General features: G+C 38.5%; 1 protein-coding gene across 4 annotated transcripts; it reads left to right on the plus strand.

Annotated features, from left to right (window-relative positions):
- Nucleotides 1-8951: 8951 nt before the first annotated feature.
- On the plus strand, nucleotides 8952-35562 carry LOC111903862 (GDSL esterase/lipase EXL3). 4 transcript variants are annotated; one of them, XM_042898684.2, is made up of 6 exons: nucleotides 8952-9304; nucleotides 9573-9703; nucleotides 9867-10100; nucleotides 11015-11270; nucleotides 33460-33558; nucleotides 33622-35562. In XM_042898684.2, exons 1-6 carry the CDS (start codon nucleotides 8983-8985, stop codon nucleotides 33783-33785), a joined length of 1206 nt encoding a protein of 401 aa, XP_042754618.1. In that variant the 5' UTR covers nucleotides 8952-8982; the 3' UTR covers nucleotides 33786-35562. The 4 variants fall into 4 exon arrangements, with proteins under 4 accessions (XP_042754618.1, XP_042754619.1, XP_023755382.1 ...); XM_042898685.2 differs by having other exon boundaries at nucleotides 33637-35562; XM_023899614.3 differs by lacking the exon at nucleotides 33460-33558 and having other exon boundaries at nucleotides 33601-35560.
- Nucleotides 35563-72089: the final 36527 nt, after the last annotated feature.

Below are 72089 nucleotides of genomic sequence, written 5' to 3' on the forward strand. Positions count from 1 at the left end.
ATAAAACGTCTCGAAATGACAATGAGTGAAGCATAACATGTAAATGGAATGCAAATATATGAAATAATCATGATAACTGATGCATAAAATGCATATAATATATGAATGATAGATATGATATTTTAAATTTAGATTTATAAGAAGGGTATAATAGTTAATTGATAAAAATAAAGATTTAAAATGATTATAAAATGTTTAAGATGTTACCAAGAAAAAACAAAAAATTAGGCACATATTATATTTTAAAATTGTATGAAAAATAAATATGATATTTAAAAATTAGGCTCGACACATATAATATTTTGATATTTTAAAATAATATATACAAAATTGTCTCATTAATATAGGTGTCTATTTGTTCGGTGATTAACTTGATTTGTTTGGTGGCATTCGATGGAGAAGGATGCTAAACATTTTTTAGAGGGTGAGTTTTTGTGTCATGTGGTGGAATGTTTAGAGATACCATAATTACTTTCTTTTTGAAAAGGTGAGATCTAAGAAAGCATATTTGGTTGACAGCATTGTTACTCGATCATTCTCTTGGAGTAATCATAGACATGTGATTTTCATTAATCGGATGGGTTGGCTTCAAAACCCAATTGTCGCCGTTTTGTAATTCTTTTTTATGATTTGTACTTTGTTAATCTAGCTTCTTGCTTAGCGTTTTGCTTTAGGTTTTAGGAAGTAGTGCATGTCATGTTATGCTCACACATTAGTCTTTTGGCATCCAGCTCACTACATGTCATTTTTGCCACACGATATGTATGATATGCCATTTTTAGGGGTGAGTCAAATTGGTAAGATGTGAAAAGAAAACAAAACAAAAAAATTAGAAATAGTTGATACTCTCTCTCTCTCTCTCTCTCGACATTCAAATGCCGTTTGAAGCCAAAAAGCTCGATATACCACCGTCGGGGCACGGTGTATGCCATGAGTTTACCGAGCTAAATGTCGTCACCACGCCCTTGAGCCTTATAATATTTTTGTGGTTTTAAAAAAATCATTCTATCTCTTTGTGTAAGGGAAAGAGCATTAAATAGGACTCGTGCACATGGTTTATCTTCTCCGGATCCATAGAATATCTTTGTTTCTTGGAACCTACATGCACAAAAATTCATTCATAGAATATCTTTGTTTCTCCGGATCCATAGAATATCTTTGTTTCTTGGAACCTACATAGTGGTATGCATCTATATAATGAGCTTTTATATTAACATTGTTTTAGGTTTTATGTAGATGTTACTTTTATATGAATTTTGAGAACCGATATGATCTCTTCGCAAGAATGCTATAAGCATAGATTGATATTGGATCTTTCTTTTCATATAGGAATGTTAGACCTTAGGTGATAACAAGTTATGGATTAAGATGGTAACATAATTATAAATTATGACGGAAAATATATAATATAGTATATAGTATTAAAGATAAAGATCTAAGAATGAGAGTTATATATTAAAGTGATTTAAAACTTAAAAGTAACATACTAACTATGTTTTCAAACTTTTTATAATCTAATTATAACTTAATTCGTAAAAATAGCTTTGTGAATTAGCGATATAGTTTTTAAAGAGAAAAAAAACATATATAAGCAAAAAAAAGCTAAGTGTTTTACAAAAAATTAGCAAAATTAAGGTATTTCCTCAAATAACCACTAATTCTCCCGAGAATGTCTTCAAAATTACTATAGAGGCCTCTGAAATTACCTTTAATTTAAAGCCAAAAAATTTCGGAATCTCATTAATCCATTATTCATATCACGGATACACCTACAAAATTCTTTAAGTGCAAAGTCCAATTTTATAGATGTAGCCTACGAAAATGGTGAAACAGGTCTATGTGGCAGGTATATCATGCAAAATTGGAGTACTACATGCTGATTAATGACATTCGTACTCTGAAATATGATATCCGTAAAATGAAAAATGACATCTGTATTGTGAAATATGATATTCGTAAAATGAAAAATGACATTTGTACTACGAAATATAGCATCCATATAGCAAAAACTATATACCTTTTTCAAAACATTATAAATTCTAATATGATTTTGTTTTCCTGAGAAAACAGATAAGTTTTTTTTTTCTTTCACAAAAGTTGAGTTTTCTACATAACATGTTATTATTCGTTGCTTGTATCGTAGGGATGTTGTGGACAATAAACAATGAAACTCAATATGTTATTATTTGTATGAGGTCCGGTGTATTATTTACATGGATCACAAGAGTTTGTGATATATTATGGATCAGTCGAATCTAAACATGAGACAACGTAGGTGGCTTGACGTGATCAAGGATTATGAATGCGAGATTCTGTACCACCCAAAAAAGCGAATGTGGTCGCTGATGCTTTGAGCCGCAAGTTTTGAGGATTTCAATTGATTCACCATTGTTGGATTTGATCGTAGAGGCACAGGCTGAGAGAGTCAAGAAAGAGAATTGGAAACATGAGCGAATCAGGGGCGAGATCGCTAGGTTTTCTACCGAAATCCGTGGATTGTTGACATGGTGCGATCGGGTTTGGGTACCAGATTTCAGCGGGATTAGGCAGTCTGTGATGGAGGAGGTACACAAGTTCAGGTTTTCAATACACCCTGGAGACACCAAGATGTATCGGGATTTGCGACTTATTTATTGGTGTCCGTGCATGAAGAGGGAGATAACTTGGTATGTTGAGAGGTGCTTGACCTACCGGATGGTCAAGGCCGAGCACCAGAGACCGTATGACAAGCTGCAGCCATTGGAGGTTCCCATGAGAAAATGAGAACATATTACTATGGATTTCATCACCAAATTACCTCAGATGGCTAAAGGGTTTGATGCAATTTGGGTGATAGTGGACCATTTGACCAAGAGTTCCCACTTTCTAGCTATTCAAGAGAGCTCATCAACTGAGAAATTGGCGGATTTATATGTGCGCAAGATTGTTGCTCGGCAAGGTATTCTAGTCTCCATTGTATCTGATCGAGTTGTTCGGTTAACTTCTCATTTTTGGAAGACGTTCCACGAGGATCTGGGTGCAAGGTTGCATCTTAGCACTGCTTATCATCCGCAGATTGACGGTCAGAGTGACCAGACCATTCAGTCACTTGAGGACATGTAGAGAGCTTTTATCATAGATTTCGGTGGGAGTTGGGACTCCTACCTTCCCTTAGTTAAGTTCTCATACAACAACAACTATCACTCCGGTATCTGTGCATCACCATTCGAGCTTATCTATGAGAGAAAGTGTCATTCCATAGTTTGTTGGGGAGAGGTTGGTCATAGGGTCATGGGAAAGAACGAGGTGGTTCTTCCGACGACAAAGCTTATTCAACATATCAGACAGAGATTACAGACAACTTAGAGTCGGCAGAAGAGTTATGCCGACATGCATCGATCTAAGTTGGAGTTCTAGGTCGGCGACATGGTTTTGCTGAAGGTATCACCCTGGAAGTGTGTAATACACTTAAGGAAGTGGGGAAAGTTGTGGCCCCGGTATATTGGGCCATTTTGAGTGATTTCCGGGGTTGGCAGGGTAGTTTATCGGTTGGATTTGCCTAAGGAGGCCAGACAGATTCACAACACCTTTCATGTTTCTCAACTTCAGAAGTGTATGAATGATGATTCATCGGTTGTTCCTTTGGATGATATCAGGTTGATGATTGTCTGAATTATGTGGAGAGACCAGTGGCGATTTTGTATAGGAAGATGAAGGCCTTGCACAACAAGGTGGTGTCTTTGGTCAAGGTTCAGTGACAACATCGGAAGGGTTCTGAATAAACTTGGGAACTCGAGGCGGAGATGCGGGAGCACTACCATGAGTTGTTCACAGTAGTGGACTTTGAGGATGAAGTCTAGTTCAAGTGAGGGATAATTGTAACATCTTGATTTCCAGGTATTCCATTTATGCCCTTGATATGAGAATTGTTTGCATTTTCGTCCCAAATGGCATTTTTGTAATTTTTGGGAGTGGCTTGCATACGTTGGGCGTACGTGGCCTGGACCAAAACCCTAATATTTAGGGTTTTCACTCTATTTAAACCTCATTATAGCCTTACAATCCTTTCATTCATCAACATCCATCCTCCAACTCGAGCCTAGCTAACCCTAATCTCTTGAGTGAAGCAATCTTGACCTTGAGTGTGCATTTTGGTGTTCTTGAAGGAGGAAGAAGGAAGAGGAAACCATATTAGAAGAGTGGAGCACTTTGGATCCAAAATCACATCATCATTTGACACCATTTGGAGGTAAAAAGCTTTGATCTTGATGAAGTTTTACCTAGATCTTGTTTAGCCATGGATTTGTGTTCTTTTGGTCCCTTAAGATTGGTCTTATGAGTACGGGTTACTCTAATTCATATGAGTCATCCTTTTATACGTTTTGGAGTGTTTAGAAGCATAAAAATGTGTTATTGGCTCTTAATTTCTTTCTATGCATATGCTAGAATGTCTTAATGGGTTAATTAGTTAAGGTTTTGTAGTTGGGCACCTTCTAGACATATTAAGTCATAAAGCTAGAAACTTTATGACTAGGATGTCATTTATGGACTAGATATGGATTTTTGGATGGAAGAGCTTAATATAATAAGTACTTATTAGAAAAGGTGGTTGGCAGATGCGTACGCTGGGCGTACCAAATGGTAAATGCCCCATATACGAGCTAAGTGCACCCAATATACTTAGCTGAGTTGACTCGGCTGATTTTCTTGACTTTTGACTTTGACCAGATGTTGAACAAGTTTGACCTATGGGTATTTTGGGTATTTTGAATGGTAGCTGAGTTTGGTCATTTTTCATGAATATGTGACCAGTTGAGCTGATATTCAGAGCAGTGTACTGTTTAGCTATCTTTTCAGACTGAGAGGTGAATTTTCCTCATTGTACTTATGGGTTGCAGGAACCAACACCGACCCACTAGATTCTGTATCCTGGTATATAGGATGTTGCTATGTTGTAGTGATCTGTTAGATCTGTATCCTGGTATATAGGATGTTACTATGTTGTAGTGATCAGTTAGATCTATATCATAGTATATATGATGTTGTTATGTGGTAGTGGGCTGTAGATATGTATGACTACCTGTACTTGTTGATTATTGATTGTTATGCTATATGTTGATGTAATATGGTCTGTTGGGTTGAGGTTGTCCTGATTTGTGTTGAAGGCCAAGATACCCAGGGCGGTCCGGATAGACTGAAGACTTGCGAGACAGTCGAGTCAGGCTGAAGGCCCGAAGAGTGGTCCAGAAAGGCTGAAGGCCCGGTGCAGCGGTCCAGTCATGCTGAAGGCTCTATGAGCAGCCCAGATAGTCTATAGGCCCGACGCGGCTGACCAGTCAAGCTAAAGGCTCATGTATACATGCTGTTATTTGTATGGTTGTGTGTGGTACTTTGGGGGAACTCACTAAGTTTTGGCTTACAATTTCAACTTTATGTTTCAGGTACTTCAAATGATTGTGGGAAAGCAAAGACAAGATCGTGAACATCCTCTTGGTTTTGATGAAACTGATTTGGGACACTTTGATATATATGATTTCTACTTTTGAGAATAATATTTTGTAAATGTTTGGTTTTGATTTGGGGTTTGACTAAAAACAATGATTTCTCTTGATTTGAAAATGAAATTTTTTTCCTAGATTTTTGTAAGTTACATGATCTGCCCCCTTTATCCTTTAGCATAAAGTTGGTCCGTTCCTGAAGTTCAGCATAAATTTAGCCCCCCCGAGTATCTTGACCTTCAACACAACGTTGGACAATCATCAACAAGCCACACTATATGTCGACATATATAATAACAGACAAATAAGCAACAATCTAGCAACACATGTAACTGTCTAAACAAGTCTACCTATTTCACAGCTCGCTACAACATAAAGTCATCCTAACTCACAAGGATACATACAATAATGTAAAGTATAGTGAGAAAACTCACCTCACAAATAGACCAGATAACCACCACCACACGCGAATACTAACAGACCGGTCTCACACACCACCTAAACATTCAATCAGCAGTCAATCCTCAGCTATGACCTAAAACCCTAAAGTTTAACTCAAGGTCAAACTTATTCAAAAAGTCAACATGTCAAATTCTGGTCAACAGACACACCACGCTTTCTTCTGGGTGCCCCGCGCTCACAAAAGGACAAAACAATCGAGATCTTAAGCTCAAACAAGCGTGTTCCAGAAAACGATCAAAGTGTGTCACGTCGGAGAAAAGCACGCAACGTCTAGGCCTTTTTAACAAAGTGAAAAGAGTTAATACATTAAGTCTAAACCCTAAAATTCCAGATCTGGTCCTTAACAATATGTTAATGAATAAATTTTCATCTTTACTCATTAAGTCACTCCCATAAAGCAATATCTAAACTCTTGTACTCTAAATGACCTAAATATCCCATATAGCTTGCATGGCTTGGTGGACATGCACAAAACACCAACTTTCCAAGTCAAATAGGTCCATTAGACCATTCTAAGTGCTCAAAAGAAGCTCAAGTCATCACAACTCTAAGCTTACCACCCGAAAGGGACAAAAAGTGCATTTTATGACAATAAGCAAGGTCTAACAAACTAGAAGTAGGCATAGAAATTTCACCTGACCCGATAGGGCACACAGTTGACCCACCCTAATTGGGGACGAGTATTCCTTGTAAAAATGGATACCGGGTATGGGGTCGGCGATCCCCATTATGCTGATACCGAGGATAAAGTTGAGGTCAAGTATACCAATCCCCAACCCACCCCACCCCCACTTTGATGACATTATGTATATATATATATATATATATATATATATATATATATATATATATATATATATATATATTATAAATTATTAAATATGAATTAAGTCCACTAACAATGAATTTATTTGTATTAGACCATCAGAGACATAGTTCGTATACCAAATTATGTTCCTAATTTCAAGAGTTCTTAAATCCTCACTTTGTTTGACTTCCCGTATACCAAATTGTCACTTCTCGTTATAAGGCTTCTTAGACTTTATGATTGATGTAAACACAATCTGATTATTGCCTCTGTTTTTTTTATCACTTATAAAACCTGGAATTTATTATTATTATTATTATTATTGTTATTGTTATTATTATTATTATTATTATTTGCGTAAGTTGAGTTTATTATCTTGATAGACCGGGGATAGTTCGGGGATGGTTCGGTGATGGGTCAGGGAAAAGCCCAAAATTTAAAGGGGAGGGGATTCGATTCCCGCATCCGGCGGGGATGGGGATGGGGATGAGGACGAAGTTAGGCACTCAGGGATGAAAACATATATGGTTAACTCCGCCCTATTTTCATCCCTGACTAGAAGGAGAGTTTGAAGCTTTATACTCACAAATGTTCAGAATTAAAACAACCTTGTTGAATCTACACTTGAGCCTTTCTTCTATGCACCAAAATGAACTTTTGATCTGTAAGCTTTAACCACAAAATGGAGAAATAAGCTTCCCAAAATGATTTCAATGCTCAAAACAAGTTAGAGATGGGTAGAGTTTTGTGGGATCTCTCTAAGGGGCGATGGAGGCTAAGAATGAGCTAACCATAGGGGTTAATGTGCTTAAATAGCCTCCAAAACCCTAATAAGTCGTTCCGCCCATGAGTCTGAGTGTACCATGCTTCTTGCGATTAATTCCAAATTTTCATATTTTTCAACAAATGCAATAAATGGCTTCCTGTTTCGCCCCACCTTCTACTTCTTTATGGACCATAAAACTCTCAATTAAAGAGTGGAAAAACATTATCAGAACTAAGATGTTAAAGTAAGAGTACTTGTAATTTCATGATTTTTACAATAAAAATCTTCAATTATTTTGACACCTTTTTTATGGAAAATCACAAAAGACTTTAGTTAATTAAATCAACATTTTCAAAACAAATCACAACATTACGTTCTTTATTCAAAAACCAACAACCGACAATCCCTCTCACGACGAATTATCGTAGGTAGAGTTTCCACCATAGTGACGAATTTTCCAACAACAATCCCTCTCACGACAAGTCGACGACATGCCTTACCGTGCCATTAATTAGTTTGTATCGCATGAGTTGGATTAAGTTGGAACTTTACAGTTGATATCTCATTTTTCAGTCTTTTGTTGCGGAGTTCTTTCTGTAAAAAGAAAACTCATATACAATTTTGTGATTAAGTTATGTCCAAATTAAATAAAAATAAAACTAACACCTATATCTAAATGTAAACACAGTATTATCAAATATCGTCTAAAATAAAATTATAATGTGATTTTGGTGTCCCAGAATTAAAGTATATCTAGAAAGCATGGAAAAATGCAAAAGCCTCATAAATTCACAATGAATAACCTGCAACCACATCCATGTTGCATGATATAACAGTAAGACGTAAGGACTTTAATACTTTGCAGATGTAGTATATGGATAGACTAAAAAAATATACATATAGTATTTTAGTAAAGTTAAGTATTAAACTCATAATTCTATTCTTGATTTAATTATAGACTTGATTATATATCAAATGTAACTGAGCTTGTTTCATTTATTTGTTGTGTAGTAACTTGTAACTTGTATTCCATGAAACCTTTTTAAATAACTTTTATAAACTGAATGATAGATTTACTTTTTTTTCGATTATATTATATCGTCTTTAGTGTAATGTATTTCAGAAAATAGACAAGAATATTAAAATATACTAGTATATATTTCAAGATATTTAGAACAAACACATTAACTTTTTAGAGTTAAAACTATAGAAAATTCATTTCTTTCCGTTCATGATGATTTTTGTAGTTATCTACGTTGAAAATTGAAATCCACAACAAGAAATTATGCTATTAGTTTACTTAAAATGAAAAAAAATGATTGTTGATCATAAGAATAAGAAGAAATAATATTAAAAAAAAAATCACAAACATATGACAGGGTTATATAGTTAGTTGGATATGTGTGTATTTAATGCTCTTAAATATAAGTTTGAAAAGAGCATTTCTTAAGAACTTACCGAAAATAGCAATGCAAGTCTTCCTCCTCCTCCATAGACAACTTTCTCTTCTTCTTCTTCTTCCGCTTCTACTTTTGCTGCAGTTGCAGTGTAGTGGCATGAGCAATGATTCAAATCAGTCACCATGTGATTTAGGAAAACGTTGTCGTTTGAATGAGGGTACTCATGTAGTGCCAGCAGTGATAGTGTTTGGAGATTCAGTAGTAGATACAGGAAACAACAATAATTTAGCGACAGTTTTCAAGGTGAATTACCCTCCTTATGGAAAAGACTTTTATGGAGGTCAACCCACCGGCAGGTTTTCTAATGGCAAAGTTCCTCCCGATCTCATTGGTATATACATACATACATACATACATATGCTTGTATATTGATATCTTTCTTTTTATTAATTTTATATGATCTAATTATTAACCTCTAAATAGTAGTCGCTTAAAAACTATATATGTATATGTAAATTATACTTAAAGTAATGTCGTTGATGAGGGCAGTTTTGGAAGAGAATTAAGATATGCATATTGTGTAAATGATGACAATATTTAGCATGTTCTGAATTCTCTTATTTATAGTTTATTGATGTAATTACTCCCATAATTTACAGTTGAAGAACTAGGAATCAAAGAAGTATTGCCACCTTATCTTGGCCCAAGACTACCGATCGAAGATCTAAGAACCGGAGTGAACTTTGCATCGGGAGGTGGTGGATATGATCCTCTTACGTCTCAGCTTGCTGTACGCATATACGGATATGATAATTAATTACTTAACTAATATTTAATATTTAGTATCGTTCATAACTTCATATATTAAAGACTAAATATATTAGATTAGATATGTGTGAATTTATGATTGTGTGAATTTACTTATTTGCCCATGAATGCATGTGTACGTACAGTCGGTGATATCACTTCCGGGACAAATAGAGTTGTTCAAAGAATACTTGGAGAAGGTGAAGTCGATGGCAGGTGAGGAAGCAATAAATGATATATTAAGCAAAGGATTGTTCGTTGTGGCAACAGGGAGTAATGACGTCACCAATACGTATTTTAATAACCCTCTACGAAGATACCACTTTGACTTTGAATCCTACTCTCGTCTTCTGGTGGACTCTGCTTCCTCATTCTTACAGGTAACTACTATATATGGTTTAATTACTGTGATACATATATATAACATGACACGATTTAGTACATCAATTAGCCAAACAAAATGGATAAATTCTAGATGGATCCATCGGGTCGGGTTGGTTTTCCATAGTTTTTTCATTTTACTAATAATATGTTTAAAATGGACCCAATATCATAGTTCTTCAACCTTCTTACTTGGGGATTGTTGTTCATTTGTTCTTGACTATTTAGATAAAATCTTTAATTAGACAATATGGATTAAACTACTAGTATGGATTGGTTTTGATAAAATTTGAATTATTATTTTGGATTTATGATTAGTTTTGGTTAATGATACAAAAACGAAATAGACCAAACACTGAATAACAATTATTTATTTATATTTTTTACTTATAATATATATATATATATATATATATATATATATATATATATATATATATATATATATATATTTAATGATTTGTTAACTTATTAGAATTGTTTTTAGATTTAATTAGAAAGCATGTACCATATAAAAAAGTCTTAATTAATAGTATAAATTTTGATTAACAAATCATTAGTTTTTTTTAGTTCACTAAATGGGCATATAATATATACTTTTTGGATTTTAAATTTGATTAATCAAGCTTATTAATGTTAAAAGTCAATTTTTTTTATGTTTTTTATTTTTTATTTTTATAAACATTTTTACTCTTGAAAACCGAATTGTAAAATCCAATCCAACCTAATTATGTTTGGTTGGTTTAAATCAGATCTTAATCTGGTTTGGCCTATTTAGATCTATGTTTTGAAAACTAAAATCAATTTGAATTCACTTAATCGGATCAGATCGAATCGATCCATTCAAATGAACACCATCTATTCATACCTATTACATTAAAGGACACTAACTTCATGGTTGAAAAATCAACAGGATTTATACAATTTAGGTGTTCGAAGAATCGGAGTTTTCAGTTTACCACCAATAGGATGTCTACCTTCACAAAGAACATTAGTAGGAGGAATACAAAGAGAATGTGTTAAGAACTACAATGAGTTGGCAGAATTATTCAACACCATGCTATCAATGGAGATTAATTCTTTAAGCCAGCGTCTCCCTTTTGCAAAGATGGTTTACGTTGATGCTTACTATCTTCCACTTGATATGATCCAAAACCCTGCAAAATATGGTATGTTTTCTCATTCCTTCATTACAAAATAAATAAAAACATCATTATACTTTCATGCATTTTCTCCCAATTATATATTTGGGTAAAAAGGTATACAACTATGTACTTATACTCTCATAATAGTTACCAATTTAAGTTAAATTACTAAGCATAAAACATCAATGAGGGTTATAAGTTTGTAACATTAACACTTTGTATGTTAAACATTCTTCCGATTGTCATTTTGTCCCACACTGATGGTACGTTAATGTAAGTTAATTTGATAAGAATTGGATAACAAGGATATGATAGTGAGAGTATATATAAAGAAGTGGATGATAAATCATTTTATTTATGTATTTATTTGAAACAAAAAAAGTGGAAGTATAGTGATGCTTTTTTTTTTTCCTGTTATATATTCCTATTTAATCGTATTCGTGCAGATTAAATTAGAAATAGTTAAATGAAGTTCCGTTTTGGGCATTTTAGTAAAATAATAATGCACTTTTTTTTCTATTAGTACTATTTAGTATTTTAGTTGTATTTTGCATTATAATTTAGTGATAAACCTGAATGGCACTTTGCTTTAGCAAAACGGACAGGAATTTGATTAGACAAAAAATAAAATATGTTTGTACTAAACATACAAATAGTTTATAGTTACGTTCTTTTAAAAGTTGTGGTAAACCACTTTTATTGTATGTAGGTAAGTCATTATATATATATATATATATATATATATATATATATATATATATATATATATATATATATATATATATATATATATATATATATATATATATATATATATATATATATATATATATATATATATATATATATATATATATATATATATATATATATATATATATAGGGAAATGATCAAATGAGAACACCTAAAACGTTGAGAACGCGAGAACAAATATATTCATTCGTGATTCCATGTATTCATTTGTGGATAAATGATAATTTTTAAGCACAAACAACAAGAATATGTTTTTTCTCTTCAATTGAAATTAAATACGTAAAAATTTATCATTTCTCCACAAATGAATACATGGAATCGCAAATGAATATACTTTGTTCTCGCGTTCTCAACCTTTTTAATGTTCTCATTTGATCCTACTCCTATATATATATATATATATATATATATATATATATATATATATATATATATATATATATATATATATATATATATATATATATATATATATATATATTAAAGTTATGAAGAAAAGGAATAGTAAACTTGCAATTTTTTTGGCAAAATTGATCCTTGTACTATTTTACCCATTTTCATGCTTTTGGTCATTGCAATCAATATTTTTACACTTTTTAGGAACATTTTAATATTTAAAGTTTGACCATAAAATTTTAACGGTTTGACAACTTTGATCCCTTTTTCTAAAAAGTTGCTAATTTCTACCCCTTTAGTTCTTTAGCCATTTTGACACTTCTGGTCCTTGCAGTCCAAACTTTTACATTTTTCACTTTTGTTCCTTGCAATCAATATTTTTACACTTTTTAGGAACCTTTTAATATTTAAAGTTTGGCCACAAAACTTTAACGGTTTGACAACTTTGATCCCTTTTCTAAAAAGTTGCTAATTCCAACCCCTTTAATTCTTTAGCCATTTTGACACTTCTGGTCCTTGCAATCAAAACTTTTACATTTTTTCATGAAAATGAAAAAAACGGTCTAGGGCAAAGCCCGGGCTTTTCATTCTTGCACTTTCTATATCTGTCATTTTATCGATTCGGAAACAACATTGAAATCTTCTGGCCCCCGCGTAGCGGGGGTAACCTTTCTAGTTAAAATGAATAAAATGGGTGGTATCGTATATGAAATGACCACTTTCTGATATTTATTATTTAATAGTTATCTATTTTTTAAAATAAACTTTTGAGTAAAATACAATTTTAGCCCTCATGGTTTGCACAAATCATCATTTGGTCCTGATATTGTGATTTCATCACAAGAAGTAGGGGTGATCATTTTGACCGAACCGGCTCTTGGACCGGACTGGTTTCATATAAATTGGTGTACTTTAGACCGATCAATGACGGTCCAGGTCCAGTCCAGTCCAGGTCCGAGTTTTTCGATTCTTGTATCTGTTGGAGCGATACAACTTTAGGTGCATATGATACAACTCGCTAAAGTTTACTGAAAGTTAGTTTATATATTATGGTTTTAGGGGTAAGTATTTTGAGTAAATCAAACCAAACTGGTTTTGCAGAAATTGGTGGACTTGGACCGGACCTGAAGCGGATCCAGTTCCGATCAGGTCTGGTCTAGAGGTCAAAATGCTCACAACCACCATCTCCAAACACCACCATCATCACTGATCACTACTAATACCACAATCCCCACTCTCTAAACACATCCCTTGAAGAATAAAAAAATGAAAGAATTGAATCGTTTACATCCTGGTTTTGGTTTTTCACATCATCAAGGAAGCTCAAAGGTTTATTTATTTAGCGGTTCTGCTAAACATTCATAGAAATGTTATTGATCTCCAGTGTAGATAAACGAATATATTACGAGAGAAAGAGATAAAATATTCTCATTAGAATTAAATGAATTACAGCTCTACCATGTATATACATACTTCCAACTACTATATCTAACTGAAGGGTAAATTATAGAATTAACCCTCAACTATTATATATGTACATAATATGACCAAATATACAATTCTATATCTAATATGCCCCCTTCAAGATGGAAGAGGAGAATAAACGTTCTACAAAGACATCTTGCACATAAGAGGAAGTAACTTGGTAGATGGTAGCAGTTTTGTGAACAAATCTGCTAACTAAAATTGAGACTTAATGGGAACTAATCGAATAGTCTGATTATGAACTCTTTATCGAAAAAAATGTAGATCTATTTCTAAGTGTTTGGTGCGTTCATGGAAAATCGGATTGGTAGCAATCTTGATGGCTGAATCATTGTCACAAAATAATAATGTTGCTTCTTTATTATTAATATCAAAGTCTCATAACAACTGTCTCAACCATATGATCTCACAAGTAGTAGAAGTAATATAGTCTGCTTCAACTGAAGAAAAAGATCTAGTAGCTTGTTTCCACGAGACTAAAGAATCACCAAGAAATATACAAAATCCAGTAATAGATCTTCTTGAATATAAACACTTACCCCAATCTGCATCACAAAAGGCCCTTAATTTGAAGTTGGGTTTAGTAGATAAGAAAATTCCTTGATCAGGGTTGTGTTTCAAATATTTCACCAAATGAAAAGCAGCTTGATAATGAGGAACTCTTGGAGAAGACATAAACTGAGACAATTTCTGAACTGAAAAAGAAATGTTTGGTCTTGTTATGTTTAAGTATAATAATCGACCAACTAATCTTCTGTATCGTGCAGGATCATCAAAAAATCACCTTTATCACTTTGCAAATTATTTCACCAAATGAAAAGCAGCTTGATAATGAGGAACTCTTGGAGAAGACATAAACTGAGACAATTTATGAACTGAAAAAGAAATGTTTGGTCTTGTTATGTTTAAGTATAATAATCGACTAACTAATCTTCTGTATCGTGCAGGATCATCAAAAAATCACCTTTATCACTTTGCAAATTATTTCTAGGATCCATAGGAGTAGAAACAGGTTTAGCTACTAAGAAACCCAAATCCTCAATCAGTTGGAGTGTATAATTTCTTTGTGAAACTAAGATTCCTTCTTTGGATTTAGCCACCTCTAATCCTAATAAATAGCCTAGAGAACCCAAATCTTTGAGCTTGAATTTTTCACTTAGTTGCTGCTTAAGAAACTTTATTTCTGTAGTTGATGATCCAGTAATCAAAATATAATCTACATATACTAAAAGAGCAACATAATTGGATCCTGATCCTTTGAAAAACAAAGAGTAATCTGACTTTGATTGAGTAAATCCTAGAAATAACATGAATGAAGAAAATTTCTCAAACCATTGTCTTGAAGCTTGTCTAAGACCATATATGGATTTGTTGAGTTTACATGCCAAAGAAACATTGCTAGGATATTTGTCCTTCTGGATTTTGAAACAAGGTGGTATTTCCATGAAAACTTCCTCTTTTAATTCTCTATTGAGGAAGGCATTATTGACATCTAATTGGACTAAATTCCATGATTTGGCAGCAACAATAGCAAGCAACATCTTGATAGTGACTAATTTAGCAACATGGGTATATGTGTCAAAAAAATTCTACTCCTTCTTGTTGGCTAAAACCTTTGGCAACCAATCGGGATTTATGTCTTTCAACTTGACCATTGCTTCCATATTTCAATTTATAAACCCACCTGCATTTAACTGTATGTTTATCAGAAGGCAAGGGCATAATGGTCCAAGTATTGTTTGCTTCCATTGAGGCTCAAAATTTGCTGAAATATTTGATGGGTTTTGGTCCTAAGAACATCCTATGTGCTCATACAAACCCTAATGCTTGGATCTAGGTTTCTCTATTGTACATGCAAGTTATCCAAGACTATAAACCCTAATTCTAGCATTCAAGTAATCATATTAACATGAGAATAGGTTTAAGATGTTACCTTGATTGTTATGTAGCAATAACAATCCCAAATCTCCTTGTATTGACTTTAGAAAGCTTAGAGTCACAATTGTCACTCCTCTAATGGTTCACAAACACCATAAGCAAGAGGATGAAGAGGAGAGAGGATGGAGGCTGCCCTAAAACGTCTACAAACCCTAGAAGGAGTCATCACCACGTTTTTGAGCCTTAAGGGTTCTATATATAGTGAGGCTATTAGGGTTATCTAATAAGGAAACCCTAATTTGGATGCTTAAGCCCTAAGTAACCCATAGAGCCCTTTCCATAAGGCCTTGGACGATTTCATATGGGCTTCCCCCATAGAATTCGTCCACCTTATGATATAAGGCAATCTATGGCCCAAATTGCAATTATCTTATAATTACAATTCCAGTCCCTTAAGTTTAATTAATCTCTTTTAGTCACAAAACTAATTACCAATTAATTCTTGACTAATATTAATTAAACAATATGATTTCTCCTTTAATATATTATTCCCATAATATATTAATAAATCATATTTAATCCTTTCTCTCCATAATTCATCCTATCAATTTGCTTTGGTGAAGGCAACCCAAAAGGACCATGCACCATCGGGTCAAGTACATACCAAAATAGTTATGGACTTAGACACTAATCCAACAATATTCATGACCAAGGCTTTGTGATTTAGAGAAATCTGTCATAGCTAAGAACATCTTCCAAAGGATAAGGTGTATTGGAAGATAATTTTTGATGTATTAGAGAATTACAATTAAAATCACTTAAGTATGATGGTGGTTGTCTGTTTCTAGCAGGCTTACTAGTAGCAATACTAGGATTATGAAAAGAATTGGAATTTTGTGAATGAGAAGAATTTCCAGAAGAAAAAGAAGAATTGGAATCATGTGAATGATCAGAATGAGAATGATCATTGTTTTCAACTAGAAAAGGAACATCTTCATTTGTAGAAATGGGAAGCATAAATTCATCAAAAAAGAAGATGTCTGAACTTGAGTATTTTATTGATTCGTGAAATACAACATCTCTGGAAATGAAAAACTCATTTTTGGAAAGATCATAGAGTTTGTAAGCCTTCATGATAGGAGGATAACCAACAAAAACACAAGATTTTGCCCTAGGATAGAATTTTGATCTGTTTGCAGCCAAAGTAGAAGCATAAGCCAAACATCCAAAACTTCTTAATTGAGAATAAGATGAATGTTTGCCAAATGATCTCTGATAAGGAGTATTGTTGCTCAAAACTTGAGAAGGCAAACGATTAATGAGATAAGTTACAGTTAAAATACATTCACTCCATAGATTCAAAGGAAATTTTGATTGAAAACATAATGCTCTAGCCATATTAAGCAAATGTTGATGTTTTCTTTCCACCATAGAAGTTTGCTGAGGTTTAGCAACACATGACCTTTGATGAATAATCCCTTTTTGATGAAAAAAATCTATAAAATCCAACTCTTTAGCATTGTAAGACCTAAAGATTTTAATTTTCTTATCAAATTGAGTAAGAACCATTTGATAGAATGCTGGAATGATGGTAATAACATCTGACTTGTTTTTCAACATATAAATCCAAGTATATCTACTATGATCATCAATGATTGTAGAAAAATATCTAAATCCTTAAATAGATGAAGTAGAAAATGGACCCAAAATATCACAGTGCACAAGGGCTAAACATTCATTTTCCATATTGTTTACAGAAACAAAAGGCAGTTGTTTTTATTTGGCTAAAGGACAAATAGAACAATGAGAGAGATCTGTATTCGCAACTTTTACAGATAACAACTCTTTTATCGGTGATATACACTTATTAGATGGATGCCCTAATCTAGTGTGCCAAACATCTAAAGAAACAGAACAAATCTTGATGTCTTTCTTGTGGCTTTTCTCATCCAACATATAAAGTTCTTGACACAAATCAGCTTTTCCAATCATCTTCATTTCTTTCATATCCTGGATCAAATCATGATGACAAGTAAATTGTATCATCAATCTTTGATTCTTAGTAAGAGATGTAACACCCATAAAAATCATGCCAAATTTAAACTTTTAAAAACATTTCAAATCTATTATCCATTACAAAAATTGTTCTCAAAATTTATCATATCAGAGTATCCCAGAAACAAATTCATAAAAAGTGAGGAGCTGTATGATCACGCCTTTGCCTTGCCACGATCCCCTGATGTACCTGAAACAATAAACTGAAATTGTAAGCCCGAAAGCTTAGTGAGTTTCCCCCAAAATACCTATACCCACAATAATACACATATAATCATAAACAACATACTATGCGTCCAGTCATCCATCGGGTTGGAATACCCCAGACCCTCAACCATCTTGTTGGAATGCCAACATACTATGAGTCCAATCATCCTTGAGATGGAATACCCCAGGCCCACAACCAAAAGGTTGGAATTCCCACATACTATGAGTCCAGTCATCATCGGGATGGAATACTCACGGCCCACAACCAACAAGTTGGAATGCCCAGGTCTATTGGCTTTCACACAAAGCAGACAAGCCTCAACCGCCAAACAAACATGTGCACATATAACAGATAATCACATAACAGTTTATAGACAACAACTGATCTAACTGATTATACCACATAGCACATAATATTATCCTACCCTCTAGGATACCGAACTAACAGGTCATACCACATATCACATAATATCATCCTACCCTCTAGGATACCGTTCTAACAGATCATACTACATATCACGTAACCAGATAACAATCCAAAGGGTCGGCATTGGTGCCATAGACCCTTGAGTATAGTGAGGTTAACTCACCTCCCACTGTCGACTCGAAGATAACTCAAGCTCTCGGATTGCCAATACAAACTCCACCACCTAAATGTACCATAGAACCATGCTTGTAAATTCCCAATTTCCCAAAATGTCCCAGAAGTCCAAAAGTCAACCCTTGGTCAAAGTCAAAGTCAACTATCAAGGTCAACGGTCCATGTTGACCTTAACTCCTCGAGTACCCTCAGCTACTCACCGAGTTCCTGGCATAACTCGCCGAGTCACTTGAGTGACTCGTCGAGTTCCTAGTGTCAGTGGTCGTAAACTCCTTGGCCAACTCGTCAAGTTTTCCCCTTACAAATCGTTGCGTTCATACCTGTCCAATGGTTGAGAAAACCCTAGCCGACTCGCCGAGCCACTCACCTAACTCCCCGAGCCCACGACAATCTTCATCGGACTCGCCGAATCGACTATGCGACTCGCCGATTCCCTTTAGTCCTTCATCCATACAGAGGCTTTTTAAGCCATGCTAAGGCTCCAAATTGTAGATCCAGCTTCCCAAGGCATGTTTATCACGTAAAGTTGCAAACTTTACGTGCATACAAGGCCTTAAGGTCTTAAAATGACAAAACTAAGCTTGTAAGGGAGTCTCATACTTGAGGGAAGGCTCATACTTGTCAAAGCTGATAAGTTTATGGATCTAGAAGCTAAAGAGAGCCCAGATCTGAAGTTGCAACTTCAGATCTTGGCTCAAACACAAGAAAACCTTCCTAAAACCCACCCAAAAGAGATTTAAGATGAAATGAGCCAAGGTAACAACCTAATACCTTCAAGAGAGTGTTAACTGAAGTAGATCTATGATCCCCACGAATTCCTTGCTTCAATCCACTTGTTTTCCCCATGTTCTTCCTCACAAAGATTCTTTTTCCAAGCTTAAACACACCAAACAAGCACACCCACACGAGTTAGGGTTTAAAGTGTCAAGGGGATGTAATGGGGAGGCTGGGGGAGGCCAATAATCCTTTAAATAGGGTGCAAAACCCCGAAATTTAGGGTTTTCCGCTGCCAGCTCCTACTTGTCGAGTCCCTTCTTGGACTTGGCGAGTAGGTCACTAAAACATGTGGACCAACCCGCTACTACTCGACGAGTAGGGCAACCAACTCGTCAAGTAGACCTTGAAGTTAAGAAAAATCTTTTATAAAAATCAATACCTAAGAATCGGGGTGTTACAATTCTCCCTCACTTGAACTAAAATTCGTCCTCGAAGTCTGTCGTGGTGAATAGCTCCGGATAGTGCTCCCTCTTCTCTACCTCCGGCTCCCACGTCCACTCGGACCCCCTCTAATGCTCCCATTGTACCTTCACTAAAGGTATCTCCTTGTTCCGAATAATTTTCATCTTCGTCTCCAATATGGCTACAGGCCTCTTTGCTCATCGACTTAAATATCATCCAACGACAACACTACCTCCTGATCCATAATGCACTTTCGCAACTGCGAAACATGGAAAGTGTTGTGGATCTGACTAAGCTCCTCCGGTAGCTCTAGCCAATATTCCACCTTGCCAACCCTGACAATGATCCTGAACGGTCCAATGTAACGGGGACCCAATTTCCCCCTCTTCTTGAAGCAAATCACACCCTTCCAGGGTGAGACCTTCAGGAGTACCATATCACCCGCCTGAAATTCTAACTCAAATCGATGTCTGTCGGCGTAACTCTTCTGCCGACTCTGAGCAGTCTGTAGTCACTGCCTAATCTGCTGAATCTTCTGGGTAGTGTGCAGGACTATCGTTGTCCCTCCCATCACCCTGCGTCCGACCTCACCCCAACAAACTGGGGTGCGATATCTCTACCCATACAACAGCTCAAAAGCGGAGCGCCAATGCTGGAATGATAGTTGTTGTTGTAGGCGAACTCTTCAAGCGGTAGGTGGGAATCCCAGCTCCCACCGAAGTCAATGGCACACACCCTCAACATATCCTCGAGGGCCTGAATGGTCTGCTCGCTATGACCGTCTGTCTGCAGATGGAATGTTGTGCTGAAGTGAAACCGCGTGCCCAATTCCTCGTGGAACTTCTGCCAGAAACGGGAGGTAAATCTAACATCTCGGTCGGAGAAAATGGAGACCGGAACCCCATGGCGAGCAACGATCTCACGGACATATATGTCGGCCAACTTCTCGGCCAACGAACTCTCCCGTATTGCCAAGAAATAGGCCCTCTTGGTCAATCGATCCACGATGACCCATATAGCATCAAATCCTTTTTCCGTCCTTGGCAGCTTGGTAACGAAGTCCATCGTGATCTGTTCCCATTTCCACATGGGAATCTCTAGAGGCTGCAGCATACCATGCGGCTGTTGGTGCTCGGCCTTGACCATCCTGCAGGTCAAGCACCTCTCGACATACCAAGCGATTGGTCACTTCATACATGGCCACCAGTAACTCAAACTCAGGTCTCTGTACATCTTGGTGGCCCCCGGGTGAAAAGAGAAGTGAGACTTATGAGCCTCCTCCATGACTATCTGTCTGAATCCACCAAACATCGGAACCCATACCCGACCGCATCGGGTCAATAATCCCCGACTATCCTGCAAAAACCGGGTGTTCTCACCCTTGATCCTTTCCAACTTCTAGTTCTCCGGTCGCATGCCCTCAACCTGGGCATCCCTGATCAAGCTCACAAGTGGAGAATCCATTTCTATCCTCATACACATCGCTGGGGTGGAAGACCCAGCTGACTTGCGGCTCAAGGCGTCCGCCACCACATTTGCTTTACCGGGGTGGTAAAGGATCTCGCAATCATAGTCCTTGATTACATCCAGTCATCTGTGCTGCCTTATGTTCAGGTTCGGCCGATCCATGATGTGTCTCAAGCTCTTGTGATCCGTGTATATGGTACAACGGACCCCATACAGGTAATGCTTCCATATCTTGAGAGCGAACACCACCACTCCCAGCTCCTAATCGTGTGTAGGATATCTCGTCTCATGCGGCTTCAGCTGCCACGACGCGTAGACTATCACCCATCCTCTCTGCACGAGGACCACCCCTATACCGTGATGGATGCATCACAGAACACCACAAAATCTTCCACTCCCTCCGAAAGTGTCAAGACTGGAGCCTTGCACAAACACTGACGGAGAGTCTCAAACGCCCTCTACTGCTCAAGGCCCCACCGGAAATCCACCCCCTTCCTCGTCAGACGAGTGAGGGGTACTGCTATCTTTGAGAAATCCCGAATGTATCTCCGGTAGTACCCTGCTAATCCTAAAAAAACTCCTGATATTCAAAGGAGACATCAACACTTCCCACTGCATGACTGCCTCGATTTTGGCCGGGTCGACTAAAATCCCCTCCTGGTTAACGAGGTGTCCGAGGAACTGGACCTCTCGCAACCAAAACTCACCCTTTGAGAACTTGGCATAAAGCCGTTCTCGTCTCAGAACTCCCAACAACTCCCTGAGGTGCTCCTCTTGCTGCTCTCGGGTCTTGGAATACACTAAGATATCATCTATGAACACGATGACTGAGCGATCAGGCATCGGTCTGCAGACCCGATTCATCAGGTCCATGAATACTGATAGCGCGTTGGTCAGCCCAAATGGCATCACCACGAACTCGTAATGACCATAACGAGTGCGAAACGCGGTCTTCTCCACGTCCTCCTCTCTGACCCGGACCTAATGATATCCCGACCACAAATCAATCTTGGAGAACCAAGATGCACCCTGTAACTGATCAAAGAGATCATCTATCCTAGGGAGTGGATAACAGTTCTTCACCGTCAACTTGTTTAGCTCCATATAATCAATGCACATTCGGTGCGAACCGTCCTTCTTCCTGACGAAGAGGATCGGTGCTCCTAATAGAGAACTGCTAGGTCGAATGAACTGCTTGCCCAGCAGTTCCTACAGCTGTGATGATAGCTCCTGCATCCCGTGTGGCGCCAACCAGTACGACGCCTTGGCGATAGGAGCCGCACCCGACACAAGGTCGATCCGGAACTCGACCTCCCTCTCCAGAGGTACTCCTGGTAACTCCTCCGGGAACACGTCAGCAAACTCCCTGACCATTGGAACCTCTGAAACTGAAATCTGACCTCTGTCTCGCGTATCCACCACATATGCCATGTAACCCGAACACCCGTTCTGAATATACTACCGAGCCCTAGCAGCTGACCAAAACCCTAATCCCACTCTGGTGCCCTCGCCATATACAATTAGTTCTCCCCCACTTGGGTTTCGAACTACCACTCGATGACCCTCACAATATATCATGGCACCGAAACGACTAAGCCAATCTATCCCTACAATCACGCACTCCTCCCCCATGGGAATCGGTATCAAGTCTATCGGAAAGGATACTCCGAAAATCTCCAACTCACATCCTCGGTAGACCAAAGAAGTAGAAATACTGTGTTCGTTGGCGATGGAGACTCGCAACGGACACTCTAGCTCAGCTATTGGCACACTGAACTCCCTACTGAAAGTCTGAGATACAAACGACCGACTCGCCCCCGAGTCAAATAACACTAATGCTGGCAAGGAGTTCACTAAAAACGTACCTAATCACAGGTACAAAAGGTAAGCATATAACAAATATAACAAATGAGAATAAGGATAGAAACATACCAGCAACCACATCTGGTGCTGCCCTGGCCTCCTCGGCTGTAAGCCGGAAGGCACGAACCTGAGCCTTCGGAGGCTCCGCCCTAACTGGTCTCCCATCCGTGATCCTCAATGTAGCCGGCGCTGGAGCCTGCACTGGCTTGGCGGCTAGTAAGGGACACTGGGCCTTCATATGGCCCACCTGCTCATAATGATAGCAAAGCCTGACTCCGGAAGTCGGAGTCGGCTGCCTGCAATCCTTGGCCAGATGGACCTGCTTGCCACATCGGTGGCACCCAATCCCTGCTCGGCACGTCCCTGAATGAGCCTTTCCACACTTCCTACAAGTGCGACCTGGCTATCCCCCAATCCTGGTATCAGTGGTCTTGGACCGCTTCGGCGCCGGCTGCGACTGCGTCGAGGCCTGCCATTGTTCCCTCAACAGCAGCTCAATCTCTAACTCACGCCACCTGGCGGCCTCCTGCAACTCCAACAGAGTATCGCATCTATAAGTGGCAACAAAATGACGGATGTTAGTCTTGAGCATGCTCAGATAGCGTGTCATCTGAGCCTGCTCCGAGGCAAAATCCGGGCAAAACATCGCCCTCTCATTAAACATATAGGTGATCTTCGTCACCGTCTCACTATCCTGTCTCAACTCTAAAAACTCTTGAGATAACTGCTTAGGCTCGACCCTTGGAATGTAGCGAGCACGGAACATGTCTCTGAACTGCTTCAAAGTAACATCAGCTCTATAGTCATCCGTATACGACCCCATCATCAATCTCAACCAGTCCTTTGCCCCAGACCTCAGCAGGTTCAGGGCACATCTGACCTTCTGGTCAGTAGGGCATGAACATGTAAAGAAACACCCCTCTACGTCTGACAGCCACCTCATGGCTATAATGGGATCCTGAGTACCATAAAAAGTTGGGGTTTCGTGCTATCGAAGTCCCGGTACTGAAAAACTCAGCCCACTCCTCCCCTTGCCGCTGTTACGGTCATGGTAGCTGCAGCGACAGCTGTCTCGGAAAGGGCTGCGTATATGTCATCAATGTACTCCATCATATCAGGCTTGATAGTCCCAAACAACTCCGGAATCTAACTCCAGACAATCTCGACCACCTCCTTGCGGATGATCTCCCTGACACGGTCCTCTGTCAACACTAGCCCCTCCTGGCTGATAGCCTCAGGCGCTGTGGGGGGCCTTCTGATCGCCCTGTCCTGATCCTGATCCAGATCCTGTCACGAAACGCCTCGTAACCACCATACTGAAAATATAACAGGAAGATATCATACAATCCACATAAATAACTGGGAATCAACTCCTTACTAAACCCAAGGGGTTGTGACTTCCTTGCTATGCGTATGGGTCCTGTGCTTTCAGTAGTACGGGCCCATACTACCTTTCGCACCTACCCATATTTGTCTCAAGTATCACTACAACACCCTAACAATATACATACACATGGTGGTCGCTCAACCTCACTCCTAGAGGAAGGCTAACTGTCTCACAATTGACCTACCAGCCTCAAACAACCCACCCATCAACGAAACTTCCACCAACCCTGCAGCACTAGTGTATGCTAGTCATACATAACGCTTGACCCCATAGACTTTCGAATATCCAATCCTACCCTAAGCTCCCAATCAAACAAGAACAGAACATTATGCCAAATCAAACATTCTCAGGCTATAAGATCTTAGTTATGTATAACCACGATGCATACACTAAGGTGATGTTTGTTTTTTCTGAGGCAAAATGTCTGCAGTCTGCGGACCACATCTATAGACCTCTGCAGTAGAAGAGGTGGACCAAACGTCTGCAGTCTGAAAAAAGAAAACTGTTTGTTTTTTTAACATCTGCGGGCTACTAAAATAAACTTAAATCTAAATAAACTGACTTTTTTAAACTTCAAAGTGATTTTTTAAAATTTTTATGTCTTTGTTATAAATAGTTAATGAATCTAGATCAATTTTTATGTATTAATGTATAAAAAATAAAAATAAAAATGATATGAATTAACGTATATATTTGATAAAAACCAACAACTTTGGTTGCAAAGTTATAACTAAACGTTATAATTAGTGATCAAAGAATTTGATACATAAATGGATGGAAACAAACTTTGATTTGTTCAATTAAATCCATTAAAAACGCACCATACATATTTTCTCGAGAAATTGACGATACTGTATTAAATAATGTTTTACAAAATTTGGAAAAAAAATAAGAATATATATTGTGATTTTTTTTTCATATTTATATAAACAGCTTCCACGACTATTATTGTAATAAATCTTTATTTATAAATTTGTCAAAAATATCATGTTTGTATCGTCGAACGTTTTTTTTGTTTTTTGTTTTTTGTTTTTTGTTTTTTGTTTTTTTTTTAAGTTTTGTAATTTTTTTTTATCATTAATAAAGTTGGAAAAAATATAAATTAAAAAAAAACTTAAAAAAAATAAAGATATATATGTTTTTTTAGGCTAGAAGATGTCTGAAGATGTTAGAAGACTCTAGTCTACATCTGCGCCAAGAAGAGGGCGCACATACATTTTTAGGTCTGCAGTCTTCAAAAAAACAAACAGTCTGTGAAGGCTAATGTCTGCGCGGCGCAGACAGAAGAGGTCACACAGATCTGCCGACAAAAAAACATACACTACCTAAGCAACTACAGTAATGATGTCAATCTCATATAAAGGAAACCCTAGGCTAGCAGGCATCATGTAATAAGGAAATTATATCATGCACTTCCTGAAGATCCCTACCCTAGCACTAGCATGCTGTTCTAACATATCACATAATCAAATACTGTATGGTATTTTGGGGGTCTACTTACTGGCTCCGGTTGATCGTACACCCTACATCCTCCTTTTCTTATTTTGAAAACATTTAAAAATCATTTTAAAATCTTTTCCTTGATTTGATACTGGATTCACATGAATGTTCCTCTAATTCACTCAAAGCAAGGCTCTGATAACAACTTGTAACACCCATAAAAATCATGCCAAATTTAAACTTTTAAAAACATTTCTAATCTATTAAGCATTACAAAACTTGTTCTCAAAATGTATCATATCAGAGTATCCCAGAAACAAAGTCATAAAAAATGAGGAGCTGTACGATCACGCCTTTGCCTTGCCACGATCCCCTGATGTACTTGAAACAATAAACTGAAACTGTAAGCACGGAAGTTTAGTGAGTTTCCCCCAAAATACCTATACCCACAATAATACACATATAATCATAAACAACATACTATGGGTCAAGTCAACCATCGGTTTGGAATACCCTAGGCCCTTAACCATCTGGTTGGAATTCCAACATATTATGGGTCCAATCATCCTCGGGATGGACTACCCCATGCCCACAACCAACAGGTTCGAATGCCTACATACTATGAGTCCAGTCATCCTCGGGATGGAATACTCACGGCCCACAACCAACAAGTTGGAATGCCCATGTCTATTGGCTCTCGCACAAAGCAGACAAGCCTCAACCGCCAAACAAACATGTGCACATATAACAGATAATCACATAACATTTTATAGACAACAATTGATCTAACGGATCATACCACATACCACATAATATTATCCTACCCTCTAGGATACCGAACTAACAGGTCATACCACATATCACATAATATCATCCTACCCTCTAGGATACCGATCTAATAGATTATACTACATATCACATAACCAGATAACAATCCAAAGGGTCGACCTTGGTGCCTTAGACCCTTGAGTATAGTGAGGTTAACTCACCTCCCACTGTCGACTCGAAGATAACTCAAGCTCTCGGATTGCCGGTACAAACTCCACCACCTAAATGTACCATAGAACCATGCTTGTAAATTCCCAATTTCTCAAAATGTCCTAGAAGTCCAAAGTCAACCCTTGGTCAAAGTCAAAGTCAATTATCAAGGTCAACGGTCCATGTTGACCTCAAGTCGTCGAGTACCCTCAGCTACTCACCGAGTTCCTGGCATAACTCGCCAACTCGCCGAGTCACTTGAGTGACTCGTCGAGTTCCTAGTGTCAGTGGTTGTAAACTCCTTGGCCAACTCGTCGAGTTTTCCCCTTACAACTCGTCATGTTTAAACGTGTCCAAAGGTTGGGAAAACCTAGCCGACTCGCCGAGCCACTCACCTGACTCGCCGAGTCGACTATGCGACTCATCGAGTCCCTTTAGTCCTTCATCCATACAGAGGCTTTTTAAGCCATGCTAAGGCTTCAAATTGTAGATCCAGCTTCCCAAGGCATGTTTATTACATAAAGTTGCAAACTTTATGTGCATGCAAGGCCTTAAGGTCTTAAAATGACAAAACTAAGCTTGTAAGGGAGCCTCATACTTGAGGGAAGGCTCATAGTTGTAAAAGCTGATAACTTTATGGACCTAGAAGCCACAAGGAGTCCAGATCTGAAGTTGCGACTTCAGATCTTGGCTCAAACACAAGAAACCCTTCCGAAAACCCACCCAAAAGAGATTTAAGATGAAATGAGCCAAGGTAACAGCCTATTACCTTCAAGAGAGTGTTAACTGAAGTAGATCTTTGATCCCCACGAGTTCCTTGCTTCAGTCCACTTGTTTTCCCTAAGTTCTTCCTCACAAAGATTCTTCTTTCAAGCTTAAACACACCAAACAAGCACACCCACACAAGTTAGGGTTTAGAGTGTCAAGGGGCTGTAAAGGGGAGGCTGGGGGAGGCCAATGATCGTTTAAATAGGGTGTAAAACCCTGAAATTTAGGGTTTTCCTCTGCCAGCTCCTACTCGTCGAGTCCCTTCTTGGACTCGGCGAGTAGGTCACTAAAACACGTGGACCAACCCGCTACTACTCGACGAGTAGGGTAACCAACTCGTCAAGTAGACCTTGAAGTTAAGAAAAATCTTTTATAGAAATCAATACCTGAGAATCGGGGTGTTACAAGAGAACTCACAGAAATCAAATTCTGGTCAAAAGATGGAACATATAGAACATCTTTTAAAACAAAAAGATGATCAATTATTATATCACCAATGAGATTAACAAGGAGAGTAATCTTGTTAGGCAAAGTAACAATGTAATGAGAAACTCTTCTTTTGTTGTAAAACATAGAAAATTCATGACAAACATGTGAGTTGCATTTGGATCAATTATCCATTTCTGTGATTCTTGCCCTGAATTAATAAAAATGGAATAGCATTTACCAGTAGTTGTTCCCTCATTTGGATTGACTGATATCATATGATTGGAGGGAGCTGACATGATTTGTTGGCATTGTTCTTGAGAAAACCCTTTGAACATGTTAGACAAATCATTGTTGATGGATGACATTTGTACATTTGGATCATCATGAGAAGCAACTGCAGCAACCCTACTTTTGGATTTATAACCCGGAGGATATCCATGGAGTTTGTAACATTTATCAATCGTGTGACCTTGCAACTTGCAATGAGTATAAAAAAACAATCATGATTGTTATTCTTGAAGTTGTTTTGAGGTATGCCACGATTTTGAGTTGAAGCTTTAGCAACAAAAGCCATAGTACATCACTGTGAATGGATATTTGTTTCTCTTCTTGAATAATTAGAGAACAAGTTTGTTTAATAGAAGGCAAAGGATCCATAAGCAAGATCTGACCTCTGGTTTGGGAGAATGAATCATTCAATCCCATTAAGAAATTCATTATGTGTTCATTGTGGAAATACTACTTGATTTTCTCAACACCACCACAATCACATGTGTTACAGGTATAATTAGGTCTGAAATTAACCAGTTCATCATTAATTGTTTTGAGTTTAGTGAAGTAAGTAGCAATCGAATCTTTATTATGACTGAGATATGATAATTCTCTTCGAATTTGAAAAATTCTCGGTCCATTACTCTGCTGGAAACGATCTTTCAAATCATTCTAGATTTCAAACGCACTTTCAGTAAACATGATACTAGCTGAAATTTCTTTGGATACTGAGTTTAAAATCCAAGATATTACCAATTTGTTATTGCACATCCATGCATTGAAATTAGAAACTTCAGACGAGCTTGGCTTTGGAAGAGTTCCATCAATAAATCCGGTCTTGTTCTTCACATATAATGTGATCTGCATTGCTTGGCTCCATGAATTGTAATTCTCTCAAGTAAGTAATTGTGAAACGAGAACGAATCCAGGACTATCGGAATGATGAAGATAATACGGATGTGTTCTATCATCCATGGGAGAAAGAATAGATCCAGAACTAGAACCAGAATTGGTTGACATGATGAAATAGCACAATCAACGAAGAACATAAAGAAAATATGATTGAAAACAAGAATCGAGAAAACAAAATTGAATGAAGATTCAATCGGAATATGAAATTGTAATCGGAAGCTCTGATACCATATTATGAGAGAAAGAGATAGAATATTTTCATTAGAATTAAATGAATTACAGCTCTACCATCTATATACATACTTCCAACTACTATAACTAACTGAAGGGTAAATTACAGAATTAACCCTCAACTATTATATATTTACATAAAATGACCAAATATACATTTCTATATCTAATTGAATACCTCTAGTGGTCATTTCATTGAACATTTGGAGGCGTAACCCAAATTCCTAGTAGAAGAAAGCGCTGCAACTAGAAAATTATAGACTTTAGGACCAATATCAGGAATCAAGAATCTATCATTGTTAAATACCGAGAGAGAGAGTTAAGATCCCTTTTAACCGTGATATGTTATGCGATAATCGAACCGTAGATGGAAGGATTGTGTTGAATTTTAAAAGTTTTGAATCGCTTCATTTGCGTATCAACAATGGCGGATTGGGGGAGATGGAAAGATACTTTAGAATGGATTGATAGTAAATGGAAAAGTAGATGAATCCTGGTTGTTGAGAGGTCCAGTTGAAGAAGCCGAGTGCGAGTTGAAGCTAGATCCGCCGGTAATCTCCGTCGGTAATCCGGCTTCGACGATACTTTTTTGACCATCAGAGGCGACGATGGAGATGCTAGGAGGGTGCCGCCTCCATCAATCGGTTGTTGAAGCGCATCAGAATACGATGGAGATGCTAGGAGGGTGCCGCCTCCATCTCCGTCGGTATTTGTTTTAAAATTTACAGAAATGGCCCCTATGTTTATCAACAATGTCAAATAAAGCAGGAAGTTAGAAAAGGGTGTATTGGTCTTTTCATATACACTAGGTGTGAGACCCGTATATTATATGAGTTTAATAAAAATAAAAATTTAATATCAATATATAAACATTAAACATTTTATAAAGTAATTGACAAAAAGAAATCAATATATTTGTAACATTTATGTGAATTTATTTTCAATTTAATATAATGATAACTTTATATGAATATAATGAGAACATTCCATATATAACGGTAAATTCTAGGAATTTAATGTAAGAAAATCAGAAACCCCAAAAAGTGAAAAAAAAATAAGAAAAAAAAAACACAAAAAGCCATGTGGCAAAATGAATAAGAAGAAGACATATGACAAAATGATTTTCATTTATTAGGCTAGATTTAAGGGTGGAAGCACACATGGTTAATTCTCAGGACCAAACACTGAAATAAGGATCCCATAATTAAATCTCAATATTAAGACAAAAACTAATGATTTATGCAAACCAAGGGACTAGAAGTGCATTTTACTTTAATTATTATGTATACAAAAATTAGAATAAAATATCAACAAAAAAAATATGATGCTATTTTTGATCGTAAAAAACATGAAATAATGTGAAAAGTAAAAAAACATATATAAATTCTAAAACAATTATTTGTATATTACATTTGAAGTTTTATTGATCAAATTATCATCCTGATTTTCTGATTACCACATTTGATCGAAAGTCAATCCCGAGTACCGTACCGAATTATCTTTACCGGTACTAGTACTGGAAATGATACTAGCACCGATACTGACATTACTAAATCCCAAACTTCGTGATTTTGGATTACCGAGTACCATCCCCTATTTTTAAATCAGTACCGGTTTCAGTATGGTATCAGTACGGGATCGAGATTTGGTACAAAACGCTCATCCCTATTACAAAGTGGTGCACACGAAAATGGGGTGGGTGGGTGTGAGGATTGAGGTTTATTTTCTATTTTAAATGTATTAGCTTATTAATAAACTAGTTGTGACACTATGTATTACATGAGTTTATTTAAAAAAAAATAAACAAGAAGATCTAACAATTTAGAAAATTTAAATTTATAAGAAAAAAAATAAAATATTAATTATTAAATTTGAAATGTTTATTTATCTTTTAAATTTAAACTAATAAATTAAACAAATAAACAACTAAAATAATTGGATTCAATTTAAAAATCTAGAAGTTATAAGGAAAGTTGCATTAATGAATCAGATATATATTTATTATTATATTTATTACATTTATGTATTATATGAAATTTAATAAAATGGAAAAAACCATAAAATGACACATAAATATATTTTAATTTAAATTTACTACAAAATAACATGTGACTTAATACATAAGAATGATAAATGGCAAAATTATTTTCATTTATTAAGAAGGATAAAAAAATATAAAATTTAACATATAAGAATAAATGAGTTATTTTAATTTTAAGAGGGACCAATTCAACCATAAACCTAAAAGACAAAATCTATAATTTTTTAAAAATTAATCCTTAGCCACGTAAAATAATAAACCACATTCTCCATTTTTTTAATTTTGTCTCTGCAACTAACGACCGAACGATACGTATAGACTCACTCTTAAAAGTAATCATTCGATAATAAAACGAGATAATGACTTAAAAGGTAATATATTATTGGATTTGTACACATTTGGTCACTAAGTTTTTTTTGTCCACATTTACCCCTTCAACTTGTTAAACTGCACATATTCAGTCAGTATGACTGGTTACTCCAGGTTAGCCAGGAAAAATGTCTTAATAGGGTAATATATTTCTCATTTTGTACACATTTAGTCCTTAATATTTTTTGTTTCAAAATAATTCATTTTTGTTTTTGTACTCATTCAGTAATTATGAATGATTTCTTTAGTTTTTTCTCACGACATCTTACGTGAGACAATCATTAATGAAGTGTGTGAGGCTATTGATGTTTATGTGTAACGTCTCATTTTCACAACAAAAAAACTTAATTTTTAAATAAGGCAAAACTCTCTAATTATAAATCTATTATTAAGAAAAAACGTTTATTCCAAAATATATTGATCGAAAATCAGAGTAATATAGGATACGCATAATCCTCAATACTGTTGATGAGTGTGTACAGTCCTGCCTTCGCCTTTCCACGATCAACGATAGAACCTGAAAACATAAATAATTTGGTAAGCACAAAGTTTAACGAGTTTCCCTCCAAAATACCCGATACAACAAACGTATTATCATGCATTACGAGTCCACACTCATCAGATTGGAATACACTGGCCTAATTAGTCATTGAACAAGAATGCTAACATGCAACAGATCAAATCAGTCATTAGACTGGAGTACACAGGGTTTGTTGGTATGCCGCCTTAACCCAACCGCTCTTCTCAAGCCTCCGTGTCTACGGCTTACACCCGGCCCACACCAGGTATCGTGGCCTACAACATATAGCACAATCGCCTCAACCTATCCCATCACGATATGGCTATCCCACGTAAGATGTCGTGAGAAAAACATAAATAAATCATTTTGCAACAAAAACAAAAATGATTTATTTTGCAACATAAAAAATATTAAAGACTAAATGTGTATAAAATGAGAAATATATTACCCTATTAAGTCATTTTTACCGGCTAACTTGAAGTAGTCGGTCATAAAGACTAAATGTGAACAGTTTAACAAGTTGAAGGAGATAAATATGAACGAAAAAAAAACTCAATGACTAAATATGTAAAAATCAAAAAAATATATTACCCTCTTAAATTATTATCCCACGTAAAACACTTTCTTTAGTTTATCAATTATCCCATAAAACTTGTGAACCTTAAATTGGATCGTTTCTGTTTGTACGGGAGCCTATCGGCGTTGGTGAACCGGACAAATTAGATATTTAAATGATATTTTTTTTTTCATGGATAAGATTTAGTTGATTTGATTTGACTTTCAAATATCTTGTCTGGATTTTACTTTTATGTAAATAATTAAAATATTAAAATGATTCAAAAATATTATTGCTATCTAGTGAAACAGTTTAAAAATGAACATGCGTGAAAGTTAAACTTAGGATGCTTTCAACCGATTTCCTTCATAACAATTTACATTTTTATTTGATTTCAACCATTTAAGCTGTTTGTCTTATTTTCCAGGTTTAATAAGACAAATCCAAATAATACATACAAATTTTGAATGCACGGATATTCACGTCATGAAAATTTTGGACTTCTGTTCATTCTTTAAAGAAAAAGGTTATTTTCTAATATTTATATTTAGGATGTTCAATATTTCAGGTTTTGATTTTTCAAACATAGGCTGCTGTGGTACAGGCACTATAGAGGTGGCATTCTTATGCAAGTACACATGTACAAATGTGTCGGAATACGTATTCTGGGACAGCTTTCATTTTACGGAGGATGCATATAGAATCATTGTTAGAGATTTTCTGAACAAAAATTTGAAGAACTTAATTATGTGACCCTAGAATCGTCATTCCATGCAAGAAGAAGAGCTATATCTAAAGTAATATATGACCTTAAAGAACTTAAATTCCACCTTCAAATCTCAAGATCTTGTAAAGATGTTGGAAGGCTTTTCATATCGTTATCTTTCGTTTTTTCTCCATGGTCACTTGTTTCTCGACCGATTAAGATTAATATTAGCATTTTTGATAGATAATAGATAAAGAACATCTATTATTAATATTCGCATTGTTGATCCATAACCATATCTGACTTTTGGTGCTTACTTACTTACCTACCTACATGTATTCTTAGTTTCTTACATAAAGGCCTACACATACTTGATTGACAAAAGGATGTTTCTAATTATACACAAAAGCTTATTGATATTATAAAAAATAAGCTTTACTGATTACAGGTCACTCGAATTGCACTTATCATCTATTGAATGTCTGCTTTGGTGCAAGTGGAGGTGACCCTGAATATCACCCAAGGCAGTAACCACTTGACTCAAGGTTACTACAATGTCATCAAACCTAGAGAGAAAGTATTGCCTATCTTTGATGGCCTCTTCTTTCAGATTTTTAAGAGCAGCCTCAAGAGCACATAATTGTGCTTTCAGTGTTGGATCAAAGATTGTAGTGCGAGAGGATGTAGGCCTTTGAGAAGAGTCAAGAGTTGTGGCCCTGAATGCACCATTCCTCACTAACATACTTTTGAGAGTCCGACATACACTAAGTTGACCATGGGCTCGGATGCAATTGAAAGCCTAGAACCACCACCAACTGAAGTTATTTTATCAATTGATGAGGTGTCTTGGATTGAATCTGACTCCAATTCCGACTCCGACTCCAATTCCACAACCATGGGCTCGGATTCCAACTCCGACTCAGACTCCAACTCCAACTCCAACTCACTTTGTGTTTCAACAATCCCATCAGCCATTTCAACCGGAGTTGGTTTAGATAGTTTTTTCCTTTGAGTTCATCTCGTCAGCTTCTTTGAAGGAGAAGAGGAAGACATTGGATTTGACATTAACATCTTAGTTCTATTTAGAGGGGATGGTTTGTTGGATAAATAATTCTAACTCAGTCAAGTCAAGTTTGACTTGAGTCTGGTAGAAATAATGGGTAAAACCTGTTACCATTAGTTTAGGAGTTAGTGGAGTAATGTTTCTGTTTTTCTCTAAGTAGTTTTGAAGTTCAAATAGAAGTAGATGTCTCATTTATTTTCAATGTAGAAGTTCCACTTTTCAGTAAGAAAACAAAGGCTTAGAAAATTGTCCCATTTTGATCCTCTGTTCTTGTTATTTATCCCCTGCATGCATCTGTTGTGTAATTTTGTCTCTGTGCAGACCCATTTCTAACACTTGGTATCAGAGCACCATGTCCGGTTTATGCCAAAATATATCCGGTACCAAACAATGTCATCTTCCAACCAAATCGTTACAAGAGAGAATGACGGAGTGCCATTTCAATGTCCGCTGTTGAATCCCACGAACTACACCTCGTGGCAATTAAGATGGAATCTATAATAGATGCCCAGGAAATATGAGAGTCCATTAAACCAATAGCCGGAGAAGCTGTGGATGAGAAGAAGAACAAGTCGGCTCAAGCTTTTCTTTTTCAAGCATGTGACATCCCCAAAATCTCGGCCAGAAAAGACCGATTTTCATTTATGCTTTTAAATATTTTCAGAGTAAATCCTTTTGATTTGAAAGAGTTGCGGAATTTGTTCCCAAAAACAAAACATGATAAAACATTGTTTACCGAAGCATTTCATAAAAGAAATGTATTTTCATTATAATCAAAACTAGGGGTGTCATGTTCCGATACAGACCAATAAGCATAAACGAATACATTACAAGTCATATGACAAATATAAACATATGCAGACTTGTAAACAAAACAACTTGATGGTTCATCCATCTCATGCCCTTCCGCCACTACCTGTAATACAATTTAAAACTGAGTGGGTCAGGCTTGGGAGTCTGGTGAGCATATAGGGTTTTCAACCCACAATAAATATCATATTTAATTTTCACCAACCAACAATAACCCAATTACCCATTCCCGTTATTCTCACTTTAATGTCCCTAAAACAACTAACATAAGGGACCTAGTCTAAGAATATTTCATCGGGGCGACAACACATGCTTCGGGGGTACCTCAGCAATATAAGTCAAATAAGGCAACCATGAGGGGGATGGAGTACAGCGAATGAACACCCAAGTTCATTAACACCTACAGGTGGCGAACCTGCTAATGTTTCCACAAGACTATCTAGAAAAGTATGTGGTCGTCATCTAAACTCCGCTAGATGACTAAATCAAACAACAACGAGGCCTCTCATCTGTTTATTACACACCAACTATCTACCCATGTTCTACCCAACATATTAGTAGATAAAAATATACATTTGTATACATAGTTTAAAGAAAACCTGTATAGCATGCTTTAATCAACACATATATCACATAATAGATGAGGCACACACACACATAACACATATCTCATAAAGAAATAAGCAGATCTATAAGATAGAAGAGAGTGAATACACATTCACACATAACACAACCAAATATATACACATAGCACGTATTTTTATATAAAATACTTCGTATTATTGTATTAGAAAGAAAATAACTACACACTCACTTGATCAGAAGATGATCGGACAGCACTACGGCTTATAGAAGTAGTATTCCTCAGCAGATCTGGAAGATCTCCTCGAAAATCGAACTTCTCGCGGGCAGAGCTTCGACTCGGGAACCGTACTTCTCAGGATCTTCGGGGTCTCGGGACTTGCCTCGGGGCTAGAGTATGATACCGGGGCTTCGGGGTATCTTCGGGGGTAAAAACGCAGAGCTTTAGCACAAAGATGAGAAGAAATGAACAAAACTCTCGGCTGCCTTCGGATCCTTTATATAGAGGCTGGAGCCTCGGAGTACGCGGGGCGTACTGCAGTACGCAGCGCGTACTGCTTCCGAAATCGTCACTGCATGCGTCATCCGAAGTGTCGACACTATGCTGAGTACGCGGTAGCGTAACCTCGTACGCGGGGCGTACTCCGGATCACACCGGTGACTCGCCTTCGGATAATACCTCCGATTTTGATTTAAATTTAATTACTAAATGATTAATAAACTTCGGAAATTCATAACTTCTTCATACGAACTCCGTTTTCGACGTTCTTTATATCCACGGAAAGGTGAGACCACGCTCTACGACTTTCGTTTAGACTCCGTTGGCTAATTTTGACTTTATTTTTATTAATTATTTTTAATAGGCCGGGACAGAAACTTTCGTTATAAATTCATAACTTCTTCGTTTGACGTCCGTTCTCGCCTAACTTTTTATCGCTTCGATACCAACAATGAGATCTTCGATTCTCATTTAGATTGCTTCGGCTAACAACCGATCGATCTCAAATCGAGTATTTCAGGCTGTATACCGCTAAGCTGGAACTTCGATAAATCATAACTTCCTCATACGAAGTCAGATTTGGGCGTTCTATATATATTCGGAAACCTCGTTTCAACTACTACAACATTAACCAAAGATATTAAGTTTATTTTACACTTAAATTTTGACGCTTATTTTTATTCTTAATTAATCAAACCACATAATTAAGCAATTAAGCACAAAACACATAATACTCAAATAATACAATCTTATTATTTCAAAACGGGTTACAAAGGTTAACCTAGACTATTATATTGCTACAAATGGCAAGCCCGGAAACACAGGCGTTACAAAGCAGTACCCGAAGATATTATGTTGCAAGTGGCGAAGAAGAAAACAACAAAAGAGGTTTGTGAATCCTTGAAGTTAAGGTACATGGGAGCAGATAGGGTACAAAAGGCCAGATTACACACACTTAAAAGTGATTTCGAGGCATTACGAATGAAAGACGAAGAGTCTATCGATGAGTTCACAGGAAAATTGAGTGGGATGATTTCAAAGTTTAGCAGCCTCGGTGAAACCCTTGAAGACAACACAGTGGTGAGGAAGCTACTTGATTCAGTTCCGGATAAGTATCTCCAACTGGTGGCATCGATTGAGCAGTACTTAGATTTGGATAACATGCCTTTTGAAGAAGCAATTGGTAGGCTTAAGGCTTACGAGGACCGACTAAAGTCCCGTAGTAGCCAAACAAGTGGGGAAGCGGGTTTGTTACTTACTCAAATAGAAAACAAGCTCAATCAAAAGTCTTCACGGGGTGGGTTCTCAACAGGCGGTAGAGGACGGGGCCCGTCAGACCATGATAGAGGGGTTGATTTGGTGGTCATGGTAGAGGAAGTGCACATGGCAGAGGTAGTCGGGGCAGTTCGTCGGCGCCTCGTGACTCAAATAATAATTGCCAAAGAGGAAGGGATAAGAGTCATATTATGTGTTTCAATTGTGAGGAATACGGTCACTATGCATCTGAATGTAAAGCACCGAAAAAAAGGAGACGAGGCAAACTTGACTTAGACGGAAGAAGAAGGACCCGCTTTACTAGTGACTGTCCATGGTGAAGAGACAAGCAACATGGTGCTACTAAACGAGGACAAGGTGTTCCCAAGACAGAAAGGAAACGAGAAAGACGTTTGGTACTTGGATAATGACGCTAGCAACCATATAATCGGTGTGAAAATTTTCTTTGCGGAGCTTGATGAAAATATGACTGGACAGGTGCGATTTGGTGATGGCTCTAAGGTGCAAATCGTAGGAAAAGGATCCAATTTGGTGGAGTGCAAGAATGGTGAGCAACTTCTAATATCGGAGGTATATTTCATACCCGCATTGCACTGCAACATCTTGTGTTTAGGGCAGATGACAGAAGACGGGTATAAAATCGAGATGTTACATCAGTATTTGCGGGTACATGATGAAGATGGAAGGCTGATCGTGAAGGTTCAACGATCTAGTAATAGACTGTTCAAAAATTCTCTCCATACAACTCAATCTGTATGCTTAGCTACTAGTTTGGATGATGAGGCATGGTTATGGCATGCGAGGCTTGGTCACGTGAACTTAAGGATCATAGAATCCATGGTTGAAAGGGAATTGGTGTATGGAGTACCAAAGATAAAGCATCCTACACATGTATGTGAAGGTTGTTTAGTTGTTAACCAGACTTGAAAATCGTTCCTGAAAGAACCCCAGTGGCGGGTAAACAACCCATTGGAATTGGTTCATCCAGAATTGTGCAGACCAGTAACACCAACTATAATGGGAGGCAATCAATATTTTTTCTTAATTGTTGATGATTACAATAGGTATATGTGGATTTATGTTATTGAGACCAAGGATGAAGCTTTTTCAGCCTTCAAGAACTTCAACACTCGAGTTGAGAATGAAAGATCGTTCAAATTGAAGGCATTACAGACAGATCGAGAAGGTGAATTCGTCTCTAAGCATTTTACATATTTTTGTGATAAATAAGGAATAAAGAGGCAATTGGCGACGTCCTACTCCCTTTAAAAAAACGGGGTAGTAAAACGTCGTAACATAACTGTACTTGGAGCTTCGAGATCGTTGTTTAAAAGTATAAATGTGCCAGAGACTTTATGGGGTGAAGCCTTTCGTCATGGAGTATACATTCTCAACCGAGTGCCAACTAAAGGAGTGAAGAATATGACACCATACGAGGCTTGGAAGGGAAGAAAACCGACATTCCAACATATTAGGGTATTTAGGTGTGTCGCACATGTAAAAAGATCAGCAAACCAGCTCACTAAACTTAGCGATAGAAGTGTGGAAATGGTGTACTTGGGAGTGGAGCCAAGTACCAAAGCCTATCGTTTGTTTAATCCTATTAAATACAAGTTACATGTGGCCCGTGATGTTATATTTGAAGAAAATGTTAAATGGAATTGGGGGGAGGGGGTAGCGCAAGGAAGTGAGCCGACATTGAAGGCCAATTGGTTCCAGGTGCCTATCAACGTTGAAGTAGAAAGAGGGGCACAAGGCCAAAATCAAAATTCGGTGAAAAAGATGTTAGCCTTATTGCGGACGACACAAGTGACCCAGTATCATCAGCATAAACTCTAACGACCAGGTTAGGTAACTCATCAATTTCATCTTCGAGCACAAGAAGCACATCAATTGAAACATCGGGAAGTAATAAAAGCATCAACAACTCTTCCTACGATCATACACCTATTCGAGGGTTTCGATCATTATACGACATTTATGATGAAACAAAACCGGTAGAAGTGGAAGATGAACAAGAGGAATATATGTTCGTTAAAGATGAGCCTACAACTTATTCTGAAGTAGCGTGTAACCGAGAGTGTGTAGACGTGATGAAAACAAAGCTTCAGTCGACTGAAAAAATCATACATGGAGGCTGACCTATCTTCCTAATGGACACACATCCATTGGGTTAAAGTGGGTGTTCAAACTAAAAAAGGATGCTGAAGGAAAGGTACCAAAGCACAAGGCTCATTTAGTGGTGAATGGATACATGTAGAAAGGGGGTGGATTTTGATGAAGTGTTTGCACTGGTTGCTCGATTGGAAATCATTCGAGTATTGTTAGCTCTGGTAGAAAAAGATGGTTGGGTAGTTCATCACCTTGATGTGAAGTTAGCATTCTTGAACGGGCAGTTACAAGAAGAACTTTATGTCAGTCAACCAGATGGTTTCGTTGTTGCAGGAAGGGAACACATGGTTTATAGGTTGAACAAAGCGCTTTATGGGCTACGACAGGCCCCACGATCATGTAACATTCAACTTGATAAAACACTCAAAGAATTGGGTTTTCAAAGGTGTCCACAAGAGCAAGTAGTTTACAAACTTCAACATTTGGAGATGGTACTGATAGTAGGAGTTTATGTTGATGATCTAATTGTAACAAGTACAAGTAAGGATAAGATCGATGCATTTAAAAATCAGATGCGCAAGGTGTTTGATATGAGTGATTTGGGAAAGCTATCCTACTATCTTGGATTAGAAGCTAAGCAAAACAGGAACACCATCATAATTAGTCAAGCTGGGTATGTGAAAAAGATACTAAAGTCAGATGGAATGGCAGATTGCAACCCCTCAAAGCGGCCCATGGAACCAAAACTCAACTTGAAACAAGACGAGAAAGGGGTGGCAGTAAATGCAACTGAATATCGACGTCTCATTGGAAGCTTACAGTACCTGGTTCACACAAGACCATACCTTGGATACTCGGTAGGTGTAGTAAGCAAATATATGGAATCCTCAAGAGAAATTCATCTTAAAGCAGTAAAAAAAATTCTGAGATATATCAAGGGGACGGTCAATCACGGGCTCATATACCGACAAGGCGAAGATAAAAAATTGGTTGTTATAGTGACAATAGTCATGGAATGGATTGGGATGATGGGAAAGGAACAACAGGAATGGCATTTTACTTTCAGGTAATCTAGTCACATGGTGCTCACAGAAACAACATACAATAGCTTTATCTACTTTTGAGTCAGAGTTTATGGCTGCAACATCAGCTGCTTGTCAAGCATTGTGGTTAAGAAGTCTATTGCAAGACCTGACTAGTCGTGAAGTTAAAAGAGTCAAGTTATATGTTGATAACAAGTCTGCAATCGAGCTCATGAAAAACCTAGTGTTTCATGGGTGGAGTAAACACATCAACACACACACTACCATTTCATATGTGAATGTATCGAAAATGAATTAATATGTGTAGAGCATATAAGTGGGGAAGAATAGAAAGCTGATATTTTGACTAAGGCATTTGTAAGTCCCTCAATTGCTTTGATGTATCAGTCCGATCCACTTAAATCAAGTGGATGATACAAGATGTAATGGAGAAGAAGAAGAAGAACAAGATGAATCTTCAATGTATACAATGATATTCAATATGATCCAATACACAAGATTCATACACACACAAGTTCTCTCTTACTTTTTCTCTCTAGAACGCCTTGATATGAACAAATCAGCCCCTTGAACATTTTCTCCCCTCTCGCCTTTAGTTTCTAACCCCTAAACATGCCCCTAATGATTATGTATATATATGGACTGAAAAGCCAACCCCAAAACCCAAAGGCTAGACCGAAATCATATGTGATTTCGGTCCAAACTATAATTATACCCAAGATTGTTTTCGGCCCTAGACCGAAAACTACAAATGCCTAGAAAAGAAAAGCATAAACCATAAATTTAGACCCAACAATCTCCCCCTTGGTTTATAGCTTTCTTTTCTTATGAACTAACAAACTCCCCCTGGGTTTGTAGCTTACTTTTCTTGTCGATCTTTAGTTTGAGCTTGGATTCAACGTTTATCTTTGATTTCTTCACAACTTCAAGATGAACATATGATTCTTCAATATGAATGACTTCATCTTGAACAGTTGGGATTTTCTTCAAAAGAATTTGACTTTGAACGCACATTGGGTGTGGAGGCTTCTTGTAAAGATTCTTGAAAATCAACACTTTCAGCTTGAGAATCTTCAGAGAGGATAACAGAAAGACCGATTCTTATGTATCACTCCAGCAAGTTCATAGATATCAACAAATTGATTGAGGAGGGATTCAATACAATCTGTCACATAACTTCAAATACAGCTTCACCTTGCTTCAGGGGTTGAAATATTGAGTGTTGAAAAATAATCTTCACTTCTTGTTCCTTCGAATGAGAATTCTTCAATGATCATTTGTTGCGCCTTGAAAAGCAACTAATGACTAAAAAGTCCTTATGGATCTCAGAGTTATGAAAAACCCTTCTCACCACAGTTTTTTAAGGATGTAACCTTGGCTCAGAAAGTTCCGATACAGTCTCTTTGAGTCTCTTCTTCCTTTGAGTTCTCTGATTTTTTAATACACTTTTCAAGACAAAGAAAATTTTGAGATAAAAACAAAACTAAAAGAAAAACTTAGCACACAATAGAAATCACTCAAGAAGTAAAAATCAAAATTAAAATACACTCAGAAGTAAAACAAAAATATTTTTGGATTTTTGTTTTTTCTGAAAAAGAAATAAAAAACAGAAATAAACATATTTTGGATTTTTTTTTAATTTTTTGATTTTTGTTTGATTTTTAATTTTTTAATTCTCCCCTTAAATTTGTGCATAGAGGAAAACTATGAACAAAATTTAACAAAAACAAATACTTTTGGGATCAAAGTTGTCAAGCAATGAAATATCGTTTATCAGCACACACCTACATGTCTAGCTCTGGTCAATCACCGGTATTGTGATCCACTTAAACACAAATGGTTTTGACAAATTGGACATATTATAAGTGACAAGACATTGCACCTATGTTCCTAAATAGACCATTTAGCTGACGATGACCAATGATATTGTTGTCCACTTAAATTCAACAGCAAGATCTACAAACAACCAATTAAATGGTTCAATTTTAGATGCACTGTTCCCCACTTCTCGACATACCCCGACAATGAAGAACTTCCAAATAATTCCTTACTTTATGTGAGTATTCAATCATTAAGAGAGAAGTCAGATATAGAAGTACATATGTTATATCCCAGGTCAGATGTCTTCCAATCACGCAGAGGGAACAACATATGACTAACAAAGATTGAGGGTTATAGAGATAGTAAGGTGCATATGTTGTGTCCCAGGTCGGATCTTCCGATCACACAGAGGGGACAACATATGGCTAACAGATAGAAAAAATTGCATAGATAGGGAGATGCATAGAGATAGAGTTGCATATGTTGCATTCAAAGTCGGTTATGTTCCAATCACGCAGAGGAGGCAACATATGACTGACAAATAGAAAGCAAGAAAATAACTTCCTACATACCTACTTTATCAGAACCCCCCAGTCGCCCTATCAGTACCAGAATTAAGGACATGAGTCCATACATCGATGAAATGTTAAGGCATAGTTCTAGATATATAGGACTTTAGTGTATCCTGTAGGTTCTCATGTTTATCTCACTGCTCAATCTACCCGAGCGTCGTATTGTCAGTCCAAATGAAATTATCTAAGTCCATACAATTAAGTCCTTTCATTGTCAATCTATGTCTAGTCCTTTTGAATCCTTCGTGCCTTCCAACACATTGAACACAGAGTCTAGACAATTCAGTTTCAGTGCCTTACACTTGTTTAAACTGCCCGTTATCACTCAATTTTGATATCACTTCCCAAATAACACCTAAAAACGAAAAATGTAGCACCTGGTTCCTAGTATGTAAGATATATCTGAGTATTTTGTATTTTGGCCTTGGACTCGGCGAGTTGGAGGCCCGATTCGCCGAGTAGAGACGAGACTTGGGACACAGTTAAGTTGGCGACTCGGCGAGTCCATATTATGGACTCGGCGAGTCCGCGCTGTCTGATGAAACCCTAATTTCCAAGGGTTTGCACCCTATTTAAACGACCATTTGCGCCCCAACTCCGCCCCATTCACCCTCAGAGCCCCCCCCCCCCTCGTTCAAAGCTTTATTACTTGAGAGTTTGAAGCATTCCTAGTGTGTTTTGAAGTTTTGGAGAAGGGATAAGAGTGGATCAAGAAGAAGAAGAGGAGGTCAGCCATCTTTAAGCAATCTCAGAGTTTCCCTTGGGGTAAAACTCGATTTCCCCCTCTGTTTTCAAGCTTATTGTTCCTTATAACTCCATTAGAGCCCTTTTGATCCATTTCTAAGCTTATGTATGCTTGTGGACTCGTAATAAGCTGGGTAACTCCTAGATCTAGGTGAGATCGAGCTCCAGGAGCTTGGATCTACTACCTTTATGGACCCATGTTGCATGTACACCCTAGATCTACCCTTTTTGCTGCATTTTGAGCCCTAAAACCCTCTTTAGTGAGTATCTACACGTAAAGTTGGAAACTTTACGTGTTATTCATGCTCTAGGAACCCAGATCTGTGGATAGCATAAGCTGGATTCAAGCAAAATCGACCATATAGAGACTGCATGGTAACGACTCGACGAGTCGTTCATCTGACTCGGCGAGTCTGCTCGCGAGTCACCGAGTTTGTCCCCTTTTCGTTGTGTCGAGTAGAGTAGTGAGTCACAGGGTGTGACTCAGTGAGTTAGAAGCCGAACTCATCCATGAAGGAACTCGGCGAGTCATTGCCCTGACTCGGCGAGTTCAAGGCAATCTCTTTAGATCAAGATCAGACTCGGCGAGTTGTTCATACAACTCGGCGAGTCGCAGCATAAGTGTTCATCGGATGAAGATGAACTCGGCGAGTAGTTCATACAACTCGGCGAGTAGGATGAAGGACTTAAACATCAGTTTGGAAGGAGAACTCGTCGAGTCAACGCCTAACTCGACGAGTAGAGACGGGATCCAGGTCAGTCGATTGGACAGCGAACTCGGCGAGTTGGCGAGCAAACTCGGCGAGTCGGCTCAACTGAAAGTTGACTCTGACTTTGACTTAGGGAATGACCAGGGGTAAAATGGTCATTTTACCCAAAGAACAGTTAGCAGTGTTTGATTGAGTATGTTGTGGGAATTGCAGCCGGAGGATTTTCGGAGCAGGAGCAGCAGCAGTAGACCGTTAGTTCCCGATCAGATCAACAACTACTTCGAGGTGAGTTACCTTCCAGTAGCGGTGGGTCTACGGCCACAATGTCGGACCACCAGTAGGAGTCTTATGTTAGATGATTGTCTTTGTGATATCATCTAGGTTTGCTACTACCTGATATGTTATATGCTAGCATGATATGTATATGTGATAGAAGTAGAGATCGGTTGTTAGGACCGAAGGGTAGTTCAGAGACCCTAGAAATGTCTGACAGTACGTGATGATATGTTTGCATGCTGGCTTGTTATGTTATATGCGATAGAGGTAGTAGGAGGGGACTAGTCCCCGAGTTCGGTTGTTAGGACCGAAGGGTAGCCCAGACACCCCAGATATGTCTGATAATATGTTATGTTTGATATATGTGTAAGTAGCAGTAGGGGGTGAAATAGTCCCCGAGGATCGGTTGTTAGGACCGATGGGTAGTCAGCACCCCAGAATAGCTTGACACGGGTAGTCAGCACCCCAGAATGTCTTGACACGGGTAGGACGGCACCCCAGAACGGCCGCACGAGTAGTTGGCACCCCAGAATGGCCGTACCGGGTAGTCAGGCACCCCAAAATAGCCTGGCAGCATGTGTGTTATGTGTTTGTATGGTATGTGGTACGATGGGGGAACTCACTAAGCTTTGTGCTTACAGTTTACAGTTTGGTTTCAGGTACCTCTTCATCAAAGGGGAAGGAGCTGGCGCGGTAGCGGCACATCATGCATACACACTGGTTTTCGCATTTACGAGATTTCTCTGGGATTTATACTCTGATATTTTGATTGGTTGTATGTTTTGGCTTTTAGACATGGGTTACGTTGTGATGTGGTTTGGTCAAACAATGTTTTTAATTATTAATTTTTCTAAAGTAATGTTTTAAAAACAAAATTTTTGGACGTGAAAAATTGGGTCGTTACAAGTTGGTATCAGAGCCCTGGTTTGAGGGATTCGGACACACCTTCGGGGGTGTCTGAACTCAAATCGAGGGGTCAAAAGATTTTGAAAAAGAAAACGTTTTCTAAAAGGTCAAGTAAAGTATTTTAAGAATAAACAAAGTGTGTGATGTGCGCAACCGGCCGAGCTCAAGTAAGTATTCCCTAAAGTACCCATACAAGCTTATGTTGTGTTTATCAGTTTCAGTAGAACAGCATGCTAGAATAGGACTAAGGATCTAGTAGTGATGCCTTATGTGCCTGCTTTATGTGCTTCAGTGTATGAAAATTGCATGCTAGAATCGAGTAGACAACAGTAGGATAGCCTGTTAGGTTATGCCTGATAGTATGATTTTAGCTCCGTATGCTAGATCAGTTTCTCTCTATGAGAGCAGATTTGCTTGAGATTGTTCCCTTAGTTCGAATGCTGCTTGCTTTGTGCTTTGTGGGACTCTGAGTGGTGGGAGTTAGACATTAAGTGAATACGTCACGTCACATGTGATCAGGGTTGAATAATCTTAGAGTGCTGGATTTGGCCCTATTGCGCAGCTCTCGTTTGAGTCTAACCGTTGTAGGGATGAGCCTTTTACTCGAAGGATTATCCGAGCCTCACCACATGTGATGGTATTTAGGTAATGGTTAATTGGCACTACTAAGAGGCCTTCAGCAGCTGAGGACCTGGTAGGGTGGAGCCTGAGATTTCCTAGGACAAGCCTAGGATGAGTATAGCGGTAATCAACAGTAGTGGAAGGAATCTGGTGGAGTCGAGGCAGTCCCTGAAGAAGGTATGGATAGATGTGGAAGGTAGTATGGGCCCGTACTACTGAAAGCAGAGGATCCATACCCGAACCAAGGAAGGCTAAGATAAGACCAGGGAACTTGTAGTAGATGTGATCCCTCAAGAAGTATTGGTATCGCTAATAATTGCTATTTATGTATTGCAGAATGGTGGTACTTCGATCGAGGCCGATAGATGGCGGTTCAGGAGAGGGGTTAGGTTCGGGATCAGGTTCCGAGCCGGTAGATGAGGGACTACGCGAGTTCATCGCGTCAGAGATCACCAGGGGTATCCTTGAGTCGACCCCCATTATCTTCGGGTCGATCAAGGAAGGGATCATCGAGTTGATGGAGGATCGCATCAGGGCGTTCAGGAGTGACATGGCATCTAGCCAGTCAGGATATCACACGCTGTCCTTTAAGGACTTCAGGGGCAGTGGTGCGCCGGATTTCCACGGGGTGAAAGATCCCATTGCTGCCAGGCGGTGGATTGTGGACATCGAGTCTGCACAGTTGACTAGCTTCTGCCCCGAGGGGTCGAAGGTGAGGTATGCAGCAGGGTGTTTACGAGACCGAGCTCGATATTGGTGGGAGTCAGTGGGTGACTCGTTGGGAGCCTCAGCTATCGAGGCTATGACCTGGTCGGACTTTGTGACCAGGTTCAGGGCAGAGTTTGCGACGGCTGTCGAGCTTCAGCAGCTGGCCAGGGAGTTTTTGGACATGAGACAGACGACGGAGACTGTGGCGGAGATCACCGCCAAGTCCCGGGAGAGGGCACTGTTGGTGCCCCAGTATGCGGGCGATGAGGACATGAGGAGGACCCGCTATCATGACATGCTCTGGGCTGATATCTGGGAGCACGTTAGTTTTTTAGCTTGCTCCACCTTGGACTCCATGATTGCCAGGGCGAGGGAGAGGGAGATAGATTTGGAGCATATCCAAAAACGGAAGTCAGAGGAGGGACAGACAGGAGGGGCTTCGGTGAAGAAGCCTAAGGGATAAGATGGTAGGCCGAAAGGCCAGTCAGGACCGAGCCGCTGCAGGAAATGCGGCAGGCCTCATGAGGGGGCGTGCAGGTTGGGATCATCAGGCTGCTATAAGTGCGGCAAGTCTGGGCACTATAGCAGGGATTGCACAGCTCCGGCAGCAGTTATTCAGACGTCTGAGTTGCTGTGTTTCCACTGCAACCAGAGGGGCCACAAGAAGGCCAATTGCCCCTAGTTGACAGCATCAACGCCAGTGAAGGCGCCAGCTCCAGCGACTCTGCGGATCACAGATGGCCGACAGGGCAAGGCAGAGGCTCCAGTGGTGAGGAGCCGGGCATTTCAGCTGACCGCCGAGGAGGCACGCACAGCACCCGATGTGGTGACGGGTATGATTCTTTCCTTCTTATTTATTTATATGATGTTATGATATTGATATGTGCTCGGTGTATGTATATATGTGTTAGGATCGTTCCATGTGAACGGTATCCCAGTTCAGGTGTTGTTCGACTCGGGTGCTACCCGATCATTTGTTTCCCTTGCGCTTAGCAAGAAGTTTCCTGAGTCTTCGGGCATGTTGGACTGCCCTTTGGAGGTGGAGATTGCCGACGATCGATCGGTGCGGGCGTCATCAGTATTCAGAGATTGTGTTCTGAGGTTATTCGAGGAGCGCTATTTGGTGGATCTGGTTCCCATTCCGTTGCGTGGGAACAAGGTGATTATAGGCATGGATTGGTTGAGCCCTAATGGGGCAGTGATAGATTGCGCACAACAGCTAGTGCGGGTCAGGACCCCAGGTGGGGGAGAGCTAGTGATTCATGGAGAGAGGCCGCAGTGTGGACCTGCAGTATGTTCAGCAGCGAGGGCTAGACGCTACCTTCAGCAGGGATGCGCAGGATTCGTCGCGTATGTGATGGATATCCGGGAGGCGGGTAAGGCGTCAGTGAGCGAGGTTCCGGTGGTGCGAAATTTCGCAGATGTCTTCCCAGAGTAGCTTCCTGGGAGACCTCCGGAGCGATAGGTGGAGTTCAGGATTGACCTCGTTCCTGGTGCGGATCCGATAGCCAAGGCACCGTATCGGTTGGCTCCTCCCGAGATGCAGGAGTTGTCTACGCAGCTGCAGGAGTTGCTAGACAAGGGATTTATTCGTCCGAGCAGTTCACCCTGGGGAGCCGCGATCCTGTTTGTGAAGAAGAAGGATGGGTCGCACCGGATGTGCATAGACTATCGGGAGCTGAATAAGGTAACGGTGAAGAACCGTTATCCACTCCCGAGGATTGATGATCTCTTTGACCAGCTTCAGGGAGCGTCTTGGTTTTCCAAGATTGATTTACATTCGGGATACCATCAGATGAGGGTCAAAGAGGAGGATGCGCAGAAGACCGCGTTTCGGACGTGCTATGGCCATTATGAGTTCGTGGTGATGCCGTTTGGGCTCACCAATGCTCCTGCCGCGTTCATGGACTTCATGAACCGCGTATGTAGACCGATGCTGGATCGGTCTGTGATAGTTTTCATTGACGACATCTTGGTTTATTCCAAGACACAGGAGGAGCATGAGGAGCATCTGAGAGAGGTATTGGAGACCCTGAGGAGGGAGAGCTTGTATGCCAAGTTCTCTAAGTGTGAGTTTTGGTTGCGCGAGGTGCAATTTCTCGGACACCTTGTCAACCAGAACGGGATTCTGGTCGATCCGGCCAAGGTCGAGGCCGTGATGAGGTGGGAGGTTCCGAAGTCTCCATCTGAGATTCGGAGTTTCCTTGGATTGGTAGGCTACTATCGGAGATTCATTCAGGATTTCTCCAAGATAGCCGTACCCCTGACGCGGCTGACGAAGAAAGCCATGGTCTTTCGGTGGGGACCCGAGCAGCAGGCTGCGTTTGAGACACTGAGACAGAGATTGTGCGAGGCGCCAATCTTAGCCCTACCAGAGGGTGTAGAGGATTTTGTGGTTTACTGTGACGCGTCCATCTCAGGGTTGGACGCGGTACTGATGCAGAGGGGGCATGTCATTGCCTACGCTTCGAGGGAGCTCAAGTCTCACGAGGCGAACTACCCGACACATGATTTGGAGTTGGGGGCGGTAGTTTTTGCCCTCAAGATTTGGCGGCATTACCTCTACGGGGTTCGATGTACCATCTACACGGACCACAAGAGTTTGAGGTACCTCATGGATCAGCCGAATCTGAACATGAGGCAGCGTCGGTGGTTGGATGTGGTGAAGGATTATGACTGTGAGATCCTTTACCACCCAGGGAAGGCCAATGTGGTGGCCAATGCGCTTAGCCATAAGGCGGCGCCGATCAGGGATATTTGTATGAGGATGACTGTGGTGACTCCCCTGTTGGAGCAGATCCGAGAGGCTCAACAGGAGGCCATGAAGGAGGAACATCGGAAGAGTGAGCGAATAGTGGGTCAAGTCACCTCTTTCGATTATGATAGCCGAGGACTATTGACTCTACACCGTAGGGTGTGGGTGCCATATCACGGAGGCGTGCGCCAGATCTTGATGGAGGAGGGGCATAAATCCCGATTCTCTATTCATCCAGGGGCGACGAAGATGTATAGGGATCTTCGTCTAGATTATTGGTGGCCCTGCATGAAGCGGGATGTGGCTTGGTACGCCGAGCGGTGCTTGACCTGCAGGAAGGTCAAGGCCAAACATCAGATATCGCATGGCAAGATGCAACCGTTGGACATCCCGTTGTGGAAATGGGAAGATATCACGATGGATTTTGTCACGAAGCTTCCTAGGACCGCGCGTGGAGTAGATTCGATTTGGGTCATCGTGGATCAATTGACCAAGAGTGCTCATTTTATTCCGATTCAGGAGAGCATATCGGCTGAGAAATTGGCCGACATCTATATTAGGGAGATTGTGGCGCGGCACGGGGTGCCAGTATTGGTTATCTCGGACAGGGATGTGCGTTTTACTTCCAGGTTTTGGAAGAGGTTTCATGACGAGTTGGGCACTCGTTTGCATTTCAGCACCGCCTTTCACCCGCAGACAGATGTTCAGAGCGAGCGGACCATCCAGACTCTGGAGGATATGTTGCGGGCGTGCGTGCTGGACTTCGGTAGTAGCTGGGATACTTATCTTCCCTTGGCTGAGTTCTCATACAACAACAACTACCACACGAGTATTGATCGTCCCCCATTCGAGATGTTGTACGGTCGGAGGTGCAGGACCCCGATATGCTGGGGTGAAGTTGGCCAGAGAGTCATGGGGATCATCGAGGTGGTGCTCTAGACGACCGAGAGGATCCAGCAGGTTCGGAGCAGGCTTCAGACTGTTCAGAGTCGACAGAAAAGTTACGCCAACAAGCGTTGATCCGACTTGGAGTTCCAAGTCGGGGATATGGTTCTCCTGAAGGTGTCGCCTTGGAAAGGCGTCATTTGATTCAGGAAGCGGGGCAAGTTGGGCTCGAGATTTATCGGACCGTTCAATGTTGTAGCCCGGGTGGGCAAGGTGGCGTATAGGCTGGATCTGCCAGTCGAGCTCAACCAGATCCACAACACTTTCCATGTTTCTCAGCTGCGGAAGTGCCTAGTGGACGATTCAGTAGTAGTGCCGATGGAGGATATACAAGTTGATGACAACTTGAATTACATTGAGCGCCCAGTCGCAATCCTAGACAGGAAGTCGAAGGATTTGAAGAACAACCGAGTGGAACTCGTGAAGGTGCAATGGCAGCACCGGAAGGGATCAGAGTGGACTTGGGAGCCGGTGGAAGAGATGATGGAGCATTACCCCGAGCTGTTTTAGGATCGAGCAGCAGACTTCGAGGACGAAGTCTAAAAAAAGTGGGGGAGATTTGTAGCACATGGTTCCTGGTATGTAAGATATATCTGAGTATTTTGTATTTTGGCCTTGGACTCGGCGAGTTGGAGGCCCGACTCGCCGAGTAGAGACGAGACTTGGGACGCGGTTAAGTTGGCGACTCGGCGAGTCCATATTATGGACCCGGCGAGTCCGCACTGTCTGATGAAACCCTAATTTCCAAGGGTTTGCACCCTATTTAAATGACCATTTGCGCCCCAACTCCACCCCATTCACCCTCAGAGCCCCCCCCCCCCCCCCCCTCGTTCAAAACTTTATTCCTTGAGAGTTTGAAGCATTCCTAGTGTGTTTGGAAGTTTTGGAGAAGGGAGAAGAGTGGATCAAGAAGAAGAAGAGGAGGTCAACCATCTTTGAGCAATCTTAGAGTTTCCCTTGAGGTAAAACTCGATTCCCCCCTCTGTTTTCATGCTTATTGTTCCTTATAACTCCATTAGAGCCCTTTTGATCCATTTCTAAGCTTATGTATGCTTGTGGACTCGTAATAAGCTGGGTAACTCCTAGATCTAGGTGAGATCGAGCTCCAGGAGCTTGGATCTACTGCCTTTATGGACCCATGTTGCATGTACACCCTAGATCTATCCTTTTTGGTGCATTTTGAGCCCTAAAACCCTCTTTAGTGAGTATCTACACGTAAAGTTGGAAACTTTACGTGTTATTCATGCTCTAGGAACCTATATCTGTGGATAGCATAAGCTGGATTCAAGCAAAATCGACCATATAGAGACTGCATGGTAACGACTCGACGAGTCGTTCATCTGAGTCAGCGAGTCTACTCGCGAGTCTCCGAGTTTGTCCCCTTTTCGTTGTGTCAAGTAGAGTAGTGAGTCATAGGGTGTGACTCAGTGAGTTGGAAGCCGAACTCATCCATGAAGGAACTCGGCGAGTCATTGCCCTGACTCCGCGAGTTCAAGGCAATCTCTTTAGATCAAGATCAGACTCGGCGAGTTGTTCATACAACTCGGCGAGTCGCAGCATAAGTGTTCATCGGATGAAGATGAACTCGGCGAGTAGTTCATACAACTCGGCGAGTAGGATGAAGGACTTAAACATCAGTTTGGAAGGAGAACTCGTCGAGTCAACGCCTAACTCGACGAGTAGAGACAGGATCCAGGTCAGTCGATTGGACAGGGAACTCGGCGAGTTGGCGAGCCAACTCGGCGAGTCGAGTCAACTGAAAGTTGACTCTGACTTTGACTTAGGGCATGAACAGGGGTAAAATGGTCATTTTACCAAAAGGACAGTTAGCAGTGTTTGATTGAGTATGTTGTGGTAATTGCAGCAGGAGGATTTTAGGAGCAGCAGCAGCAGCAGTAGACCGTCAGTTCCCGATCAGATCAGCAGCTACTTCGAGGTGAGTTTCCTTCCAGTAGCGGTGGGTCTACGGCCACAATGCCGGCCCACCAGTAGGAGTCGTATGTTAGATGATTGTCTTTGTGATATCATCTAGGTTTGCTACTACCTGATATGTTATATGCTAGCATGATATGTATATGTGATAGAAGTAAAGATCGGTTGTTAGGACCGAAGGGTAGTTCAGAGACCCTAGAAATGTCTGACAGTACGTGATGATATGTTTGCATGCTGGCTTGTTATGTTATATGCGATAGAGGTAGTAGGAGGGGACTAGTCCCCGAGTTCGGTTGTTAGGACCGAAGGGTAGCCCAGACACCCCAGATATGTCTGATAATATGTTATGTTTGATATATGCGTAAGTAGCAGTAGGGGGTGAAATAGTCCCCGAGGATCGGTTGTTAGGACCGATGGGTACTCAGCACCCCAGAATAGCTTGACACGGGTAGTCAGCACCCCATAATGGCTTGACACGGGTAGGACGACACCCCAGAACGGCCGCACGAGTAGTTGGCACCCCAGAATGGCCGTACTGGGTAGTCAGGCACCCCAGAATAGCCTGGCAGCATGTGTGTTATGTGTTTTTATGGTATGTGGTACGATGGGGGAACTCACAAAGCTTTGTGCTTACATTTTATAGTTTGGTTTCAGGTACCTCTTCATCAAAGGGGAAGGAGCTGACGCGGTAGCGGCACATCATGCATACACACTGGTTTCCGCATTTACGAGATTTCTCTGGGATTTATACTCTGATATTTCGATTGGTTGTATGTTTTGGCTTTTAGACATGTGTTACGTTGTGATGTGGTTTGGTCAAACAATTTTTTTAATTATTAATGTTTTCTAAAGTAATATTTTAAAAACGAAATTTTTAGACGTGAAAAATTGGGTCGTTACAAAAAACCATAAGAACATATATATATTTTTTTGATTTTTGTTTTCTATTTTTTTTTTGTATTTTGAATTCTCCCCCTTAATTTGGGCATGGGGAAGAAAGAAAATAAAATTAATGCGTAAATTTAAGAAATTTCCTTTAAAGCGAATCATTGTAAGAAAAACTCAACAGTATCGAGAAGAAAACTCAAACCGTAAGTCACCAATACAAGTTGCTGAGAGGTTTTGAGCACTCTAACAACCTTAAGGTGAACATAGAACTCTAAATGCTTTGGATCTCTATTTTCTTTAATTATACATGCAATTTGATTTCCCAAAGCATTATCCTAACTAGCTTGCAAAACATGGGTACTTGTATAACAAAAACTAGTTAGTTGACATACCTTTTCTTGTAGCTTGTTTCCTTGAACTTTTAAGATCCTAGCCCCCCAAATGTGATGCCTCAAATGATTCACACAACACCTCCAACAATATAGGACTTGAGAGAGGATTACTTGCACACAAAAATCGGATATGGTCTTCCAAGATCACTAGGTGCTGATTTTAGTAGCCTTGGGTCTGCTTATATAGTGTGGCTAGGATTAGGGTTACATCTATGTAAACCCTAATGTGCATGACTTTTCATCTTACTTAGGATCCATGGGTTAAACCCCCATAGACTATCCATGGACTACCATATTGGTTTAGCCCATCCTAAATAACCATAAGCCCACACCGTAAGAATGATTGATTTACCAAATCAACCCCTTATATTTAAATAGTCTCTTTTGATCACTAAATTAATTCCAAATTAATTCTTGATCAATACTAATTAAATAATAATATGATTTCATATTAATATATTAGAACTTATAATATATTAATAAAGCATAAATATCCTCTTCTCAAAAGTCCATCCTTACAAATTGTTCTGGTGACATGCATCCCAAATTTCCCATGTTACTCTTGGGTCAAGTAAATACCAATTATAGTTATGGGCTTAGACACTAAATCCAACACTCTCCCAGTTGGATAAGTCTAATAACTATAACTACAAGTACGAATTAAAACACCGACTAGCAATCGTAGCTCTTAAAAGCCTCGATCGAACTGTGACGTGCCATTTTAGATAAGTGATCATATAATCCGCTGTTCTCAAGATATCAGACAGAAAAAATACATGGAACAACGTCATACATATTGTCCAACAATTTGTTTCCTGATTTCCGATTTGTTTGACATAGAACTTAACTGAACACATTAATTTAGTTCTGAACGCGCTCGACACATAAGTCAAAACAAAATCATCGAGGGGCCCAAGATATTGCTTTTAATCCTCCAAGGACTAAAAGGAATAGATAAACTTCAACTCATATGCTTGTACTAACTACTGGTTAGATTGTACACAACATCACGTTTTATAGCATCAAGTTACTGATGCGGTTTCGCACTATCAACGTACAACCAAATCATAGTCAACAACTCATATATCTTGGTTTGAAGACTTATATGATATTATCATCTCATGATCACTCAAGATAAATTCCATGAAGTGATAGAAGTGAGCGTGGGTTTAATCCAATACTCAGACCTTATGAGTGTTGGATAAGGTGTCTAAGTCCATAACTTATTTGGTATATACTTGACCCGACCCGGCATGGTCCATTTGGGTTGCACTTCACCCGAACTATTTATGGATAATTTTATGAGAGTTATACGCATATGTTTGTTAATATATTATAAGTTATAATATATTAATATGAAGTCATGTTATTTAATTAGTCTTAGTCTTAAATTAATTATGAATTAATTTAGAGATTAAAAGGAAGACTAATTAGATTGTGGGCGATTGGTTTTATATAGTGTGGGCTAACACTCATTTGTTAATGGGCTAGGCTTGTATGGAAGTCCATGGATGATCCATTGAGCTTTTAACCCATGGATCCTTCGAAAAGGAAAGGTCATGGGTTATTAGGGTTTCACCCTAATCATGTACACTATATAAGCATGCTTATGTTGCATGAAATAGCCACTAGTGTGGTTTTGTGTGTGTGGCCGATTTTTATGTGTGTATACACTCTCTCAAAGTTTTCCAAGAGTTTGTGGTGATTTGTGATTCCAATTGAGGCATTCACACTATTGGTGCTTGGCCCTCAAACTCCTTAGGAATCAAACTCATCATCAAAAGGTATGTAATCTTATCTAACTCTTTTATGTTTAAATGTTCCCCATGCCATGTTAGATAGGTTATGAACCTTGGAAAATTATTATTTTGCATGTATTTAGACAAACATAGATCCAAGGTTTATTAGGGTTGCATGCACACTTAGGAAGTGTTAGATTGCTCAAAACCCAACAGTGGTATCAGAGCCAGGTTTGCTTGTTTGATACTTGATGCAAAATAATAAAAAAAACAGAATTTCGACTTTTGCTGCTGGAAATGGACTAGAAATATTACCCTAAACTGTTTTGGTGTTTTAAAACTTGTTTCAGTTGGTGTAATGGTTATTCTAATCCATTTACAATAGCATATATCAAAATTCCATGATTTTATGTGTTCATATAATTCTTGAAATTTTGATGATCATGTTCATGTTCTTATGAATTTAGAAGATGATAGGAATTATTTGCTGAATTGTTTAGAATTAATTCTTGGTCATTTATGTGTTTTAATGGAGTCCATAGTTTGTCCTCAAGTTATGGATATCCAAAGGTCATTTTTCTTTAACACACATTAAACACATAAATTACATAAAATGAAGAGTCTTCATTTTTATGAACCTTTAATTCATAAGTTATGAAATGAAAAGTCTTGAAATTGTTGATGTGGATGTTCATGTTCATATGAGTTTTGTTAGATCATAGGAATTATTTGCAAATTGTTTGTTAGTTAATTCTTGATCTTAATGTGTTTTAATGGAATTCTTAATTTGTCGTCAAGTTATGGAATTCCAAGAGTTTTTCTTTTAAATGTTTTTTTTAAGAAGTTGTAGGTTACATTTTCTTGAAGAGTTTTTCCCATAAATGCTTTTATGGACTTCATAACTTGTCCTCAAGTTATGGATTTCCAAGAGACTCTTCATTAAAAGCTTTAAAACACTTAATTAAAACTCATAAGTTATGAATATCCAAAAGTTTATGAATTGTTCAAAACTTGCCCTCAAGTTTTGGAATTTGGAAAAGTTTCACACACTTTAATAAACTTTAATTCCAACACTTAGAATTTTAAAAGTTAAAATTCAACACTTATACTATTTATAAGATTAATGGTTAATTATTATATATATGTATAAGAACAAGTCGTTTTACCGTTAGTAGGCCTCATTCACGAAGCCGGTCTATAAGGTGGGTATAAGGTTGTTGCCTATAAAATGGCAACTTAATGGGTGTCCACTCTCACCCACCGCTTGCTTGATCGGTGGAGGGTCGTTAGCCGAACGGGTAGGACAATGACTTTAAATTCTCATTAAAAGTATAATGAATATTATAAAGTAACTAAATATTTTTTATTTAATTCCCAATCTTAGTTACTTTAGGAAAAATGTGAATTTGGTGCTAGCCCATGGAATTCACACTTTTTACCTTACCAAGTCGTTGGTGGAGCGTGTGTGGTTAACCGGCACACTAACTTGGACTAGTAAGGATCACGAAGGGTGACTTAATGTTTGTCATAGATCAATGGAGCGTGTGTGGTTAACCGGCACATTGATTAGGTGATAATATTAAGGGTACCAAGTGAATTGGTATGGTTATTCACACCTTGTTTTGTGATCCTCGGCATCCCAGTCACAAAATTTGAGAGGGAACACTCGAGATTGAAACATGCCATTGAAAAGTTCAATGAATCTCAAAAGATCTAGGAATTTCAAATCCAATTAAAACCTAATAAATTATTTCGTTTTTCATGGTGGAAATTGGTGAATCGTCATTCGCCTATCTTCAAATATTTTATAGCTTGGATTACGACATCCCTCTTCCAAATTATAAAATATTCTGTTGGGTCCTAGCCTTAATATTTCATATTGGGTGTTATATTAAGGACTTTGAATCAACTAACTTGATTTTCTCCCATTATAGATGTCTGGTTCAGACAACTATGATCTTCCCAAATCTCTTGAAGATGGTGTCCCTCAACATCATGCTTCACTTCCTCCACTTCCTCCAATTATTCTCCCTTACCCACAAGTCTTGAAAAGTTTAAAGTCACTCAATCCCTATTGGCAAGCATAGTCTATGTGTGCTCACATCTTGGAGATAAAGTCACATATTGACAAGCCGGGAGAGTTGGGTTGTGGAATCAGCAATGATTTGGAACACTAGTAAAGAAAATTTGATTAAAAGAACAACTTCCCAAGTCTTAAATGGACATTGACAATGGTAGCATTGGATATCTAGAAAAGGATTTCTCTTCCCAATGGTAAGGGATCGGCCATAGTCAACTCGGTTGACCAAATGGTAAAGAGAAATGCTAAGTCTGAGATAGTCTCATGTGCCATTACCAAAGGGTCCATGTGTTTTGTTGCCAAAGGAAGGGGCATTGGTTGCGAAGCTGCCCTATTTACCTGAAAGATCATAAGATTGATCAAGTCAAAAAGTTTGACTCTACTTCGGGTAAAGTCCACTGTCTAACTCTATTAAGTTCCTATTTGGAGATTCTTATTACATAATGTGAATGGGTCACATGCTGATGTTTTAAGAATCAAATAGGAAGCTTAAAGTAAGTATATGTTGATTCTGATTGCGAAGGTGGGTTTCGATCGCATGGTTCGGTAATCAGAATTTTGAGCTGTTGCTTAAGAGTTATAATATATTGCTTATGAATAGATAACAACAAGGTTTTCATGTGGATTGTAAGGATAAGTTTTTCCGCAAAGTTTTAAAATAAAAAAAGGGTTTTAATTTTATTTATTTTAAAAATATCCTTACAATGGCATCTGTGGAAATTGGTGCTTATATGTTTCCAGTAATAGCAATATTGGAAAGTGGATTTGATTCCTTCATTTGTGGTAGTGTCTGAATTTACCAAATGAAGAAAGTTTTTCATCACCCAAGTTTCAATTGGACAAAAACTTGGAATCATACAAGTTGTATTGTATGACGAATGAGACTTTTCATCTTTGAAAATTAAGACTAATTCTTTGATCACATGTATATGTGAGTCAATTGAAGGACTAAGGAATTAGGTACACTGGGTGTGCACTGGTCAAGGTCCACCACAAATATTGATTTGTCATGATTTACTAAAGATTAGTAAATATGATTATACTTATGAGGTTAAGTATAATTCTGTAACATTGGAAAGGTTACAATGTATGACAAAACAAATGAGAAGAATCAAATTAGGCAGAAAGATAAAAGTTTCTCAAATCTGAAAGGATGGGAGAGTACTTTAGCATCGTATTTCATGATCATCTTAATGATTATGAAACCATATCACAAATTCATACTCTAAGGACGTCTTAGTGCATTTTTATGGCTAAGAAGAGAGGTCATGAACTGTTGGATTGGTTAAAATCAAGAAGATGAGTCATACTTCGTTCCAAAACAATTCTTAGAGTCATACTCCAAGATTGTAACCGTGAGTGATATAAAGGAAGATTTATTAACACTAGTCAAATGTAAGAGTAAAATGTTTTCTACTCTTGTACATTTGAGATTGGTAAGTTGTGATGTCTTGGATGAGACAAAGACCAACTAAGACCAATTGTGTGAAGTGTTAGTCTTGATAAGAATCCGCATTGTCCCTTGAATATTTGTTTTGTCAAGGAATGGTTCTTGACTGGGGAAACTTATATGTCAAGGGGACAGTGGGAGCCTTAAAGATCCTGAAAGACTTTCAAGATTTAATCAAGAGTAAAACCTATAATTTATCACTAGCACACGACTTAAGGTTTGCAACCTATCGTGTTGACATAATTCTCATTTCTGTACCTACTTCAAATAAGTTGAATTTGCATGTGAGTTATCAGAGTTCAACTTGGAAGCATTGGTGGGCCTTGTGCTACCAAGGTGACAAGAAACTAAGATTGAACAAGTTTAATCCATGTAAGGCTGAATTTGTCATTAACCTTATCTTGTGATTATGGTTTTGACAAATTCACATGGATAGGAACTCATACACTATAAAATCTAAGTGTCATAAGGTTTCTCTCCGATTCATGAAAATGATGGTGAGGAAACGCTTTCACTAAGTAGATTTTACGTAGATATCAATTGTGTTATTTGCATTTTCAAAAGTCGTTAGTGGAGCGCGTGTGGTTAACCGGCACACTAACATGGACTTGTGAGAAATGGCAAATGCCTAAGCAATTGAGACTATGATTACGGCATCCCTTTTCATAGTTCTGAAAATTGTTTAGACACACATGTGAGCTATCTAAGAAAGGGTGTATGAATCTAAATTTCAGAAGTCCAGCAAATTTCTAGAAATATGTCAGAGCTAGTGGGAGCATAAGTGTTATGCTGATAATCATCATGTTAGTGGGAGCATGATTATTACGTTTAGTGTTGCAAGTTAGCAATGTTAATTATAGAAAACAAAGTTTTAATTCGTGAAGTTGCAGGAGTTGAAAAGTTGTTTTGCTATAATTAAGGGAGAGGAAATTATACTTTATTTCAATTCTAAAGCTTAGATTGAGATTTTAATCATCTTTAGTCAAGAATATATATGAATTTTATGTTGGAATGGTTCAACTTGAAGAAATTCTATATATATTGCGTTTTCAAAATTTGATTATGATTACGGCATCCCTCTTCATAGTTAAATTTTAAAAACATGGCAAATAAAAAATATTGTAGCAAAAGACTTGTCTAGTATCATGTCTTTATGTCAAACATCATGAATCGTGTCCCATATGCTTCGGATATAGGATCGATTGCATGTGCTATAATATTCATCTTTTCTAAATTTTCCAAATGCTTAAGGCATTGAGAAGGGAAAAGTCTAGAACTGGATATGACTAAAGTGATTAAGCAATTGTCGAGGACAATCTGAGGTTCGCCAAAGATTGGTTGCTCAGGGAAAGTTGAAAGTATGATGTAAGTTGTCAAAAAGGACCATATTGACCTATTCTGAAAAGAAGTAACTTTTGTTCGGAAGTGATAGTCAAAATGGGACTATGGAAATGTCTCCATAGGTGGAAGTTATTCAATCTATGTAAGATTAGAAAACCTTAATGCAAAGAAGGATGTTCAAAGCAATGTACTTTGAATATGAGACTTCCTTTCCATAGAAGTTGACCTTTTTTGGAATACTCTGTACTGAGTGGTGACAAGGTTTTGGTGACTTTGTGCATAATCATTACAAGAGGAACATTGCATAAAAGTTTGAAATCTAACAGATTTTTTGGTAAATGATAGGAATCGGGGATTCTCACATTTACCATAAGGATTTGGGATTGTGAAATAAGTATCAATGGAATCATGTTCAATTGATCTACATCACAATGTAAGGATCATAGACAAACGTAGTGTGCATACTTGGAGTATGGCATAACTATTGTTTAGAAAAACAAAATGTACATGCTAGGAGCATGGGACGACTGTTGTTTTTTATTCAAGTCTTAAGTTGATTGTTTGAAACATTATACAATGAATAATGTAATCAATATGGTGATAAATAAAAGGTGGTTCTATTTATATTCAAAAGGGTTCTGAGACCATATTGGATTCGATTATTATTGTGTTTCACTTTGCATGTTTTGACTTCCAAAATAGCTAGTTTATTCTTTCCGAATGACTAAGTTATTTAAACACTCCACAATCGTTCATATGTTGGAAGTAGGTATGAATCAAGACTGTCATGAATCGAGTTTGTAGATGGCTAAATGGGTTTAGTCATAGCAATGGTTGCTACAACATTCATGAGTGCTCATAAGTTATGAGTATTGGAATAAACCCACGCTCACTTGTATCACTTCATGAAATTTATCTCGAGTGATCGTGAGACGGTAATATCATATAAATCTTCAAACCTAGAGATATGAGTTGTTACCTATGAGTTGGTTGTGCATTGATTGCACGTAAACGCATCAGTAACTTGATGTTATACAACGTGCCTTTGTGTACAATTCAACAAGTAGTAGAACAAGCATATGAGTTAAAGTTTATCTGTTCCTTCTAGAAATAGAAGCGATATCTGGGCCCCTCGATGATTTTGTTGTGACCTATGTATCGGCCGGTCAGAACTAAGTTGATGTGTTCGATTAAGTTCTTTGTCAAACAAATCGAAAATCGGGAAACAAACTGCTGGACAATAAGTACGACGCTGTTCCATGTATTTGTCCGGCTGATATCATGAGAACAGAGGATTATATGATCACTTATCTAAAATGGCGCTTCATAGTTCAACAGAGTTTTCGAGAGCTACGATTGCTGGTTGGTTCCTGAAGTAACATACGCAAATATAGTTATTAGACTTATCCAAGTGGGAGTCTGTTGGATAAGGTGTCTAAGTCCATAACTTATTTGGTATATACTTGACCCGACCCGGCATGGTCCATTTGGGTTGCACTTCACCCGAACTATTTATGGATAATTTTATGAGAGTTATACGCATATGTTTATTAATATATTATAAGTTATAATATATTAATATGAAGTCATGTTATTTAATTAGTCTTAGTCTTAAATTAATTATGAATTAATTTAGAGATTAAAAGGAAGACTAATTAGATTGTGGGCTATTGGTTTTATATAGTGTGGGCTAACACTCATTTGTTAATGGGATAGGCTTGTATGGAAGTCCATGGATGATCCATGGAGCTTTTAACCCATGGTTCCTTGGAAAAGGAAAGGTCATGGGTTATTAGGGTTTCACCCTAATCATGTATACTATATAAGCATGCTTATGTTGCATGAAATAGCCACTAGTGTGGTTTTGTGTGTGTGGCCGATTTTTATGTGTTTATACACTCTCTCAAAGTTTTCCAAGAGTTTGTGGTGATTTGTGATTCCATTTGAGGCATTCACACTATTGGTGCTTGGCCCTCAAACTCCTTAGGAATCAAACTCATCATCAAAAGGTATGTAATCTCATCTAACTCTTTTATGTTTAAATGTTCCCCATGCCATGTTAGATAGGTTATGAACCTTGGAAAATTATTATTTTGCATGTATTTAGACAAACATAGATCCAAGGTTTATTAGGGTTGCATGCACACTTAGGAAGTGTTAGATTGCTCAAAACCCAACAATGAGGACTCATAAATGTTGTAGCAATCCTTTGCTATGTCTAATACACTTCAGAAAATCTACAAGCCAAATTCATTACATTCTTGCCTCAATACCTACTTCCAAAGTATGATCGATTGTAGACAGTTTGAATAATATAATTATTCTAGAAGTCAAAACATGTAAAGTGAAACAATAGTAAATGATTGACACAAGATAGTAACATTACTTATAAATAAAAAACACTTTTATTTAATCATCAAATGTCAATTACATTTCAACTATTACAAGTTTCAAAACTATCTAATCATTAAAAGTAATATCGTCCTTCAGCTCGACGCGCCTCACATGCTGTAAGTGATTAATCCTACTGAGTCCCTTCGTGAGGGGATCTGCTGGGTTCTCCTCTAATGATACCCTCTTTGCTACGAGGAGTCATTCTTCTATCCGACCACTATACCCCACCACTCTCAAGTCATCACTCCTACTGAGGGTAAGGACCCAATCCTTAGTCCTCCATAGGTACTTGAGAATGTTATTTACCGCAGTCCAGTGAGCCTTACCGGGATTCCCTTGATATCTGTTGACCATGCTCAAAGCAAAGGCCACATCAGGGTGAGTACAAGTCATAGCATACATGATCGAGCCAACAACGGAAGCAGATGGTACTCGACTCATCTCAGCTATCTCAGCCTCTATACTCGAACTCTGATAGTTTGGCATTGCTCTGGATCGGTAAGTCACCTTTCTTGGAATCCATCATGCTGAATCTTTTCAACACCTTTTCGAAGTAGGTACTTTGATTAAGTCTAATTAGTCTCTTACTCATGTCTCTCAATATCCTTATCCCAAGAACATAGGTAGCTTCTCCGAGGTCCTTCATAGCGAAACACTTCTCAAGCCAGGACTTACCCTCCTGCAAGGTTGGGATGTCATTTCCTATGAGAAGTATGTCATCCACATACAACACCAGAAAACTAACTGTACTCCCACTAGCTTTGACATATACACAAGACTCATCCTCGCTTCGTGAAAATCCAAACTCTTTGACTTTCTCATCGAAACAAAGATTCCATCTACGAGATGCTTGTTTCAATCCATAAATGGATTTCTCAAGCTTACACACTCTATTATGGTACTTTCCATCGAAAAAACCCTCTGGCTGAATCATGTAAACATCCTCAGCCAACTTTCTATTAAGGAAAGCGGTTTTGAGATCCATTTGCAATATTTCATAATCATGAAATGTAGCTATGGCTAGCATAACCCTAATAAACTTAATCTTCGCTACTGGTGAGTAATGCCCTTCGTAACCAGTCGCACGTTATACGTGTGTACTTTCCCATCCATGTCGGTCTTCTTCTTGAAGATCCATTTGCACCCGACTGTCTTACAACCCGGTACATTGTCAACCATGTTCCAAAATTGATTGTCATACATGGACTGAATCTCGCTGTCCATCGCCTCTTTCCATTTAGCAGACTCGATACCTGCCATGGCTTCCTTGTAGTTGTTAGGTTCATCCAAATTTATCATTGTGTTATCACAGATAAATGTATCTCCCTTAGATGTTATATGGAAACCATACAACACAGGTGGAACACTAACTCTATTGGAACGCCTCAGAGGTACGGACTCATCAATCAACTCAACAGGAGTTTCCTCCTTAAGTTGATCGCTAATGTTTGAGGTTCCTTCACCGCTTGACTCTTGAAGCTCTTCATGGTCAATTTGCCTCCCATTGTCTCCTTGGCCTATGAGAGCTCTCTTGCGAAAGACTCCTCTCTTTGAAATGAACACAACATTGTCACTCGGTCTGTAGAAGAGATAAACAAAGGATTTCTATGGGTAGCTGATGAAAATACATCGCTCACTACAAGGTTCGAGCTTGTTGTGAGTCTCGCGTCTCACGAAAGCCTCGCAACCCCAAACCTTGATGTGTGCTAACGAGGGAACCTTCCCTGTCCATATATCGCGAGTTGTTTTGGCAACCTTCTTAGTTGGGAATAGATTAAGGATATGGGCGACAGTCTCTGAGGCATACCCCCATAATGAGATAGGTAACGAAGGTCGACTCATCATGGAACGAACCATGTCCAACAAGGTTTGATTGCGCCTTTCAACCACACCATTAAGCTGTGGTGTCCTAGGTGGCGTCAATTATGATACAATTCCACATTCTTTAAGATAGTTAAGGAACTCGATACTAAGATACTCACCACCTTGATCGGATCAGAGCATCTTTATCTTCCCGCCCAGCTTATTCTCCACTTCTTGTTTAAACTCTTTGAATCTCTCAAAGGTTTCTGACTTATGTTTAATTAAGTAGACATAGCCATATCTATTGTAATCATCAGTAAAAGTCACATAGAAGTGGTTCGCATCCCTTGTGGCGGTTCTGAAGGGCCCACATACATCGGTGTGTATGGGATCCAACAAACCTTCATCCCTTTCACAAGTACCAGTGAAGGGTAACTTGGTCATCTTTCCAAGTAAGCAAGATTCGCAAGTGTCATCCGACCTTAAGTCAAATGACTCCAAAACTCCAGCCTTTTGGAGTTGGCCTATGCGCTTCTTGCTAACATGTCCAAGATGAAAATGCCACATGCATGCCTTATCCAATTCATTCGAAGAATCAATTTGCAACACATTATTTTCTAAGTTGTCTACAACCATCATAGTTTCATATACACCATTACAAGGTAATGCTTTAAAATAAAAAACATCATTATAAAAAGCATTAATAGCACCAATTTCATTATCAAATGAAAAACTAAAACTTTGTTTGTACAAACCATGAAAAGAAATAATATTTCTCACCATTTCAGATGAGTAGCAACAATTATTAAAATCTAACTCTAACCCACTACTAAGCAATAAAGAGTAAACTCCAATCTTGGTGACAGGTGAAACCTTCATATTCCCCATGATCAATTTTATCTTCCCATGCTCCACACCCTTACTTCTTTTTAGGCCCTTCACATCAGAACAAATGTGAAATCCACAACCTGTATCAAGCACCCAAGAACAAAATGTGATGATTTATTAGATAGAATAGTATAAATACCTACATGGGTGGCCTTAACCTTCCCATCTTTAGCATCCTGCAAGTATTTGGGGTAGCTTCGGTTCCAGTTCCCTTTCTCATTTCAATAGAAACACTTTGCTTCCTTAGGAATGGTAGAGGGAGCAACAGAACTAGCCTTGGTCCTACTTGAAGAGGATCCATCAAGATACTTTCCCTTGCGGCTCTTAGAGGGAGCCTTCCTCTTCTTCCCCTTCCCTTGTCAAATTGCCAGAACAAGGGTGGTGGTAGGAGTAGTAACAACCGATTTACCTTTGAGACTACTTTCAGCAGTCCTCAAAAGCCCTTGAAGTTTGCTAAGTATGACCTTCTCCTAGTTCATATGATAGGTCATGCAGAACTGATCATAACATGGAGGTAAGGAGTGTAGAATGATATCTATAGCCAGCTCCTCATCGAAGTTCGCATTCAATTTTAGCAAACGGTCCACAAACCTTTGCATTTTCTGCAAGTGAGCCGTGATGGGTTCACCATCCTTCATCTTAGTTGTTATCAAGGAAAAGATGATTTCATACCTCTCTTGATGAGCACTCTGATGGTATCTTTCCATCAGGTCTTGGTGCACCTAAAAAGGGTAGAAGTGCTCATAGGAATTTTGGAGTTCATCTGTCATGGTGGCCAACATGATACAAGACACCTTGGTGGCATCCTTCTCATGAGTCCTAAACTCAGTGATCACCTTAGGAGTAGCAGAACACTCATCGATATCCTTAAGCTCCTTGTCTAGGACATATTCCTTTTCCTCATAGCGAGTGACCATTTGATGTTCCTAATCCAGTCATTGAAGTTGGAACCATCAAAGATGACTCTCCCACACAAGTTCATGAGAGAGAAGGAACTAGTAGGGTTTGAGCCAGAAGCAGTGTTGGATGACATCTGAAAAGGAAGAAAGACAAATTTTAGATTAGATAAAAGTCCTCAATATAATACCCAAATGAAATATTAAGGCTAGGACCCAACACAATATTTTACAATTTGGAAGAGGGATGCCGTAATCCAACTTGCAAAATATTTGAAGGTAGGTAAATGACGATTTACCAATTTCCACCATGAAAAATGAAATAGATTATTAATTTTTAATTGGATTGAAATTCCTAGATTCCTTTGAGATTCATTGAACTTTTCAATGGCATGTTTAAATCTCAATTATGCCCGTCAAGTTTGTGACTGGGATACCGATGATCACAAACAAGGTATGAATAACCATGCAAATTAACTTGGTACACTCGATGTCATTTCTCACCTAATCGATGTGTCTGTTAACCACATACGCTCCACTGATCTATAAAAAACATCAGACTACCCTTTGCTACCCTTGCTAGTCCAAGTTAATGTGTCGGTTAACCACACACGCTCCATTAACGACTTGGCAAGGTGCAAAGTGCAATTTCATGGATTAGCATCAATTTCACATTTTCCTAAAGTAACTAAGATTGGGAATTTAATAAAACATTTAGTTACTTTAGAATTTTCATTATACTTCCAACAAGAATTAATGTCCTATCCTACCCGTTCGGCTAACGACCCTCCACCAGTCAAGGAAGCGGTGGGTGAGAGTGGACACCCATTAAACCACCATTTTATAGGAAATAACCTTATACCCCCTTATAGACCGGCTTCGTGAATGAGACCTGCTAACGGTAAGACTGACTTGTCTTATACATACATATATATATATATATATATATATATATATATATATATATATATATATATAAATTATTAAACTTATAATATTATAATAGTATAAGGGTTGAATTTTAAACTTTTAAAACTCTAGGGTTTGGAATTTAAGTATTCATAAGTGTGACTTTACAAATTCCAAAACTTGAGGTCAAGTTTTGACACTATTCAAAACTTTTCATTTTCTTAACTTATGAGTTTAATGACTTTTAAAGAAAAGACTTTTGGTTTTCCATAACTTGAGGACAGGTTATGGAGTCCATTAAAACCATTTAGATCATTAATTTAATCAACACAATAATCAAATAATACATAGATGATCTAGTTAACCTCATAAGCATAAGATAATTCATACCATCAATCTTCAAGAAATTAGCGTAATCATATAAACTAATACAAATCTTGAAATTATTACAATTATGTTTTAATTATACAAGCATGATCATTACCTTTTAAGTGGACAAACATGAAAAACTTATCTTTTAATTATCTTGAAATTATGACAATTATCTTTTAATTATGACAATCATCTTCTAATTGGACAAGCATCAAAAAAATAGATTTCATGGTTAAAAAAACAGTTTGGGGTAATGGTCCTAATCTAATTTCTGGCTAAAACTTCAAATTCTGCACACTTGACCACCAACTTGGCGAGTGAATGAATCGTCGAGTTGGTCCATTTCTAAGTGGACTCGTCGAGTCACCCAATGGACTTGCCGAGTTCACCTGTTACAATGCAGAAATTCGATTTTTCCAACTTTGAAAACCAATAAAACATCAAGTATAATAGAAAACAATCCTAGGATCAGATACCACTGATGGGTTTTGAGCACTCTAACAACCTTAAGGTGCACATACAACCCTAAATGTGATGCTACTTAAAAGCATTATCCTAACTAGCATGCTTGTATAACAAAAATTAGTTAGTTGACATACCTTTTCTTGTAGCTTGTTTCCTTGAACCTTAGAGAGCCTAGCACCCCAAATGTGATGCCTCAAATACTTCACACAACACCACCAACAATGGAGGTCTTGAGAGAGAATTACTTGCACACAAAAATCAGCTATACTCTTCCAAAGATCACTAGGTGCCGATTTTAGTACCCTAGGGTCTTCTTATATAGTGTGGCTAGGATTAGGGTTACATCCATGTAAACCCTAATGTGCATGACTTTTCATCTTACTTAGGAGCCATGGGTTAAACCTTCATGGACTATCCATGGAATACCATATTGGTTTAGCCCATCCTAAATAACCAAAAGCCCACACCATAAGAATGATTGATTTACGAAATCAACCCCTTATATTTAATTAGTCTCCTTTGATCACTAAATCAATTCCAAACTAATTCTTGATCAATACTAATTAAATAATAATATTATTTCATATTAATATATAGAACTTATAATATATTAATAAATCATAAATATCCTCTTCTCAAAAGACTATCCTTACAAATTGTTCTGGTGACATCCAACCCAAATGGACCATGCTACTCTTGGGTTAAGTACATACCAATTATAGTTATGGGCTTAAACACTAAATCCAACAGTTGCATCCAGATGATCTGAGAACAGCACGCATATTTCAATCTTGGAACAGATCCAAAAGTTTTTCACATCGATAAGTACAAACCCTATTTGTGATCCTTTCTCTCTTCCTTTCCCACAAAGGATACATACTCTTAAACAAAGTTCTGAATGTTGTACAGTTGAGAGATGTCTCCTATCATGTGCCAGGAACATTCACTATCAACAAGCCGAAGTCTGATGATATGCCTCCATAGCTGCTCCCGCACAGAGTGCGAGATTAGTTGGTCTTAAACCCAATCCATTTTGATATTGGGTTGACCGTTGTCATCTACACAAGGTACTTTCTCCCATGGCATATCCTGTTTCTCACACACAGACGATGAAGAAATATTAGGATCATTAGAAGATTTAGGAGTATGAACCTTTGGTACCCATCTGTAGTCGGGTTTAACCCATTTCTTGTTTTCTTGGATGGATGCCTTAGCACTTGCTTTTGAACTTGAATCCAATTATCAAGATGACTTTGAATTAACTGATCTTCTTTTACTGGACCATCTCTTGAATCTGGCTTCTTGGCCGGCATTCCCTTCTTGAACTTGGGAGTTTGATTCTTGCCCTTTTTCGCGTTCCAGTCACCACTGCATGATTGTGACCTCGAGGGGTTTCTTTTGGAAAATCTCCCTCTTGGCGCATTCTGCCATCCTTGTGCATATTAGGGAACATATGTGCGATTTGGACAATTTCTGGCAATGCGTCCAGGTGTTCCACAGTGAAAACATGTCTGTTTCTTCACGTAGGAGTTGTTTCTGCCTGCCCCTGGTGGCATGTACTTGTCTTGTCTCTGATTGTTCCCACATTGTGACATCCCCAAAATCACGGCCAGAAAAGACCGATTTCATTTATGCTTTTTAAACATTTTCAGAGTAAATCCTTTTAATTTTAAAAGAGATTCGGAATTTGTTCCCAAAAACAAAACATGATAAAATAGATATTTATCAAAACATTTCATATAGAAATATGATTTCATTTCATAATCAAAAGTCGGGATGTCATGTTCCGATACAGATCATAAAGCATAAATGATAACATTACAAGTCATTCAACAAATATATACATATACAGACTTGTAAACAAAACAACTTGATGATTCGCCCATCTTAAGCTCTTGCGCCACTTCCTGTAATACAAATAAACTGAGTGGGTCAGGCTTGGGAGCCTGGTGAGCATATAGGTTTTTCAACCCACAATAAATAATTATATTTAATTTCAACAATCAACAATAACCCGATTACCCATTCCCGTTATCCTCACTTTACGTCCCTAAAACAACATCTATTATAAGGGACCTAATCTAGGATTTTCATCGGGACGGACATTACTATAAAGGGGCTTCCTTAGCAATAAATATCATAAAGGAAACCATGAGGGGATAGAGTACACCGGTGAACACGTCGTTCACAACACCTACAAGTTATGAGCCTGCTAGTGTTCCACAGGACTGTCTAGAATAGTCCATGGTCGTCATCCATACTCTGCTGAATGACTAGAATAACACCAACAACATCGAGGCCTCTCATATGTTTATCACACACCAACTATCTACCCATTTTCTACCCAACATATTAGTAGATAAAAATATACATTTTTATACATAGTTTAAAACCTGTATAGCATGCTCGATCAATACATTTTTTCCACATAACAGATGAGGCACACACACATAACACGTATTTCATAGAGAATATATCAGATCTATGAGATAGAAGAGAGTGAATATACATTCACACATATAACAACAAAATATATACACATAGCATGTATTTTATATAGAATACTTCATAATATTGCGTTGGAATGAAAATGACTACACACTCACTTCCCGTATTCTCAAATACATTCAACGATTACTTGAATAATATCGCGTATTGAAAAGGGACTATACACTCACCTGATCGGAAGACGATCGGGAACCACTACGGCTTGCAGAAGTAGTGTCTCTCCGTAGATCTGGAAGATCTTCACAAAAACCGGGCTCCTCGCGGGCAGAGCTTCGGCTTGGGAATAACGCTCTTCGGGATCCTCGGGGCTTCGGATCTCGCTTCAGGGCTCGGGAATATTACCGGGGCTTCGGGGTATAAATGACACACAAATCGAGGCAATAGATGAGAGAAAATGGAAGGGTTTGTAAAAGAAAATCGGCTGTCTTCGCATCCCCTTTTATAGGCTGATCCTCAGGGTTACGTTGGGCGTAACTTCGGGGTTACGCGGGGCGTAATGCCTCGGTTGCCGTCATCCCTTGCGTCATCGGGCCCTCTACGTCATCGCTTACGACTCCGGAGCACTCGAGTGGTATGTTGGGCGTACTTCGGATGAGCCTGCTGACTCCACTTCAGATAATATCAAAAATTGAATTAAAATTTAAATATTTAATATTTAATAAACTTTGAAAGTTCATATCTCCTTCATACGAACTCCGTTTTCGACGTTTTTTCATATCCACGCATAGGTGAGACTACGCTCTACAACTTTCGTTTAGACTCCGTCGGCTAATTTTGAATTTATTTTTATTATATATTTTTAGAAGGCCGGGACAGAAAAATTTCGTTATAAATTCATAACTTCTTCGTCCG

Source organism: Lactuca sativa, chromosome 9 (genome assembly GCF_002870075.4).
Source record: "Lactuca sativa cultivar Salinas chromosome 9, Lsat_Salinas_v11, whole genome shotgun sequence".
Taxonomy (NCBI): domain Eukaryota; kingdom Viridiplantae; phylum Streptophyta; class Magnoliopsida; order Asterales; family Asteraceae; genus Lactuca; species Lactuca sativa.

Excerpts from the sequence above, each read along its gene's own strand:
- LOC111903862 (XM_042898684.2), top strand. The coding sequence starts at position 8,983 with ATGCAAGTCTTCCTCCTCCTCCATAGACAACTTTCTCTTCTTCTTCTT. Across the intron at positions 9,305-9,572 it reads AGTTCCTCCCGATCTCATTG|TTGAAGAACTAGGAATCAAA; the intron begins GTATATACATAC and ends CATAATTTACAG. Across the intron at positions 11,271-33,459 it reads CCAAAACCCTGCAAAATATG|GTTTAATAAGACAAATCCAA; the intron begins GTATGTTTTCTC and ends CTTATTTTCCAG.